Here is a 72,089-nt window from a genome sequence, read left to right on the forward strand (position 1 = left end):
CTCCTATCGTATTAGACACATGCACTTTCAGCTAAAGAGCCAACATGTCCGGCCAGTTGAACAACCTTCCTTCATTTTCCAACTGATACAATATAATTACCCAAATCTGCGGGAAGGTCTTCGTGCTCTCTTGACCATACAAGCGACATGCGAAGATGACCAAGAGTTGGTAAGCCATCCTGAGTGACTTTGTCCTGTATACCTGGTGTTGGCTTAATGGTTCCTGACCCAAGCTTAGAGTTAAGTTTGCCAAACAAATCCCTACACTACTGGCCCTTTCAGCATCAACCTACAGAGTGCAATTTGAAGGCTTATCTGAAGCACTATGGGGGGATGCTGGAACCAAGTTTCCACACCCAGAGATTAGTGTAATGTTGTTTTATGCCCTAAACCTGCCTTCCCTCGGATCGATAAGCCTTTAAGGATTATCAATATAACTTCCTTTAACCAACCTCTAGACCTTCGCGAAGGTCTACGACTATCTTTCACGGACCCTAAATAGGTGAATCAGCCACTTACGCACCTCTATGATTACTCCTGATTCTGTATTTACCTAGACCGGCTTAAGTGTTCGATAACTTTAATATGCAATAAGAAATTCTTCATGTAAACAACTATTATTACTTGCATTCATATAACAATATATATAATGCAAATTCGCACATTAATACAACATTAATTCATAAACCCATCATTCATCACAACATAAAAGCACATTCATTCACAACAGGAATAAATAGACAAAGCACAAGAATTGCTGGAATAATCTCTTTATTAATACTTTAGTTCTTCTTACAGACTCAATACTTCCCTGATTACTCAGCTGCAAGGGTCCACGCACTCAGTTGCGGACACTACTCTAGGCCTCTGCGCACACAGTTGTAGAACCTCTCTTCTACTCTAAGACTTTTTCGCTCTTTCTCCTAATGACCCATTACATTCATCTTCATCCTTCATTACCTGTGTTAGAGTCTCTAAGACTCTCCTACTTATACAATCCCATGGTCCGCGGACCATAGGTAGATCTATAAAAGCTACACAACTTACATAAAAGAAGGGTAAAACCCTTTATGACACTTTACTATCTACACGTTCTGCAACCACAACTTGAGGAGACTTTACATCATATAAAACAAAACTTGGGCTTTTTACCCCAAAACTTGGGCTTTTGCCCTAACATTGACCCTAGGGGACCCTGTCCCAACAGGCCCCCAGGGATTTTTGCCCCAAAACTTGGGCTTTTTCCCCAACATTTACCCTAGGGGACCTTGTCCCAACACCTGGTTGGGTATCGTCATGAACTTCATTGGCTCCTTTACCGAACGTTTCATGATATCTCTAGTATTCACATTGTTGTTGGGAGCGAAGAATAGTGCATCCATGCGATTCACCGGTTACGGTAGGTGATATATTTGATGGTATTTTTCTATCTTGAAGGTGGCAAGCTATTTTCCGCTGGTATTTCTCAATGTCATCGTCTCATGATCAATATGTGAGACAACCCAATGAATGACATCTGCACACATGAAGGTGGGGTACCTGCATGCAACCTTGTACAAGCCTGACTTGTGAATGTTTACATAGACTTGTCTATCTTCCAGATCTTCCTTGAAACTACCTGCAAATATATCCTTTATTTTTGGCCATGTGATCTTCATGTCCTTTTCCACGAACAGTTGCGTGTCTACATAGATAGGAAAATTCATAGGAACCTATTCAACTACATCTCCAGTGCTTCTCTCTACAGTTTCCTTTGATCCATCTCTCTTGGAAACGATGATGCCTGTACTACTGAGAGACTGCTCAACAACTAATATACCTGGAGACAAAGCAGACACTCATAGAAAGTAATTGTAAGTTTAAAAACAATTATCATTTCAAGGATCGATCATGCAACAAGTTGGGTGACTGTCGGGAAAGATTGCACAGTAGTGAATCTCAGGGGCTAGGGACTGTCAGATGGAATTGCGCATTGTGCAGTCTCAGCTGCCAGTGATATGTGCTGCTGATTGAGCTATGCAAAACACAATCTAATGAGGTTGAATGTGGACTGGAACTGCGCAATGCGTAGTTCAGTCTAGTTGGGTTGCTAGCTAGAACTACGCATTGCACAGTCTCAGTGGGTAATACTAGGAACTATCTCCCAGAACTGCGAATAACACAACTACACCCCAGTGATAGGTAGCTTCTGAACAACTCCTGGAGCCAAGATAGAGCCTTGAGTTCCATGAATGTGCAGTGCATTTCGAGAAATTCAAGATTCAGGCCAAGGCAACCCAGATTTTCCCAAGGGCGACTTGGAAACAAGTAGATCTGAATGCATGAGCAATGATGGTGCAGACTTGAGTGAATGGACATGCATGCAATCAAAGAAAGTGAAGGAATCAATCAAACAAAAGAATAATGCATCTGATGAAGAGGGTCGCTGCAAAGATGACCGTCAGTGCAAAAACAAGGTCATGCATGCGACACTAAGGAAATGCAATGAAAAACTTGAAACTATACTTCTATAAGTTAAAATAAACTAAAACACTAATGGTTGTTCAACAAAACATGAAAAACAACACTCACACAGGTAAAGAAAAGAAAAGCAATGGAAAAACCAACAAAAGACTTTAAAAACAAAAATTACCTAGAAAAGTTGTGCTGAATGTACCAAAGGTTCCTAGATGCCTCAGGAATTCCAGAGCTCCAATATCAAATATGTAGAATGAGCTCTCGGGTGTCGTTTAAATATATTTGATAGATTTAGGGTTTATTGACGCGCATGCCACAAATATAGGAAAAAGCAAAACTTGGTAGGAAGCTCCTAAAATCAACTTGAGTGTAACTCCTAGTGCTAAAAGTAGATCCCTATTTTCCATGGATGATTTTTCACTTTTTGCTTTTTTCTTTTTCAGGAAAGGTTGTCATGCATGCAAGGAAGAATTACTTAGTTCAGGAGGGAACCAGGCAACCTACCGGAACATGCTGCAGACAACAACTGAGGAATGATTTTGTGCAATTCCTAGGCTAAGTGTCTCTGGTTGACCCTTATGCTCTACGTAGTTTCCCAGATGAAGACAAGCTGCCAGCTAGGTCTGTGCAGTTTTGAGCCTCAGCTCACAGTTGGACTGCTCTGCGCAATTCTGGAGAAAAAGGTTGATTGTCTGCTCTATGCAATCTTGGAGAGAAAGGATGACGGACTGCTCTGTGTATTTTCTGAGAGCAAGTCTAACAACTTTCTCTGCACAGTTTCAAAGCCTAGACTGACTGTTGGGCTACTCTACGCAATTCCTAAGAGCATTGTAGACTACCCTCTGGGACTGCCTAGTTTGCCAAGGCAGTGCAAGAACCAGGTTTAGACCAAGTCACAGGAGGTCAGCATGTGGTCAGAAAGCAAGATAAGTTAGCAAACACAAGTTGTAAATCCAAAGATAAACTCAACTAAACGCACCAGTACCTAGCAGTGCAAGACAAGCTGCTTAGGATTTTGGTAGGGAGGCCCCAAAACAAAGCGAAGGAAAAATTTTGGAGGGTGGTTATAGTCGCTACAATAGGTCAATATAGATATGATAGATGTATATCAAGAATGTTGAAATCTTGTATTTTCAAGGAATTTGTGGTTATTTAAGAATAAATAAAGTAAGAGAACTTCACCAAACCATAAAGATATTAAACAAGTACTTCGAAATTTTGCAAATTTCAACTATGCTTACTTTTCTAGAATTATGATAAATTTCTCATCAAACATTCAAAGACAGATGAAGCTTGATTTATTCTCCTATTAATGCTAAATGCAAAAATTTTAACCCAAAATCAAACTCAAGTCTAAAAAATTATTGTGATGATGATTAAATTAGTGACAAATCCTTCATAGATAAGTTGAAAATCATGATTAACATAAATTTATTTGAATGTACAAAATGAAATATGCCACCGTATATTTGTTAAATTTTATTTTTTATCTGATGTTAAGCTCATAAAAGTACAACAAAATATAATTAACTTAGCTTTTAATGGAAATAGTTCCACCGTTCATTTTAGGTTTCAATACTATTGGTGTAGATCAAAGAGCACTTCTCAACAGTGCCATGTGGATATGCTTAAAGAGCTATCTATAAGCCATTTTTGTAGAATGTCACCTTCTCTAATATGAGGCTTAAAAGAATGTAAATTTTAAAAACAATCGCATCCAACCTTAGCAATGAATCATGAACCATTCAAAGTAGATATTTTTGTTTGGATACCGTACTTAAAATTAATGCATACCAACATGTTGTTGCACAACCATTCATAACCCATATTTCAAGAAGGCATGCCACTTACTCAGGTGTTATGAGACATAAATATATTTCACCAAGTGATACTTGGATATGTGAACGTTGTGTGTAATGCCCATATTTAGTATTCTCATGAATAGTATCACAATCTAGATTCACATAAAACATGAAATAAGTCTCTGCTAACAATATATGATATCACTAATGTCTATAGTATTATTTTAGATAGTAGTATTAGTACCAAATCAACCATAGGGTTAATCCATCATTGTGCAGACATTATGGTTTTTATAAATCATGGAGTGCTTCTACAAGGCATCATATACCATGAATATTCAAACAAATAAATCTAGTCCATGTAAAGAAAGTTTAATATTGTTATATTCAAGTGTCCATGAAAAATTATGAGTATATACCCTTTAAGAGAAAATAATTCAAATTATTTAGGTATTTAGTTAAGGGTTGGAAACCTTGCAAGGAAATGAGTTTAAGCTCATTGAATCTTGATCCAACACTTAAAAATTATTACTAGTAAAAAAGGTATTGTACTATTTAGGAAGTATAAATTTTAGATATGTGTTCCAAGAGAAATACTTTAAAAACTTAAGCAACTTTGAGGGAAGATTTCAAGGCCATGCAACAAGTTGTCCATCCCAAAGAGGCATCAATTTGCTTCTTGATTGTGTAAAGAATGATTAAGATACAATGTTGCAATGAAAAATATGTTTAGACTAAATCATTAGGTATCTTTACCATTGTATGAGAGAAGGTGTGTTCTCGACCCCTTTATTAGAAATTGAAACTTTATGTTCATAATGAGTAACAATTTATATTTAATTTGAACATTTTTGAATCATTGTGAATGGAAGTCATCTGAGAATCTTAGCATAAAACCCAATATTCACTTGATCTCTAGTATATTTTAACGAGTCTCATATATATTTCATCCATCAATTATTAGATATAGTAAAGAAATGTTTGTAAATACTAAAAAAAATGAACAATTCAAATGATTTGCAAATGAAAATACCAAACCTATATAGACTTGGAAGTCTTAGCTCAAGATTTGAAATACTTATGACACCACATTAAAGTATCAAACCCATACCATGAGATCATGACCATGGATAATGAAAGTATTTATGCATTTTCACCTAAGGCATGTGGCTGGAAAAAGTTAATACACTATGGTTGAAGTGTCTAAGAGTGATGGAAACTTTATAACAAAGGAAGAATAAAGATAAAAATTTCATTTGGATGAAATGAGCAATGGATTTTGTATGAGAGAGAACATGCGACACTCACTAGGGTTGTTACTCCTGAAGTTAATAGATGAGAAAGTTAATACATTATGGATGAAACTTCTGAGAGTGATGGAAAATCTATAACTAAGGAAGAATAAATCCAAGTACTCAGAGTCTAACATACCCCTCACCACCCCACCCTCGCACAACCCCTCCCTTCCATAACTAAGGAAGAATAAATCCAAGTAATCAGAGTAACATCTCCCTCGCTCCCTTCACCCCACCTCAATCACAAGTTTGAATAATTGTACACAACAACATGAACTAATGCATAAACTAGTATTATCTTCAATATTCCATCTAAAAAATTTGAACTGAGCTTCAATATATATTTTGAAAAATGTCAATATGGATGTTGAATTATTCATTTGAAATTAATGTTGAAATAGAGTAGAAATTACAAGAGTGAACAACCACCATGTCTAAACATTCTCATAGTAATTGGTGAACAAATAGGAACACCATTCTATTATCAGTGAACAAATATGATCACCAAAGTGATCTTTGAATTTAGATGTAATTAGTTGTCAAATAACATCCTTATCAATAATTGAAGAGCAATTAGAGGATTCTAGATTCCATGCTTGATATTCCCAAATATGTTGAATTAAACATATTAATTGAGGTTGATTGCATAGTAAATATCTTGTTGAGAAGACTAGTTTCAATTATGGAATTCCCAAATTCAAATTGAATTTTGATTGATAGGAATTTTAATCTTGAGATTGGTTGCCATCATTAATATTCCCCTCTATCACATGCAATGTGATAAGATTGTTGAAGGCATCCAAGCTTGACCTTTTGGATCTTTTGTTCCTTTAGGGTTCATCATTGTTATCTTGTGGATTTGTTGATTGATCACTAACCATTTCGACTTCATTAATTAATGTGATATTTTCTTGACCACTAACCATTTTGATTTCATCAATGCACTCCCCCATTTAGTGCAAGAATTACTTCTCTTTGAATCATGTTTGAATTTAAAAGACATATAGAATTGGGCCCAATCATGCCTGGAATATTCATTTTGAAAAACTATCTGAAATCCTTCTACATTTTGGATTTCTCTATGAATATGTGTCTTTACCCATGTTTAAACTATATATTGATCTCATGCAACTTCTTGACTTTTTTATTTTATTGCCAAGAACTTAATGTCCAACCATAATGAATTATTGGGTTTTTAGTCTTCTTCTTCTTTTGACATTTATGTGATTGATGAATTTTCTTCCTACAATAAATAAAAGGATGGAAAACTAAACACTAATTCTCTATGTAACTAACAAAATGACATTGTTGTAATTTAGCAAGAATTTGATTAATTTTTTATCATCAATTCTGTCATCAACATTCTTACAACTTCTTCATTAACTTCTAAAGTATTCAAATTTCCATAAAGAAATCATACACTCAAAAAATAAATTGGTTTGGACTAATGCGGAATATGAAAGTTGTTTTCTTTGTCATATTTGAACTCATTTCAATTCTTTTTGAATTGCAATTATTCCAAAGGTTAAAGAATCATGTTTGAAATATCATTTTGATGCATATATACTCATACATTAAAAAAATAAATTGGTTTGGACTAATGTGGAATATGAAAGTTGATTTCTTTGTCACATTTGAAGTCATTTCAATTCTTTTTGAATTGCAATTATTCCAAAGGTTAAAGAATCATGTTTGAAATATCATTTTGATGTATATATACTCATACACTCAAAAAATAAATTGGTTTGGACTAGTGTGGAATATGAAGGTTGTTTTCTTTGTCACATTTGAAGTCACTTAAATTCTTTTTGAATTGCAATTATTTCAAAGGTTAAAGAATCATGTTTGAAATATCATTTTGGTGTATATATACTCATAAACTCAAAAAATAAATTGGTTTGGACTAATGTGGAATATCAAAGTTGTTTTTTTTGTCACATTTGAAGTCATTTCAATTCTTTTTGAATTGCAATTATTCCAAAGGTTAAAGAATCATGGTTTAAATATGAGTTTGATGTATATATACTCATGCACTCAAAAAATAAATTGGTTTGGACTAATGTGGAATATGAAAGTTGTTTTCTTTGTCACAATTGAAGTCATTTCAATTCTTTTTGAATTGCAATTATTCCAAAGGTTAAAGAATCATGTTTGAAATATCATATACATATATACATATATATATATATAGATACATATATATATATATATATATATATATATATATATATAGATATATATATATATATATATATATATATATATATATATATATATATATATATATATATATATATGTATGTATGTATGTATGTATGTATGTATGTATGTATGTATGTATGTATGCATTGTTATTACTATGATTCTATGTTCGTTCTTGTGACTCATATTTAATTAAACTTTCCTTAATCAATTCATTGTTAAATAATAATTCCATCTCATAACTTGGTAAGTAATCATCAACAATCTACTTTTTTGAAATTTCATCAACCATTTTTGTTAGATCATTTGGTGCCACAAGTAGCATGATGCATTTGCATTAGATAATCCATGTCACAAGTAACATTCATCATTTGCATTAAGTCATGTGTGTTGCAAGTAACACCATCTTTTTGTATTAGTTCATTTGTTGCACATGTTGCATCAACCATGTTCACAATATTGATTTTAATTGAAATGATTCAATCAATTAATCCTTTGAATAAATTTTCTTGTGAAACAACCCAATTATCCAATTCATGTATGGAGTCTTGCATTTCTTTGATTTCTAGGTTAGCATTTTGCAAATAGTTTCTTTGTTTACCCATTGCATGTTTTTGACTTGTCACACTCAGTTTTTCTTGCTTATGTCAAATTGTCTTGTTCTTATTACTACCTTAAGGTGTCAAGTACTATCAATCATGCACCCCAAAGTGTGATTACAATGGTTTTTATTCTGATTAAAAATTACTTCATAAATCAATTTCAAGTAACTATTTATAACAATCTACACAATGATTTTTGAAAGGGTTTGTAACACCACCATTTTAATAATTGAGGCACTCAAATAAATAACTTACCCTTCTTCATTTTTTACATTTCAATGATTCAATCGACACTTGATTTATGAGATAATGCACTCTTTTGTGTAAGCTATGTCTTGTAAAATGATCATGTTTTGATGATTAAGTGAACTTGAAAATCAAGTGTTAAAATTGGGCACAAGATCCATAGCTAAGCTTTCAAAAAAAGAAACATCCATCATCCATGGGAATAAATTATCCTTCGAAGCTCTTATTATGACAAGATAATTCTAGAAAAAAGGTAAAAGAATTTGATTTTACTATGGGTATCCTTCTTTCAATTATAATGGCATGCTCAAATGCAATAAAAAGACTTCATTGATTTCTACACACCAATATCTTTTTCACTTTTCATGCTCACAATTCATATTTTGAGAAAAAATAAAAAATGTATCTTGATCAATACCCACTCAAAATCTCTTTCTGCTTCAATGAAATTTATTGCAAACAATTTTATTCTATGAAGGCATGGTGGTTTATATCCAAATTCTCCTTTTTATGCTTGAATGAAATTTGATGTGAACAATTTTACTCTATTCTATTCAAGTTTATGTCCAAAACCTGTTTATGGAATTTACATCCAGGGTTCCAAAATTTGGTTCTGAACAATTTTATTCTAAGAAAGCATGAATATTTATATCTAAAGTCCCAAAGTCTCTCTTATCATTCAACAATTTTTTCTTATGAAAAACTTCTATGAAAGCATGAATGTTTAGAAATAAAGCATGAACGTTTATATCTAATGTACCCAAAGTCTCCCTTGTCGTTCAACAATTTTTTTCTATGAAAAAATGTGTGTTTGACATGTTTGCGATTTAATAGAATACATATCATTAGTTTATATCTCCCTTTGAATCCAAGTTTGCACTTTAATAATGATACATATCATTAGTTTATATCTCTTTATTGTTCAACAATTTTATATCCAAATTTATATTTCAATAGAATATATATAATTTTTTCTTATAAATAAGTGTTTATATTAAAATTATTCCTTTTGAATTAATGGAAAATATATATCTTTGTTTGAGGAAAAGATAAAATCACTAGCATTTAATAACTCATTCACAATTACATTTTCCAAACACCTTATCTCTTACTTTTCTATAACACACACACACACACACACACACACACATATATATATATATATATTTTTTTATTTCTTACTTTTTAATAACATATTTTTAAATATTAAAAAAAAAAAATATTTTTTCTTATGATATAGGAAACCTGAAAACCACTGAAAATTACTTATTTTTAAATTGTGGCACATAGTTGCATGTTGGTGATAGAAGGTGAATATATATATATAAATTAATTAATTAATTAATTGCGGGTGACTAGAACTTTCAATGACATGCAAGGTATATATATATATATATATATATATATATATATATATATATATATATATATATATATATATATATATATATACATATATATATATATATATATATATATATACATATATATATATATATATATATATATATACATATATATATATATATATATATATATAATAAATAATTAATTAATTAATGGAGAACATGACACATCGTATCAACGCTCACATGGCCAACACAACAAAAACAAAAATCATTAGACTCCAAAAGCATTAGATTCCAACTGCACAACATTTCTTTTTATATAAATTTATTTCAGCCGCACAAAATTTCCATTGATCTATGCAATATTTTCTGGGGTCAAGTTACATGCGCATATTCTTCTCTTTTCCCAACATTTATCTGCATTCTCCCATATTTTTTTTTTCCCAAAATCAAATCAATATCTGGACGATTTTTCGGTCTCCATTCTCCTTTTTCTCTTAATTTCAATGAAGTCCCAATGATTTAACATTTATGTAAATGAAACAAAATTTCAATTTAAGTTTCTGTCATATCCCCAGATTATTGTAAATATTTTATTTATCACAGTTAAAAAAAAGAAGAATATTATCTGTTGTATAAACTTATATTTTTTTTCAATAAATGGAAATTAAAAATAACAGGGATATCATGTAACTCCAGTGGAGGGAAGTTAAGACATGGATAAAAAAAAAACAGTTGCAAACCCTAACCGCCCTTTCCCCCATCCGTGGAATGGTTTCTAGGAAAAGGAGGGGAAGAGGGAAAAGGAGGTTGTGCTGTAGATGACAGACAGTAGGAAAAAGGGTAAGGGTCTTACCAAGTCTGGTGAGGATTAGATGGTAAGGGCGCAGAGTGCATGCAATTAGCAAAGATGGTAGTCTTTGAGTCAGCTAGGGGGAAGGCTGGTCTTGAAAGACAGTCTGAAGGACCGGTGGATGACTAGCTGCAGAAAGCAATGGTGACCATATCTATAAACAGAGAAAAGAAGTGCTCTTACTAAAGGCAACTCAGGTATGCAACCCTAACTCAAACTAAAGGAAAATATTGCTTATTTTCTGTAGTTTTTATAGTTCCTTAATATAGTGAGAAAGGGGTCAACAATATGGAGATCAGGTAGTTTTCTACATTAACTTTAATTTGGCAGAAGTGGCTATACGTTTTTCTATTGAAAAGTGTCGACTCGGAGATTTCATAGTTATCTGTCTCTATGTAGTTAAATCTTTTCTTCTCTCAGATTTAAAAAAAAAAATTGATCATGCTTGACAGTAATTTGTTAAGGGTTGTTCAATGGAATAGCTGTGGAGAGATTATAACTTATAGGATAACTAGCTCCAAGAAAACAGAGAAACGAAGGAATTAGAAAACCTTGGAAAACAACGGAGAGCGGACAGTCGCCAGAGGGAGTACTGATAAATCAAACAACAAAGAACTATGCAATGCGCAGACAAACTCAAATATGGGGGAGAGCCCAACAAATTAGTTAAAAATCAGTAAAAGTCTCTTGGCATTGAATCTTGGAACTAGAAAGGAAGGAACGGAGACTGTTACAGTCTTGGTATACGCGGAAAGGATTGTTAGACTATCGTGGGGCAAACACGTTACCAGGTCTAACTGATCTGTGAACTTTTCTGAAACAGTGAGGACATGTATAAGAGCCCAGAATGCCAGACAGCTCCCAAAACAAATGTCGGAGTGTGTGGGGCCACTTTTTTTATACAAGTGTTAAGGTCCTGTTGAATTCATGAATACAGAAACCAAGCATAAGAAAAAAAACTGATACGAAGTAGATAACAAGGCAACCAAGAAAGGGGTAGCTCAGACCTAGGGTAACGGTTTGAGCTTTATTCGAAGCCAATAGTCCTTGAGGACAGAGGGCTTGATAATAGAACCCTGTGACCATAACCAACCATGCAAAGAGGGAAACCCTCCTGGCGGTGAAACCCTGGAAGTTGGGAATGGAGCACAAGCCCACAAAGAAATTTAGAGACTGAGGAAGCCAGGTTATAATGACACTGGGTAGCAGACCCCACTATTGCAGTGGAAAATAACACACAATAGGTAATGTAAAATCTATGTAACATTTACAAGTTGCAATTATTACACGGAGTTCGGGTTGGCCGAGACCTCATATCCGAATCGAAGATTTATAACTCTTTATAACACAAACAGCACCTTGAAATTTGTAAATAGATACAATATACGGTGCATATATGAGTAAGCAAGGAATTGAGTATTACATCACATTATTTGCCTGAAGAAATAACATAAGATGCGAACCCAGAACTATATATATATATATATATATATAGATATATATATATATATATATATATATATATATATATATATATATATATATATTTAGAAAACAAATTTAAGCTAATAATGCCTTCAACTGTTGGCCTTGGTAGCCATACCAAATAGTAGAATAATTAACCTGTACAGCTTTATAAACCCTCATTGTCAACAAAAGAGAACAACAGGAAACTACATAATTTCAGAGCGGAGTAAGCTATGGGTAATATCTGAATTGTTAATCACATCGTGCTTATATATATATATATATATATATATATATATATATATATATATATATATATATATATACATACATACATATACATTTGTGGAAAAATCCATTAAAGACCCTAACCCTCAACTAAAATTGAGGAATTTGGCTATGAAACAGGCATCTCGTAGATGCAGAGAGCCATAACCACGCTTGAAGTTTTCCCTTCCAACCAGGGCAAGTTCTTACCCGTAACTGGAAACTCCACCATTGTAGATATGTCACCTCACCAAGCAGCTCGAGTTAGCTCTGGATCCCAACAACTTGCATTGCATTTCAATTACAGGAATAACTGATTAGGGTATCTAGTAGGGCTTGAATGTCTACAGCCACGAAGAACAAGTAAGCAAAAGAATAGAGAACTAGCTGAAAGGAAAACTCGAACAGTTTACCTGTAAACAATTTGGCCCACTGCCAGACCATGAAACTGGACCAGAACAGAGTTACCAAACACCCGAAAACAGCACTGTTGAAACAATGGCCGCATCAGAGCAAACTTCGCGGGAGGATTGCAAAAACAAATGAGGTCAATCTCTTCACAGTTGGAGATGAGGAAACCCTGGCATAGGCACCACCGTTGGATCGCAATGGAGTGTACAACACCGTTGATCTGGGTGAGGATCCCGAGCGGAGCTGGAGTGGCCGGACGGTCCACCAAACCATGTACATGATAGCGCAGATAGCAATTAACTTCACCCTTATCTGGCAAGGCTCGCCATGTGGTGGAAGCGACCTCATTCCAAATTTAACGTGAATACAAGCAGTGTAGTTCATAAACCAAAAACTAAATTCCCGAGAATTAAATGCGTTATTAAATGACACCCATATAGCTGTAGTGGTAGTAAATTCTAGAGTTACGAAAGGATCAAATCATAGGTATTGAGGATCAGCATAGTAAAATTCAGTGACACCCTTTGATGCGGTAATAAATAAATAAAAAAATTTAGATGGAGACATTACAAGTGTTATCAGAGCCCAGGTTGCGAAATTGTGGCCTCTGGGCACTGGGAAAAAAAAGTCAACAGACTGTATATTTACAATTTGTTTCATCTGTAATGAGTAAAAAGAAACAGCTGATGTGATAACCTTCTACTGTTGCTTGTTTTGTGGTAAGCACAGGGAAACAGAGGATTGAAAACATGAGTAGAATAGACAGTGCGTCACACAGGTTTGTGGCAGGTCAAGGACCTGCAGCGGGTATTGGAAGCAATCCCGAATTATGCTTACAGTTGGGTGAGGAAACACAATTTACCAATCTGGCAATTTTGGAGGTGGTACAAGAGCTGAAAAATGAAATGGCTCGATTACGGGAAGATCATGTAAGGTTAACTATGGAACAAGAGAGGATTATAAAAAGCCTGTCCAACAAACAAAACCAGCAGCCACCAAATCCCAGTGATGAGCAACAAAGAATTTCAGGAGAACAGAATCACCCCACAAAGCTCGAGGAATCAGAAGGAAGGGAGGAGGAATGCTCGAACAATGCCTCCGAACAGCAGACATCCAAAAGGCAACGGATTGAGTTGCAAGAGGAGTTTCGTAAATTCAAGCCACCACGCTTCGATAGAGAATAGGAGGAAGCAACTGAAGCTTGGTTGATTAATATGAACAAATACTTCTAGCTGTATGAATACGATCACAACCTCAAGGCACGATTGGCCATTTTCCAGTTACAGGGGAAAGCCACCTTATGGTGGGAGGAAGTTAAGATGGTAAAATGGGTAAGCAAATAGAATGTCACCTGGGAGAAATTTCAAGGATACTTTAAGGAAAGGTACCTGACTGAGCGCTTCTATGATGAGAAGGCAAGGGAATTTCATGACCTGTGGTTGGGGCAGCAAACTATGGACGAATTTATTACTCGTTTTACTTCCTTACTCCACTATGTGCCCTATATCCGGGAAGAGAAAGCTAAAGTACAGAGGTTTTTCAGTAGCCTGCCCGTAAGTATGAGGGAAAGAATTGAATTTGACAACGGAAAGATGATGGACAAGGCTATACACAAAGCCCGAATTTGCTACCTGCAGAGCAAGCAAAGGGGAGAGCCCTTGGGTAAGAAATGGGTCGATAAGAGAAGCAACAAGCTGGCTGGTGGTACTAAAGGAAACCGTGGTGGAGGTAACAAAGGATTCACTAAAGGGAAAATCAGTAGAAACTCTCAAAAGAATTCGCTCCGATTAAAGCCCCTCAATGAGTCCAGAACTAATGATCAACCTGGAAAAACAGACAATGAAGGGACAACAAGGCCCCCGGTGCAATGTTGGGGCTGTGGTGGCCCCCATTATGTGAAAAACTACCCTCAGCGAAAAGGAGCTGAACAGGTCTCCCAGGTTTATGAAGCCTCTACAATTGGTGATGTAGGAAGGAGTCTGCCAAAGATTAATGCCACTCTAGAAGATCACCAGGCAGAGTACCAGCCGACCATGGTGGAATTTGAAGGTAAACTCTTAGACCTTGCTGTAACTGTTTTAATTGACCCTGGTGCAACATTAAGTTATATTAGTCCTAGAATTGTGGAGCATTGTAAGTTGCAACCTGTTAAGTTTAAGGACCCCTGGCTAGTTCAGTTGGCAACAGGGGCAAAAAGACGGGTAATGGCTAAGGTCAAAAACTGCCCTTTAAAAATAGCAGGACAGTCAGTGACAACAGATTTAAATGTGCTTCCCCTTGGCTCATATGACATATTGATTGGTATGGATTGGTTAGAAAAACATTGGTCCATAATTAATTGTAAAACCAAGACTATCAGCTATAAGGATGAGCTTGGAATAAAACAAGAGATGTAGGGGATTAAGCGGCCAGTACAGATTCGGCCCATAACTGCCTCACAGTTAGCCAAATGCATCAGAAAAGGATGTCAGATTTATGCCATCCAAGTGGGGTATGTCAATTCAAAAAATAAAACAGTCACATTGGAGAATATTCTTGTGATACAAGAATTTGCCTATGTGTTTCCGGAAAAGATCCCTGGGTTGCCACCCAAAAGAGACATAGATTTTACCATTGAATTGGTGCCAGGAGGAGCCCTAGTCTCTTAAAGAATCATGTTTGAAATATCATTTTGGTGTATATATACTCATAAACTCAAAAAATAAATTGATTTGGACTAATGTGGAATATCAAAGTTGTTTTGTTTGTCACATTTGAAGTCATTTCAATTCTTTTTGAATTGCAATTATTCCAAAGGTTAAAGAATCATGGTTTAAATATCATTTTGATGTATATATACTCATGCACTCAAAAATTAAATTGGTTTGGACTAATGTGGAATATGAAAGTTGTTTTCTTTGTCACAATTGAAGTCATTTCAATTCTTTTTGAATTGCAATTATTCCAAAGGTTAAAGAATCATGTTTGAAATATCATATATATATATATATATATATATTGTTATTACTATGATTCTATGTTCGTTCTTGTGACTCATATTTAATTAAACTTTCCTTCATCAATTCATTGTTAAATAATAATTCCATCTCATAACTTGGTAAGTAATCATCAACAATCTATTTTTTTGCAATTTCATCAACCATTTTTGTTAGATCATTTGATGCCACAAGTAGCATGATGCATTTGCATTAGATAATCTATGTCACAAATAACATTCATCATTTGCATTAAGTCATGTGTGTTGCAAGTAACACCATCTTTTTGTATTAGTTCATTTGTTGCACATGTTGCATCAACCATGTTCACAATATTGATTTTAATTGAAATGATTCAATCAATTAATCCTTTGAATAAATTTTCTTGTGAAACAACCCAATTATCTAATTCATGTATGGAGTCTTGCATTTCTTTGATTTCTAGGTTAGCATTTTGCAAATAGTTTCTTTGTTTACCCATTGCATGTTTTTGACTTGTCACACTCAGTTTTTCTTGCTTATGTCAAATTGTCTTGTTCTTATTACTACCTTAAGGTGTCAAGTACTATCAATCATGCACCCCAAAGTGTGATTACAATGGCTTTTATTCTGATTAAAAATTACTTCATAAATCAATTTCAAGTAACTATTTATGACAATCTACACATTGATTTTTGAAAGGGTTTGTAACACCACCATTTTAATAATTGAGGCACTCAAATAAATAACTTACCCTTCTTCATTTTTTACATTTCAATGATTCAATCGACACTTGATTTATGAGATAATGCACTTTTTTGTGTAAGATATGTCTTGTAAAATGATCATGTTTTGATGATTAAGTGAACTTGAAAATCAAGTGTTAAAATTGGGCACAATATCCATAGCTAAGCTTTCAAAAAAAGAAACATCCATCATCCATGGGAATAAATTATCCTTCGAATCCCTTATTATGACAAGATAATTCTAGAAAAAAGGTAAAAGAATTTGATTTTACTATGGGTATCCTTCTTTCAATTATAATGGCATGCTCAAATGCAATAAAAAGACTTCATTGATTTCTACACATCAATATCTTTTTCACTTTTCATGCTCACAATTCATATTTTGAGAAAAAATAAAAAAATGTATCTTGATCAATACCCACTCAAAATCTCTTTGTGCTTCAATGAAATTTATCGCAAACAATTTTATTCTATGAAGGCATGGTGGTTTATATCCAAGGTCTCCTTTTTATGCTTGAATGAAATTTGATGTGAACAATTTTACTCTATTCTATTCAAGTTGATGTCCAAAACCTGTTTATGGAATTTACATCCAGGGTTCCCAAATTTGGTTCTGAACAATTTTATTCTAAGAAAGCATGAATATTTATATCTAAAGTCCCAAAGTCTCCCTTATCATTCAACAATTTTTTCTTATGAAAAACTTCTATGAAAGCATGAATATTTAGATATAAAACATGAATGTTTATATCTAAAGTACCCAAAGTCTCCCTTGTCATTCAACAATTTTTTTCTATGAAAAAATGTGTGTTTGACATGTTTGCGATTTAATAGAATACATATCATTAGTTTATATCTCTTTATTGTTCAACAATTTCATATCCAATTTTATATTTCAATAGAATATATATAATTTTTTCTTATAAATATTATATAAGTGTTTATATTAAAATTCTTCCTTTTGAATTAATGGAAAATATATATCTTTGTTTGAGGAAAAGATAAAATCACTAGCATTTAATAACTCATTCACAATTACATTTTCCAAACACCTTATCTCTTACTTTTCTATAACATATTTTTAAATATATATATATATATATATATATATATATTTCTTATTTCTTACTTTTCTATAACATAAATTCATTCACAATTAAGTTTTCCAAGCACTTTATCTCTTACTTTTTTATAACATAAACTCATTCACAATTGTATTTTCCAAACATCTTATCTCTTACTTTTCTATAACATGTTTTTTAATATAAACAATTATTTTTCTTATCTTTTACCTTAAATCTATAACGTATCTTTTAATATAAAAAAAATATTTTTCTTATTTCTTACTTTTTAATAACATATTTTTAAATATTAAAAAAAATATATTTTTCTTATGATATAGGAAACCTGAAAACCATTGAAAATTACTTATTTTTAAATTGTAGCACATAGTTGCATGTCGGTGATAGAAGGTGAATATATATATATATATATATATATATATATATATATATATATATATATATATATATATATATATATATATATATATATATATATATATATATATATTAAATAAATAATTAATTAATTAATGGAGAACATGACACATCGTATCAACGCTCACATGGCCGACACAACGAAAACAAAAATCATTAGACTCCAAAAGCATTAGATTCCAACTGCACAATATTTCTTTTTATATATATTTATTTCAGCCACACAAAATTTCCATTGATCTATGCAATATTTTCCGGGGTCAAGTTAAATGCGCATATTCTTCTCTTTTCCCAGCATTTATCTGCAATCTCCCATATTTTTTTTTCCCAAAATCAAATCAGTATCTGGACGATTTTTCGGTCTCCATTCTCCTTTTTCTCTGAATTTCAATGAAGTCCCAATGATTTAACATTTATGTAAATGACACAAAATTCCAATTTAAGTTTCTGTCATATCCCCAGATTATTGTAAATATTTTATTTATCACAGTTAAAACAAAAAAGAATATTATCTGTTGTATAAACTTATATTTTTTTTCAATAAATGGAAATTAAAAATAACATGGATATCATGTAACTCCTGTGGAGGGAAGTTAAGACATGGATAAAAAAAAAACAGTTGCAAACCCTAACCGCCCTTTCCCCCATCCGTGGAATGGTTTCTAGGAAAAGGAGGGGGAAGAGGGAAAAGGTGGTTGTGCTGTAGATAACAGACAGTAGGAAAAAGGGTAAGGGTATTACCAAGTCTTGTGAGGATTAGATGGTAAGAGCGCAGAGCACATGCAATTAGCAAAGATGGTAGTCTTTGAGTTAGCTAAGGGGGAGACTGGTCTTGAAAGACAGTCTTAAGGACCAGTGGATGACTAGCTGTAGAAAGCAGTGGTGACCATATCTATAAACAGAGAAAATAAGTGCTCTTACTGAAGGTGACTCAGGTATGCAACCCTATCTCAAACTAAATGAAAATATTGCTTATTTTCTGTAGTTTTTATAGTTCCTTAATATAGTGAGAAAGGGGTCAACAATATGGAGATCGGGTAGTTTTCTACATTAACTGTAATTTGGCAGAAGTGGCTATACGTTTTTCTATTGAAAAGTGTCTACCCGGAGATTTCATAGTTATCTATCTCTATGTAGTTAAATCTTTTCTTCTCTCAGATTTAAAAAAAAAAATGATCATGCTTGACAGTAATTTGTTAAGGGTTGTTCAATGGAATAGCTGTGGAGAGATTGTAACTTATAGGATAGCTAGTTCCAAGAAAACAGAGAAACGAAGGAATTAGAAAACCTTGGTAAAACAATGGAGAGCGAACAGTCGCCAGAGGGTGCACTGATAAATCAAATAGCAAAGAACTATGCAACACGTAGACAAACTCGAATATAGGGGAGTGTCCAACAGATTGATTAAAAATCAGTAAAAGTCTCTTGTCGTGAACCTTAGACCTAGAAAAAAAGGAACGAAGACTGCTACAGTCTTGGTATACACAGAAGGATAGAAAGACTATCGTGGGGAAAACACGTTAGCGGGTCTAACTTATCTGTGAACTTTTCTGAAACAGTGAGGACATGTATAAGAGCCCAGAATGCCAGACAGCTCCAAAAACAAATGTCGGAGTGTGTGGGGCCACTTTCTTTATACAAGTGTTAAGGTCCTATTGAATTCATGAATACAGAAACCAAGCATAAGAAAAAAAAACTGATACGAAGTAGATAACAAGGCAACCAAGAAAGGGGTAGCTCAGACCTAGGGTAAGGGTTTGAGCTTTATTTGAAGCCAATAGTCCTTGAGGACAGAGGGCTTGATAACAGAACCCTGTGACCATAACCAACCATGCAAAGAGGGAAACCCTCCTGGCGGTGAAACCCTGGAAGTTGGGAATGGAGCACAAGCTCACAAAGAAATTTAGAGACTGAGGAAGCCAGGTTATAATGACACTGGGTAGCAGACCCCGCAATTACAGTGAAAAAGAACACACAATACGTAATCTAAAACCTATGTAACATTTAAACAAGTTGCAATTATTACACGGAGTTCGCGTTGGCCGAGACCTCATATCCGAATCGAAGATTTATAACTCCTTATAACACAAACAACGCCTTGAAATTTGTAAACAAATACAATATACGGTGCATATATGAGTAAGCAAGGAATCGAGTATTACATCACATTATTTGCCTGAAGACATAACATAAGATGCGAACCCAGAACTATATATATATATATATATATATATATATATATATATATATATATATATATATATATAGCAAAATTTCGAAAACAAATTTAAGCAAATAATGCCTTCAACTGCTGGCCATGGTAGCCTTACCAAATAGCAGAATAATTAACCTGTACAAATCTATAAACCCTCATTGTCACAAAAGAGAATAACAAGAAAACTACATAATTTCAGAGCGGAATAAGCTCTGGGTATTATCTAAATTGATAATCACATCGTGCTTATATATATATATATATATATATATATATATATATATATATATATTTGGGGAAAAATCCATTAAAAACCCTAACCCTCTTCTAAAATTGAGGAATTTGGCTATGAAACAGGCATCTCATAGATGTAGAGAGCCATAACCACGCCTGAAGTTTTCCCTTCCAACCAGGGAAAGTTCTTACTCGTAAGTGGAAACTCTGCCATTGTAGATATGTCACCCCACCAAGCAGCTTGAGTTAGCTCCGGATCCCAACATCTTGCATGCATTTCAATTACAGGAATAACTGATTAGGGTATCTAGTAGGGCTTGAATGTCTACAGCCACGAAGAACAAGGAAGCAAAAGAATAGAGAACTAGCTGAAAGGAAAACTCGAACAGTTTACCTATAAACAATTTGGCCCACTGCTAGACCAAGAAACTGGGCCAGAACAGAGTTACCAAACACCTGAAAACAGCACTGTTGAAACAATGGCCACATCAGAGAAAACTTCGTGGGAGGATTGCAAAAACAAATGAGGTCAATCTCTTCACAGTTGGAGATGAGGAAACCCTGGCATAGGTGCCACCGTTGGATCGCAATGGAGTGTACAACACCGTTGATCTGGGTGAGGATCCCGAGCGGAGCTGGTGTGGCCGGACGGTCCACCAAACCATGTACATGACAGCGCAGACAACAATTAACTTCACCCTTATCCGGCAAGGCTCGCCACGTGGTGGAAGCGGCCTCATACCAAATTACAACGTGAATACAAGCAGTGTAGTTCATAAACCAAAAACCAACTTCCTGAGAATTAAATGCGTTATTAAATGACACCCTTATAGCTGTAGTGGTAGTAAATTCTAGAGTTGCGGAAGGATCAAATCATAGGTACTGAAGACCAGCATAGTAAAATGCAGTGACACCCTTTGATGTGGTAATAAATAAATAAAAATAATTAGATGGAGACATTACAAGTGGTATCAGAGCCCAGGTTTCGAAATTGTGGCCTCTGGGCACTGGGAAAAAAACAGTCAACAGACTGTATATTTACAATTTGTTTCATCTCTAATGAGTAAAAGAAAACAGCTAATGTGATAACCTTCTACTGTTGCTTGTTTTGTGGTAAGCACAAGGAAACAGAGGATTGACAACATGAGTAGAATAGACAGTGCGTCACACAGGTTTGTGGCAGGTCAGGGACCTGCAACGGGTCTTGGAAGCAATCCCGAATTATGCTTACAGCTGGGTGAGGAAACACGCAATACCAATCTGGAAATTTTGGAGACGGTACAAGAGCTGAAAAATGAAATGGCTTGATTACGGGAAGATCATGCAAGGCTAACTATGGAACAGGAGAGGATTATAAAAAGCCTGTCCGACAGACAGAACCAGCAGCCACCAAATCCCAGTGCTGAGCAACAAAGAATTTCAGGAGAACAGAATCACCCCACAGAACCCGAGGAGTCAGAAGGAAGGGAGGAGGAATGCTCGGACAATGCCTCCGAACAGCAGACATCCAAAAGGCAACGGATCAAGTTGCAAGAGGAGTTTGGTAAATTCAAGCCACCACGCTTCGATGGAGAACAGGAGGAAGCAACTAAAGCTTAGTTGATTAATATGAACAAATACTTCTAGCTGTATGAATACGATCACAACCTCAAGGCACGATTGGCCATTTTCCAGTTACAGGGGAAGGCCACCTTATGGTGGGAGGAAGTTAAGATGGTAAAAGGGGTAAGCAAACAGAATGTCACCTGGGAGAAATTTCAAGGATAATTTAAGGAAAGGTACCTGAATGAGTGCTTCTATGATGAGAAGGCAAGGGAATTTCATGACCTGTGGTTGGGGAAGCAAACGATGGACGAATTTATTACTCGTTTTACTTCCTTACTCCACTATGTGCCCTATATCTGGGAAGAGAAAGCTAAAGTATAGAGGTTTTTCAGTAGCCTGCCCGTAAGTATGAGGGAAAGAATTGAATTTGACAACGCAAAGATGATGGACGAGGCTATACACAAAGCCCGAATTTGCTACCAGCAGAGCAAGCAAAGGGGAGAGCCCTTGGGTAAGAAATGGGTCGATAAGAGAAGTAGCAAGCTAGCTGGTGGTACTAAAGGAAACCGTGGTGGAGGTAACAAAGGATTCACTAAAGTGAAAATCAGTAGAAACTCTCAAAAGAATTCGCTCCGATTAAATCCCCTCAATGAGTCCAGAACTAATGATCAACCCGGAAAAATAGACAATGAAGGGACAGCAAGGCCCACGGTGCAATGTTGGGGCTGTGGTGGCCCCCATTATGTGAAAATCTTCCCTCAGCGAAAAGGAGCTGAACAGGTCTCCCAGGTTTATGAAACCTCTACCATTGGTGATGTAGGAAGGAGTCTGCCAAAGATTAATGCCACTCTGGAAGATCGCCAGGTGGAGTACCAACCGACCATGGTGGAATTTGAAGGTAAACTCTTAGACCTTGCTGTAACTGTTTTAATTGACCCTGGTGCAACATTAAGTTATATTAGTCCTAGAATTGTGGAGCATTGTAAGTTGCAACCTGTTAAGTTTAAGGACCCCTGGCTAGTTCAGTTGGCAACAGGGGCAAAAATACGAGTAATGGCTAAGGTCAAAAACTGCCCTTTAAAAATAGCAGGACACTCGGTGACAACAGATTTAAATGTGCTTCCCCTTGGCTCATATGACATATTGATTGGTATGGATTGGTTAGAAAAACACTGGTCCATAATTAATTGTAAAACCAAGACTATCAGCTATAAGGATGAGCTTGGAATAAAACAAGAGATGTAGGGGATTAAGCGGCCAGTATAGATTCGGCCCATAACTGCCTCACAGTTAGCCAAATGCATCAGAAAAGGATGTCAGATTTATGCCATCCAAGTGGGGTATGCCAATTCAAAAAATAAAACAGCCACATTGGAGAATATTCCTGTGATACAAGAATTTGCCGATGTGTTTCCGGAAGAGATCCTTGGGCTGCCACCCAAAAGAGACATAGATTTTACCATTGAATTGGTGCCAGGAGCAGCCCCAGTCTCTCGAGCACCCTACAGAATGAGCGTACCAGAATTGACAGAGCTGAAGATGCAATTACAGGAGCTGTTGGACAAAAAGTACATTCGCCCCAGTGTGTCCCCTTGGGGAGCTCCGGTATTATTCGTTAAGAAAAGGATGGGACTCTTCGCATGTGTATGGATCCCTGGGCTGCCACCCAAAGGAGACATAGATTTTACCATTGAATTGGTGCCAGGAGCAGCCCCAGTCTCTTGAGCACCCTACAGAATGAGCGTACCAGAATTGATAGAGCTAAAGATGCAATTAGAGGAGTTGTTGGACAAAAAGTACAATCGCCCCAGTGTGTCCCCTTGGGGAGCTCCGGTATTATTCGTTAAGAAAAAGGATGGGACTCTCCGCATGTGTATGGATTACCGTCAGTTAAAAAAATTGACAATTAAAAACAAGTACCCCCTACCCTGCATTGATGAACTATTTGACCAGGTAAGAGGGGCAACAGTTTTCTCGAAGATTGATTTGCGGTCAGGGTATCACCAAATCTAGATTAAAGAGGAAGACATAGCTAAGACAGCTTTTAGAACTCGGTATGGCCACTATGAGTTTGTGGTGTTACCCTTCGGGTTGACCAACGCCCCCGCCACCTTTATGTGCCTGATGAACAGTGTGTTTCATCGATATTTGGATAAATTTGTGCTGATCTTTATTGAAGATTTATTGATTTACTCTCGGACTATGGAGGAGCATCAGGAGCATCTCAAATTAGTATTGCAAACCCTCTGAGAGCACCAGATGTACGCTAAGTTCAGTAAATGTGAATCTTTCAAGGAGCAAATACAGTACTTGGGCCATATCATCATTGAGGATGGAATCGCCGTGGATCCTGAAAAGATAAGGACCATTATGGAATGGCCAGTACCCAAAGATGTGGCGGACATCCAATCATTCATGGGATTGGCAGGCTATTATAGACGGTTTGTAGAGGGATTTTCAAAAGTGGCTTACCCAATCACATCCTTGCAGAAAAAGGGAAGAACTTTCAAGTGGACCCCTGAACGTGAAAGGATTTTTGAACAACTCAAATATTTAATCACCATAGCACCTATTCTAAGTATAGCTGATCCCAGCAAAGATTACGTAGTGTGTATTGACGCAAGTAAAGAAGGATTAGGAGGTGTGCTAATGCAGGAAGGAAAAGTAATAACATACGAATCAAGGAAGTTAAAATAGCATGAGCAGAAATATTCTACCTACGATCTAGAGTTGGCAGTTGTGATTCACGCCCTGAAAATGTGGCGACATTATCTTGTGGGAAGAAAATTTCTGTTATTAACTGACCACCACAAACTGACCAATAATTTTAGCCAGCCCACACTAAATGCAAGGCAAGCACGGTGGGTGGATTTCTTAAGCGGCATTGATTTTGAGATCAAGCACCTAAAAGGGAAGGAGAACTGGGTGGCAGACGCTTTAAGTTGAAAATTGCAGTGTCTGTATGAGATTTCTTGCAGTGAAAGGAAAATCCCCTTCGGGGAAATGATCAAAAAGGCAGCCGAACAAGATGTTGTGTATCAGCAAATAAAATAGCAAGTACAGCTACCAAACAACAAGGAAAAACAGCCAGATTATGCTTTGGATGCTGCTGGGATATTGTATTATAAAGGAAGGCTATATGTACCCAATCAGAACAATATTAAAAATTTGATATTGGATGAGTATCATAAGAGTCATTATGCCGGACACCCAGGATATCAAAAGATGATCACCGCACTCCAAAAAGAATATTATTGGCTGGGCATGAAGAAAGATGTGGCTGGGTACTTGGCTCGATGTCTTGAGTGTCAGCAAATTAAAGCAGAACACCAGCATCCTGTGGGCTTATTACAACCGTTACCCATCCCGGAATGGAAGTGGGAAACCATCTCTATGGACTTTATAACAGGCTTGCCTAAGTCAAAGAAGAACAATGATTCCATCATGGTGGTTGTGGACAAACTAAGCAAGTCAGCACATTTTATACCGGTGCAATCTACATACAGAGCGGTGCAGATCGCTCATGTGTTCATGAAAAACATATTTAAGCTACATGGGTTACCAAAGACAATAATTTCAGACCGGGATGTAAAATTTACATCGGCCTTTTGGAAAACATTGTTTGAAGAATTGGGAACTCAGCTGAACTTTAGTACGGCATATCACCCTCAAACTGACGGGCAAACTGAACGGGTGAATCAGGTGGTGGAAGATATGTTAAGGGCATATGTGATGCAGCAACCAACCAAGTGGGAGGACTATCTTCACTTGGTTGAGTTTGCATACAATAATGGCTACCACACATCATTGCAGATGAGCCCTTTTGAGGTGTTGTATGGGCAGAAGTGTTGCACCCCCTCAAGCTGGAGTGGACCGGAAGACAGATTGATGTTAGGTCCTGAAATGCTCAAGGAGATGGAGGAATTGGTTAAAAAAGTGCGTTCTAATCTGAAGGCAGCTCAGGATAGGCAAAAGAACTTCGCTGACCGGAAAAGGAGGTTTAAGGAGTATCAGGTCGGTGACCATGTGTATGTGAGAATTCGAGCAAAAAAGAGCACTTTACAGTGGAGTGGGTGCGCTAAGTTGGCACCTCGATATTTTGGACCCTTTCAGATCTTAGCAAGGATATGGTCGGTGGCTTACCAGCTCGCTCTGCCTAGTCACATACGAGTCCAAAAATATGTTTATGATCCTAAACATGTGATTAGTTGGCAGGATATTCAGGTGAGAATTTTCTCTGGTAAATCAATCAAAATGTTTTCTATTAAAGGAAAACTGACTCAGGGTGTTGCATATTGCAGGTAGAACTGGAAGGAGAAATCCGAGTCGAACCGCTGAGCATCCTAGACTGGAGAGAAGTCACGCTACGGAAGCGGGATATTACCCAAGTTAAAGTGTAGTGGCAACACTTTGGGCCTGATGAGGCCACTTGGGAGGATGAAGAACTCATGAAACAGGCTTACCCAAGGTTGTTTATAACCAAAAGACATTGGTACGATGTCTAATTCCAGGAGGGGAGATGTCATATCCCCAGATTATTGTAACTATTTTATTTATCACAGCTAAAAAAAAAAGAATATTATTTGTTGTATAAACTTATATATATATATATATATATATATATATATATATATATATATATATATTTTCAATAAATGGAAATTAAAAATGACAGGGATATCATGTAACTCCTGTGGAGGGAAGTTAAGACATGGATTAAAAAAAACAGTTGCAAACCCTAACCACCCTTTCCCCCAACCGTGGAATGGTTTCCAGGAAAAGGAGGGGGAAGAGGGAAAAGGAGGTTGTGTTGTAGATGATAGATAGTAGGAAAAAGGGTAAGGGTCTTACCAAGTCTAGTGAGGATCAGATGGTAAGGGCGTAGAGCGCATGCAATTAGCAAAGACGGTAGTCTTTGAGTCAGCTAGGGGGGAGACTGGTCTTGAAAGACAGTCTCAAGGACGGGTGGATGACTAGCTGCAGAAAGCAATGGTGACCATATCTATAAACAGAGAAAAGAAGTGCTCTTACAGAAGGCGACTCAGGTATGCGACCCTAACTCAAACTAAAGGAAAAGATTGCTTATTTTCTGTAGTTTTACAGTTCCTTAAAATAGTGAGAAAGGGGTCAACAATAGGGAGGTCGGGTAGTTTTCTACATTAACTATAATTTGACAGAAGTGGCTATACGTTTTTCTATTGAAAAGTGTCGACCCGGAGATTTCATACTTATCTCTCTTTGTGTAGTTAAATCTTTTCTTCTCTCAGATTTTAAAAAAAAAATGATCATGCTTGACAGTAATTTGTTAATGGTTGTTCAATGGAATAGTCGTGGAGAGATTGTAACTTATAGGATAGCTAGTTCCAAGAAAACAAAGAAATGAAGGAATTAGAAAACCTTGGTAAAACAACGGAGAGCGGACAATCGCCAGAGGGTGCATTGATAAATCAAATAGCAAAGAACTATGCAAAACGTAGACAAACTCAAATATAGGGGAGTGTCCAACAGATCGATTAAAAATCAGTAAAAGTCTCTTGCTGTGAATCTTGGACCTAGAAAGAAAGGAGCAGAGACTACTACATTCTTGGTATACGCGGAAGGATAGATAGACTATCATGGGGCAAACACATTACCAGGTCTAACTTATCTGTGAACTTTTCTAAAACAGTGAGGACATGTACAAGAGCCCAGAATGCTAGACAACTCCCAAAACAAATGCTGGAGTGTGTGGGGCCACTTTCTTTATACAAGTATTAAGGTTCTGTTGAATTCATGAATACAGAAACCAAGCATAAGAAATAATCTGATTTGAAGTAGATAACAAGGCAACCAAGAAAGGGGTAGCTCAGACCTAGGGTAAGGGTTCGAGCTATATTCGAAGCCAGTAGTCCCTGAGGACAGAGGGCTCGATAGCAGAACCCTGCGGCCATAACCAACCATGCAAAGAGGAAAACCCTCCTGGCGATGAAACCCTGGAAGTTGGGAATGGAGCACAACCTCACAAAGAAATTTAGAAACTGAGGAAGCTAGGTTATAATGACACTGGGTAGCAGACCCCACAATTACAGTGGAAAAGAACACACAGTAGGTAATGTCAAACCTATGTAACATGTAAACAAGCTGAAATTATTACACGAAGTTTGGGTTGGCCAAGACCTCATATCCGAATTGAAGATTTATAACTTTTTATAACGCAAATAACTCCTTGAAATTTGTAAATAGATACAATATACGGTGCATATAAGAGTAAGCAAGGAATCGAGTATTACATCACACTATTTTCCTGAAGACATAACAGAAGACGCAAACCCAGAACTGGATATATATATATATATATATATATATATATATATATATATATATATATTTAGCAAAATTTCAAAACCAAAAATTAAGCAAACAATGCCCTCAACTACTAGCCGTGGTAGCCATACCAAATAGCAGAGTAAATATCCTGTACAATTCTATAGACCCTCATTGTCACCAAAAGAGAACAATAGGAAACTACATAATTTTAGAGCAGAATAAGCTCTGGGTAATATCTGAATTGTTAATCACTTCATGCTTATATATATATATATATATATATATATATATACATTTGGGGAAAAATCCATTAAAAACCCTAACCTTCAACTAAAATTGAGGAATTTGGCTATGAGACAGGCATCTCATAGATGCAGAGAGCCATAACCACGCCTGAAGATTTCCCTTCCAACCAGGGCAAGTTCTTACCCATAACTGGAAACTCCGCCGCTGTAGATATGTCGCCCCACCAAGCAGCTCAAGTTAGCTCCGGATCCCAACGTTGTGTATTGCATTTCCATTACAGGAATAACTGATTAGGGTATCTGGTAGGGCTTGAACGTCTATAGCCACGAAGAACAAGGAAGCAAAAGAATAGAGAACCAACTGAAAGGAAAACCTGAACAGTTTACTTGTAAAATATTTGGCCCATTGCCAGACTAAGAAACTGGGCCAGAACAGAGTTACCAAACACCCGAAAACAACACTGTTGAAACAATGGCCACATCAGAGCAAACTTCATGGGAGGATTGCAAAAACAAATGAGGTCAATCTCTTCACAGTTGGAGATGAGGAAACCCTGGCATAGGCGCCCCATTGGATCGCAATGGAGTGTACAGCACCGTTGATCTGGGTGAGGATCCCAAGCGGAGCTGGTGTGGCCGGACGGTCCACCAAACCGTGTACATGACAACGTAGATAGCAATTAACTTCACCCTTATCTAGCAAGGCTCGCCACGTGGTGGAAGCGGCCTCATTCCAAATTACAATGTGAATACAAGCAGTGTAGTTCATAAACCAAAAACCAACTTCCTGAGAATTAAATGCGTTATAAAATGACACCCATATAGCTGTAGTGGTAGTAAAATCTAGAGTTGCGGAAAGATCAAATGATAGGTACTGAGGACCAGCATGGTAAAATGCAGTGACACCCTTTGATGTGGTAATAAATAAATAAATAATTTTAAATGGAGACATTACAGTTTCAAAGATTTTCCACCACTTTCTTCACTCCAACACAAAAAATAAATCATTTCTTCTTAGCATAAATCCTGTTATGCTTTTTGCCTACACCACAGACCTGCGAGAGTCGAAGCATAAGATGCTAACGTAAAAGAAACACAAAGCATAAGATGCCAATAGGCTTTTGTTGTTGTCCAAAAGTTAGGTGGAGATATTTAGTATCTACCAATTTAGTGTTCCAATATTAAATAAAAAAACTTTGTAGGCTAACAACTACTCAAGATTAAAAAATAACATAAAATGGTAAATAACATAAGATGGTTCACAGCTGCTCAAGGTCAAAAAGGTTGAAAAAACATAAAATGCTAAATAACATAAAATGGTTCACACCTGCCCAAGGTTAAACAGGGTTGAAAAACATAAAATAGTTGACAGCTGCTCTAAGGTTTAAAAAAACATAAAATGCTTGACAGCTGATCAAGGTGAAAAAAAAAACTTTAAAAAAAGCCATAGTTTCTCCTATATTAATTGGACTAATTTCGTCTCAGTCCCTACATCCACATACATACAATTAGTTAGTTGCAAACTTTTGTCTGCATATTCATTCTATGCTCTGCTGTGCTTTTTGTTTGAAGTTGCAAAAGCCATGATTCGAAATTTCTCTGCACACCATCAACAACTCTTCTCATCTCGGGTTCCTAGCTCAATCTAAATTTCTCTGCACAACATCAACAATTTTCATTACTTCTTTTTCTGAGAATTTTTGCTATTCTCAGATTCTTCGCTAATCTAATCCCTGGCAAGCTGCTTCGGTATTATCGAACATCCTTCGGCCCATCACCTCTATTTGTATTTGGAATCAGCAATGGCTCAATCTTCCTCCGCCTACACCTCCACCGCTCCTGATTCTGACTACGATTTGTTTATTAACCATCGTGGTCTGGATGTCAAGAAAACTTTCTCCAGCCTTCTCTACTACCGCCTGAAATCACATGGGTTGTGAGTGTTTCTAGATCAGCTTGAGTTGCAACGGGGAGAGTACTTAATTCCTCAGGTCGAAGTGGCTATTGGACCTGCCTTAGTGCACGTGGCTATTTTTTCCAAAGGATATGCCGAATCAGCTTGGTGTCTTCAAGAACTTGTCTTAATGTTGGAATCAAATTTTCCAGTAATTCCAGTGTTTTACAAAGTGAAGCCTGAGGAGCTCCGGTGGACGCGGGGCAAAGAAGGGGGGTATGCTAAAGCCTTCGAGGAACTGGAAAAGAAAACCACAGCTGATCCTGACACTGGTGAAAAGAAGTTGCGGTATGACTCCAGCCTAATTAAAAATTGGAGAAATGCACTTTCTAAAGCTGCAGGAATAAGCGGTTTTGAGCTGGAAGTGTGTAACAGGTGAGAACTTAAAACACTTCTTAGCTGGTTATTTCATGATGTACGCTGCGGAGACTTTATTTTATGTTAGGTGATATATGCACAGACTTTCTATTCTCATTTCTTGGCTTTATTTTCTTCTTTTCTTGTGAATAACCAGCGATGAGGGAGAGTTGCTAGATAATGTGGTTGACGGGGTTTTAAAAAAGGTTAAGAAACGAGCTAAATATCCAACAGGTTTGATTGGAGCAGCAACGTTGTTACCGTTGCTATTGCTCCGCCCAACCAACTAATAGATGATGTAATTCATTTGGATAGAAATACTTAGCTTCTGGAGATCGCTGAGTTAAATCATATGAACACCCTTTTGCTTCATATTGCCAATCAGAGATCTCCACCCGACACCGTTCACATTTGGTTGGAGAGGATTCACAATTGTCTTGATGATGCCAAATGTGTCGTGGATTGCGCCCAACCACAGAAACGGTGGCTACATTGTTTCCTACACTGTTTCCTCTACAGATCAACACTCTCGACATGAGTTAGAGAATGGAATGCAAATTTCCATCGACTCTTTGTCGATCTTTCAATACTTGGAAACACTGAACGGACGGTTTTTTTTGCACCACTGCTTCCGCAACTACCGCAGGTGTTGCTTCAGCCGGTACCAAAGTCGGGCTTTGTGGGATCGGGGATCGAAGCTGACCAGATGCGACTGCAGACATGGCTGGACAATGAAGATCACCAATTGCGCATAATTGGTGTTTTCGGCATGGGAGGCATCGGCAAAACATCTCTCCTCAAAACAGTCTTCAATGCCTACAAGAAAGGTAACTTGTTCGAAGCCGTAATTTGGACAGTTGTTTTTCAAAATTGTAGCATTTCAGGGTTGCATTTCAAAATTGTAGCATTTCAGGGTTGCAGGCTGATATTGCAAAGCAAATCAATTTAGATCTTGGGAGCAGCTCTAGTGTTGAGTTAGCAAAGATGGAGCTCTCTGCATGTCTGAGGGAAAAGACATTTCTTCTCATATTAGATGATTTGTGGAGGGAACTTCAACTAGACGAAGAATTGGGCATCCCTGTGGATAATGATAAAGGTAGCAGAGTCCTAATCTCTACGCGTAGCTTTGATGTGCTTAAAAGAATGGGGGCAGATGACTTCTCCATACAAATACAACCGCTATCCAACGATGAAGGGTGGCAATTGTTCTGCAGAGAAGCTTTCAAAACCGGCAGTGCTCCGACAGAAGATATAGAGAATGTGGCCACACAAATTGCGGGAGAGTGTAACGGTCTGCCGTTGGCCATAAATGTTATAGCGGCAGCCATGAAGGGTAAGACTAGTGTAAATGACTGGCATCTTGCTTTCTGTCAGATCAAAAATATGGATCGTACTTTTCTAAGATACAATCACATTGATCGAGGTCTCTATTGGCGGCTTAAATTGAGTTACGATTGTTTGCTTGACTCCATCTTGAAGAACTGCTTTTTATATTGTGCTACCTTTCCTAAAGATTGGCACATCGGTGTAGAGGCCTTAGTGGAAATGTGGATAGGGGAGGGGCTGGTCAAAAGTAGAAGAACCAGCTATTTAGTGGACTTGGGACTCAGGTATGTAGATTTATTAGTAGAACGCTGCTTGTTTCAGAATTTTTATGGCGATATTAGGAAAAGGTTCATACAGGTCCACGACGTTGTCCATGACTTGGCAATGTCTGTTGCTGAGAAGGAAGAGCAATGTCTCTTTAGGACACGTCAAAACCTCCAAGAGTTTCCGGCTGCTGAAAAAGGGATCCATAATTGCAAAAGAATAGCAATTTGGTTTAACAATATTTCTGATTTTCCAAGAGATTTCAGCTGCACCAACCTCCTCTATTTGAGCTTGCTCTATAATGAAAGTTTAAGAGAGGTGCCAGATGGCTTTTTAGTCAATCTCATCTCTCTGAGGGTTTTGGATCTGTCAAACACCAAAATAGAATCATTGCCCATGTCACTGTGGCATCTTACACAGCTCCAGTGTCTCAGTTTGGACAATACCTTAATCAAAGATGTACCTGAAGACATATGCAATCTTTCTTAGCTTCAGTTTTTGCGTCTTAATCATTGTCAAAATCTGGAGTCATTGCCTCCTAAGATAAGAGAGCTTGAAAATCTCAAGACTTTACATTTAAACTGTTGTTGTAGCTTAACAAGGATTCCCCAAGAGATCTGTCAACTTACATCATTGAATACATTATCATTGGCTACATCAGAGACACCGTTTAACAGTATAATGGAGGTGGAGGAAGTGAAGAGTAGTGTTTGCAGTTTGAAGGATCTCACCAATTGCTCAAATTTAGTGCAGCTTGTGGTACATGTAAAGGCAGGAATTGAAGTCGAGGGAATACGAGCAGGAATTAAAATGGGTATAATGGGAAGTTGGTTAGATATGAGGGACCTGACATTGGCATTCAATGCGGAAGACCATGATGTGCTGGAGGATCTCCCCCGAGACATGCAGAGCATGAAGAAGCTACAACATTTTTTTCTTGCAAATTACCATGGCAGAAGTCTACCCAATTGTATTGTGAAGTTTCCACAATTTGAGAGGTTGAATTTGTGGAGATGTTTTCAACTCAGGGATCTTCCTCCCCTGGAGAGGTTTCCAAATTTAAGGTCATTGTTATTAGGTGAGTGCACTAACTTGAAGGAGCTGGGAATCGGGGATTTCCGATGTTAGAAAGTTTGAAATTGAAAGACTTGCCTATGTTAGAGAGTCTGGGAATTTCATCATCAAATATTGTGTGGAATGAACAAAGTCTGCCTAAACTTCAAGTGTTGACCATAAAATATTTCCCGTCATTGAAGGGGTTGCCCCGAGGGATAGACAAGCTACAATGATGTTGAAATTTTCTTAAAAGAAAAATTACATCATTCAATTGTATTCATGGAATAAAATAGTGTAAATATTGAAACAAAAAAATTAATCATATTTGTCCTTTCTATTTATGTGATGCATTTCATAAGAAAAAGTATTATTCTTTTAACAAATAAATTATCAATAATACTGATTTTATCAATTTTTTTTTTTGCACATATTCTATTTAAGTTTATTAAAATGGTAAGAAAAATAAATATTAAATTGAATATTTTAAAAATCAAAAATTAATTTTGAAATTTTAGAAATTTAAATTATTATTTTTTAATTAATTCATTTAAAAAAATTAAATTTATTAACTTTAAAATTGAATTATAAGAAAAGAAATTATTTAAAAAACAAAATAAAAAATAAAAAATTCATAATACACAAACCATTAATTACGCCGTAAGGCGTTCCCTCTGAAATGGACTTTCCTAAAATCTACTTGTCATCCTTGTGTGCCGTTAGATTATGTGTTAGATGGTTAAAGGATTGTTAATTGTTCGATCTAGGGAAGGTAGTTGAGTGGTTGTCACTGTTCACAATTTGATTTGCCTGGGTACCCTTTTCGTCTTCTCTGCTCTTTCTTCCCATGCTGTCGTGACAGACCTCTGAGACGGGCTCCATCGAACCTCTGGGGAAATTTCATCCATGGCTTTCCTGAATGTAGAAATGAGATTCAGATCAAATAAATTCAGAGATGAATCGTTTGATGACGACTGCTGCGTCCAAATGGTTTTCGTGATTGAATCTGCAAGAGTCGAGGGCGAATCTGCCCCAGAGGAAGAAAAGCCAATGAGAAATCCATTGCCGTTTTCGAAATTTTTCTTTAGATTCGTGTTAGGTGTTGTTGAAGATGCCTGCGAATGTGCCAGAAGTGGTGTATAGTCCTCCTCACAGACCATTCTAGAACCTCTCTTGAAAGACAATCCCCAAAAATGTGGAAACATTAAGGCAGTCTCTACTTATGCAACAACCAACCTTCTCAGTCGGCTGTCATTTTTTTGGATGAGTCCTTTCCTTGCTGTTGGTTATAAGAGCCCTTTGCATATTGATGATGTACCCCAAGTTGCAGAGGTGGACAAGACAGGCCAATTATACCCTAAATTCAGAGCTCAGCTAGAGGCCAAAGGTGATACAGGCTTATTAGCAAAAGCCTTACTCCTATCTTTTCGGAAGTAAGTAATTTTGACTGCATTCTTAGCAGCACTGGAGAATTGTGCATCATATGTAGGTACATGTTTTATAAATTCCTTTGTTCAGTTTCTAGGTGGAAAGCAACAGTTTGAAAGTCAAGGCTATGCGTTTGTGCTTTTTTTGTGGCAAAGGTATTAGAGTCTTTGTCACAGCGACAAGGGTTTTTCAAACAACATCAGTTAACTTTAAGGGTTAGAGCAGCATTGACAGCTATTATATACAGGAAGGGCTTGTCTCTTTCTAGTCAATCAAGCCAGAAGCATACAAGCGGAGAGGTTATCAACTACATGAGTGTAGATGTTCAGAACGTTTCATGTTTTTGTTATTATATGCATAGTATTTGGATTTTCCCTCTTCAATTTGTTTTGGCCTTCATTATTCTATATCAGATGTTGGGCTTGGCAACATTTTCAGGGTTGGCAGCCTCATTTGCAGTTATGTTGCCGAATTTCCCACTTGCAAAATTGCAAGAAAAATTTTAGGAGAGAATAATGGAAGAAAAAGACAAAAGGATGAAGGCCACATCGGAGACATTAAAATTTATGAGGATCTTAAAATTGTAGGCTTGGGAGACAAGATTTCTTTGGAAACTAGAAATTTTGAGGCAGGCAGAATATAGTTGGCTACAAAAATATGTTTACGCATCATCTATCACAACATCTGTTTCCTCTGTTGGACCAATATTTATCATTGTTGCAACTTTTGGTACGCGTTCCTCATTCGCTTGCCTCAAGATGTAATTAGCCCAAGTAGGTACAAAAGCACTATCTTGGCTTACAATTATTTTTCCTAAACTGATCTCAGCAGACTAGACATATATTTTATAATGAAATATCAAAGTAAATGAAATGGCACCTTAATAGGCACTACAGGGTTGGCAGTAACATATAGTCTAAGTCTGAACATGGTACAAGCCTGGGTAATATGGTGCCTTTGTTATGTGGAGACCAACATGATCTCAGCGGAGAGAATAATGCAGTATTCATGAATTCCCAGTGAGTCACTAGTGATTATAGAGAATTGTAGACCAAACTCCAACTAGCCATCTAGAGGAACGATAGATCTAACTGATTTGCAGGTCAGAACTCAATACAAATAGACTCTTTTTCACGCATTCAATGCTAGTAATTTGCATGTCAGTTCATCTATAAATTTGATCCATACAATCAGGTGTGTTATGGACCACATCTTTCGCTTGTCTTGAAAGGCCTTACATGCACTTTCCCTGGAGGCATGAAGGTGGGAGTTGTGGGGTGGACAGGAAGTGGAAAATCTACTCTTATTCAATCCATTTATTGCATTGTGGAACCAACAACGGGCAGAATTGTCATTGATGGAGTCGACATCTCATCCATAGGCCTCCATGACCTAAGATCCAAATTAAGCATTATTCCCCAAGAACCAACAATGTTTGAAGGCACTATAAGAAATAATTTGGATCCTCTCGAAGATTGCTTAGATGATGAGATTTGGGAGGTTAGTTCTGCTTCATATTCTATAAGCATTAGTATCAATTTTAGCACCAATTATTCTTGCCTTGAAGAATATAGATATTTCCCTGAGGATCTTGCTGTAAGTTTATTGTTTATGAATCTACTTCGATTTTGCTTGTGCTTTCAGGATTTGGACAAGTGCCAACTTGGTGAGATTGTACGAGCAAAAGAAAAGAAACTTGATTCCTCAGGTCTGTGTGTCTTTATCACATTCAATGGAAGTCCTGAAGGAGAAAAATAAAACCCTTTACAGTAGCTATTTCTGCTACTTGCTTTCCATCTTAGTGCTCATGTTTTGTTTATTTTTTGGTGTCCTTGAGACCTACCTGGTCTCTAGGACCCCTTTTTTTTATAATGAAATTTGAGAATCGAATTTAATGGAATGATCTCTTGTACAGTGTCTGAGAATGGAGGAAACTAGAGTGTGGGTCAATGCCAACTTGTCTGTTTGGGATGGGCACTACTAAAACAAAGTTGGCTACTGGTCCTTGACGAGGCAACTGCCTCAGTTGACACTGCAACTGATGGGTTTATTCAGCAAATAATTCGCCACCAATTTTCTACTTGCACAGTCATTACTATAGCACATCGGATTCCATCTGTTATTGAGAGTGATATGGTTCTCCTATTAAAGGATGGTATAACATTTATAAGTTGTTTATTTTCTAGTGTTTTGTTACAGTTACTATTTTTTTGGACACATTTCATTTTTTACTTACTTTGTATTTGTTTTGAATCAGGACAAATTGCTGAGTATGACACTCCATCCAAACTACTCAGCAACAAATTTTCTGCATTTGCAAAACTTGTTTCAGAGTACAAGGCCACATCGGAGACATTAAAAATTATGAGGATCTTAAAATTGCAGGCTTGGGAGACAAGATTTCTTCGGAAACTAGAAATTTTGAGGCAGGCAGAATATAGTTGGCTACAAAAATATGTTTACGCATCAGCTATCACAACATCTGTTTCCTCTGTTGGACCAATATTTATCATTGTTGCAACTTTTGGTACGTGTATGCTTATAGGAGTGCCTTTGACAGCAGGGAGAATTCTTTCTGCACTCGCAACCTATGGGACACTTCAGGGAGCTATGGGCATGCTTCCTGGCTTAATCCCTCAGATTGCTCAAACTAAAGTGTCAATAGATCACACTGTGGCCTTTCTGCAGGAGGAAGAGCTGCAACACGATGGGGTAGAAAAGGTATCAAAGGAGTCAACAGACTTCGCGATTCAAATCCAAGGAGGGATATTTACTTGGAATTCCAATTCCTCTAGTCCAACTATAAGAGGTTTAGATGTCCAACTAGACAGAGGCATGAGGGTTGCAGTATGTGGAACTGTTGGTTTAGGAAAATCAAGCCTTTTATCCTGCATATTAGGTGAAATACCAAAAATATCAGGCTCTGTTAGCTTAAGTGGTACCAAAGCATATGTCCCTCAGTCTCCTTGGATACAAAGTGGGAAAATTAAAGACGCTATTCTCTTTGGAAAGTAGATGGATACTATTAGATACAATAGTGTACTTGATGCTTGTGCATTGAAGAAAGATCTTGAACTTTTTCCTTATGGGGACGAGAAAGACATTGGAGAAAGAGGGTTAAATTTGAGTGGTGGAAAAAAACAGAGAATACAGATTGGCCGTGCTTTATATCAAGATGTAGACATTTATATTTTTGATGACCCTTTTAGTGCTGTGGATGCACATATCGAAAAACATATTTTCCAAGTATGTTTCTCTTATCCTTTACATACTATAGGTTTTTTGACTTAATTAGTTTTAATGTTTTGATGGAATGATGAAGCTCTACAGTAGCACTCTGTAATTCATTGTTCAGTCTGGATAATATACATTGCTGGTTGTGCCGCTGCAAATTCATGTCCATAAACATCCAAGAAATTGGACTTGCTTGTTATAGGAATGCATACTTGGTATTCTAGGTTCAAAGACTGTAGTCTATGTAACTCATCAAGTGGAGTTTTTACCCTCTGCTGACATCATTCTGGTATGTTTGAATTTCTTTCCTCTTGTTCTAGTGATATTGAAATTTTCAATGTAACTGGTAAAGGGGCAGTGGGTTTATTGATCATTTATTGAGAGGAGGAGATAAGTGATCCATATTTTGTTGATGTAAATGATATTCTTCACAGGTAATGCGAGATGGTGAAATTACTCAGGTTGGCAGATATGATGACATCTTACAATCAGGCACAGATTTTGTGGAATTAGTTGGTGCACATCAGAAAGCTTTGAAAACTATTTATGCTATGGAGAAATCTTAAGTGTACACATCAGAGAGATTTGTTGAAAGCTCATGTCCTGGCAATACAGCTGCAGTGAAAAATGTTACTGCCAGTGACACACTGGAGCATTGCGGTGTTCAGAACTCAATAGATGTAGAGGAAGAGGTTGAACCAGAAAACCACAAAGAAAAATTGGATAAAGAGAATAAAAATTCACAACTTGTACAAGAAGAAAAAAGAGAGAGAGGCAGGGTAAGCATGTCGGTATACTAGTCTTACATTACTGCTACATACAATGGTACTTTGATACCTATAATACTAATGGCCCAAATAATAAGTCAGCTACTTCAAATATGTAGTAACCTCTGGATGACATCGGAAGCCTCTACAAAAGAAAATGAGAGTTCCCCTATGAGAAAGTCCCTTTTCATTCTGGTTTATGTTGCTTTGACATGAAGCAGCTCCCTATGCGTTCTTATGAGGTCTATGCTTCTTTCATTGGTTGGACTTAAAACTACTAATCAGCTTTTCAGCACTCTGCACAGGTGTATATTTCGTGCACCAATGTCCTTCTTTGATGCAACTCCATCTAGGCGAATACTGAATCGGGTCAGTTGACATTTATTGTTTTAATAGGCTAATACCTTTCCTGAGAGAGAATGAGATCATTTGATTCTAGTGGGCCAGTAACAAGCTCTTTGTTTCTTGGCAGGCATCAACTGATCAGAGTGTAGTGGACACATTGATTCCTTCTCAACTAGGAGAATTGGCTTTTGCATTTATACAACTTTTGGGGATCATTGCAGTCGTGTCTCATATTGCTTGGCAGGTCTTCATTGTGTTTATACCAGTGGGTGCAAGTTGTATATGGTATCAAGTATTCTCTGTATTTCTCAATAATAATAAATATGAAATTGCAAATTTTAATTTTCTCAGAGGAACATAAATTGGCGATAAGAGAGTTTGATTTCTACTTCAAGGTTTGCTGTAGGTGGATCCCATAATCTGATCGAAAAGGATGTTATCAAATAGATTAAGTTGCATCAGGATTCTATCATGACAACAGTTTATTTGTATTTCTTTGTTTCCATGCTTTTGGGTTTTTATAGTAATAAGAGAATTCTTGTAACTCCTCTGACCTTCCTTGCATGCAGCAATACTACATAACATCAGCTAGGGAACTAGCTCAGCTGGCATCAGTTTGTAGAGCTCCAATCGTACAACATTTTGGAGAATCAATCTCTGGAGCAGCCACCATTAGAAGTTTTGGCCAGGAATTTCGATTCATGGAAATAAATCTCGAGTTGATTGACATATATATGAGACCTAGTCTCCACAATGTTGGAGCCAATGAGTGGCTTGGCATTCGGATGGATTTTCTATCAAATCTTGTGTTTGCATTCTTTTTGGTGTTCCTCATTCGTTGCCTCAAGATGTAATTAGCCCAAGTAGGTACAGAAGCACTATCTTGGCTTACAATTATTTTTCCTAAACTGATCTCAGCAGACTAGACATATTTTTTATAATGAAATATGAAAGTAAATGAAATGGCACCTTAACAGGCACTACACGGTTGGCAGTAAAATATAGTCTAAGTCTGAACTTGGTACAAGCCTGGGTAATATGGTGCCTTTGTTATGTGGAGACCAACATGATCTCAGCAGAGAGAATAATGCAGTATTCACGAATTCCCAGTGAGTCACTAGTGATTACAGAGAATTGTAGACCAAACTCCAATTGGCCATCTAGAGGAACGATAGGTCTAACTGATTTGCAGGTCATAACTCAATACAAATAGACTCTTTTTCACGCATTCAATGCTAGTAATTTGCATGTCAGTTCATCTATAAATTTAATCCATACAATCAGGTGCGTTATGGACCACATCTTTCGCTTGTCTTGAAAGGCCTTACATTCACTTTCCCTGGAGGCATGAAGTTGGGAGTTGTGGGGCAGACAGGAAGTGGAAAATCTACTCTTATTCAATCCATTTTTTGCATTATGGAACCAAAAACGGGCAGAATTGTCATTGATGGAGTCGACATCTCATCCATAGGCCTCCATGACCTAAGATCCAAATTAAGCATTATTCCCCAAGAACCAACAATGTTTGAAGGCACTATAAGAAATAATTTGGATCCTCTCGAAGATTGCTTGGATGATGAGATTTGGGAGGTTAGTTCTGCTTCATATTCTATAAGCATTAGTATCAATTTTAGCGCCAATTATTCTTGCCTTGAAGAATATAGATATTTCCTTGAGGATCTTGCTGTAAGTTTATTGTTTATGAATCTACTTAGATTTTGCTTGTGCTTTCAGGCTTTGGACAAGTGCCAACTTGGTGAGATTGTACAGGCAAAAGAAAAGAAACTTGATTCATCAGGTCTGTGTGTCTTTATCACATTCAATGGAAGAACTGAAGGAGAAAAATAAAACCTTTTACAGTAGCTATTTCTACTATTTGCTTTCCATCTTAGTGCTCATGTTTTGTTTATTTTTTCGTGTCCTTGAGACCTACCTGGTCTCTAGGACCCCTTTTTTTTAGAATGAAAATTGAGAATCGAATTTAATGGAATGATCTCTTGTACAGTGTCTGAGAATGGAGGAAACTGGAGTGTGGGTCAATGCCAGCTTGTCTGTTTGGGATGGGCACTACTCAAACAAAGTCAGATACTGGTCCTTGACGAGGCAACTGCCTCAGTTGACACTGCAACTGATGGGTTTATTCAATAAATAATTCGCCACCAATTTTCTACCTGCACAATCATTACTATAGCACATCGGATTCCATCTGTTATTGAGAGTGATATGGTTCTCCTATTAAAGGATGGTATAATATTTATAAGTTGTTTATTTTCTAGTGTTTTGTTACAGTTACTTTTTTTTTTGACACATTTCATTTTTTACTTACTTTGTATTTGTTTTGAATCAGGACAAATTGCTAAGTATGACAATCCATCCAAACTACTCAGCAACAAATTTTTTGCATTTGCAAAACTTGTTTCAAAGTACTCCATCCAATAGATATCTTAACTAGAGCTTTGGACATTGGTCATATTGGGTTTACAATAGAATGGAGAAAAATCTTCATTTCCCTAAAACTCAAGCTGGATAAATGTACAATATAGAGATACAATATAGTAGACTATGAGCTACCATGTAAGCTCATTATTTTCTGATAATATTCTATATTTAGGTCCTTAAGAAGAGTTCAATAACTCTTATCAGTGACTTTGACTGACTTTGATAGTTATGATTTTTCACTTGTTATATACAAATGGAGTTTACCCTTTTTCCTGTGTAACTTTTATCACTTCAACAAGGTAATCAAGGTAATATTGGAGAACTCCAAACAACTTGGATTTGTACAGGCAGTGCAGTTGGATGTAATGTGCCTCTAACTAATTTGTCTTTTTCTTCTTCTTTTTTCTGCTTTGATTCTATTATTTTGAGTTTCACATCTGATTCTATTTTAGTTCAGACCTCTATATGTAGTAATACTATGCCAATTCACATCAACATTTTATTCTCATTTCTACCAAACAAGCTATTTTATACTTGTCAAGGTTCACAGGTGTTGTTATTTATAGGTCTTAATAATAAGTGATAGCTAATTGTTAATGTGTTTTTTTCCTTCATGCAATGAACCAACTCAATTTTATTCATAATATTTTGCAGTTATAGACTTTTAAAGTTACCTAATATTTCAATGAGTAAGAATTTGAGAATTCTACTATCTAACCATCAAATATGCCCAAGAGAGGGAAAAAAATATAAGAAAAAATAAGAGATGTACAAAATAGACATAGGTTTTTTGTTCTTTAAAAGCAATTTATTTTTTATTTAATTATTTTTTTCAATAAAAAAATTTTGTGTAATCTTTTCTTTTGAATAATGATGAAAATATTGGTTTGAGTGGTTGTTTTAACTAATATTCAGTTTAACAAGTTTTGTTTTGTTTTTTTTTTTTTTTTTTTTTTTTTTTTAAATTAAAATTTTCAATATAAAAAAAGATATTCTACATCAACTTCAAAAAATCTTCTAATTCACCTAGTTGAGGTAAATTTTCATTTTTATCAGAGTTAAAACTTCACTTTAGCTATGGGAGGAACTTGCACACATTTTTTTTGGCACAAAAATTAAATATGTTCTTTTAAAAAGTTTCATACTCCATTAAATGTTTTAAATTCACTATGATAAAAGTTCAATACATTCACTATGATAAAAGTTCAACACTCACTGACAAAAGTATAAAGTGTCTTTTTTAAATGAAAAGTATAAATTGTCTTCTTTAAATGAAAAGTATAAATTGTCTTGTTTAAATGAAAAGTTGTGTCTTGTTTAAATGAAAAGTTTAGCATGCACGTGATTGATTATAAGAGTGGCTCTCAAATTAAAATTGAAACTTTGAAAACAATTCCATGAAAGTATAGGGAGTTATCTCCTTTTTATGAAAGTATAGGGAGTTATCTCCTTAGTTTAATGTTCTTTCCATGCCAATTAAAATGTAATGAGGGATCATTCCAAACTTTCTATAGAATTCATACTATGCTTTCTCCCCCATTTAAAACTTTCTCATCATTACTAAGGGTTCAGGTTTTAGTGGAGTGAAATTTGGAACTTAAGACCATTGAAAGATCAAAAGTGTTAAAATTGGCAACTAGGGCCAAATTCCAGCTTCGGACAATTCATTTGATGGAGATGATGATTGCATTAAATTTCACTTTATGAGAGAGAAGATAATTGTTGGGAATACTTTCTGTAACCTAATTGTTGGCCATACTTTCTGTAAAATAATCTAATAAAAATAATAAATAATTTTCACAAAACTGTTATTCATGATCGTTTTTGTTGCAAATTCAATTGCTTGCCAATGTTAAATACTTACAAAATGGAAAAAAATATAGGTATAATGAAAATGATGAGCACTTTTTTATCACATAATTTGCGACCTAAAACTAGAGAACCATGTTTAAAATTTAAAAGTGATAGATTGTAAAGGAAATAAATAAAACATAATCCCGATTATAACAAATTAGTTGTAAATTTTTGTCCATGGAAGATTTATTTGCATAATGAAAAAGGCAATATGGGAGATTCCAATCACGTTCCAAGGCATTTTTTAAAATGTGGATGTGACAAAAGGTTGTTGTGGAAGGTGTTGTTTGTATATGGGAAATTTCTTGATCATTGTGTATAATCCTAATGTTGATAGATATGTCTACTAAGTGGTTCCAGTTAATGGGGCATTGATTTGAGTGTTCAATATATTTTTATTCTTTATCAAAGTATTCTTTTGTTGTATTTGTGTTCTTCAATTTATGCCTTACGGCGTTTCCTTTGCAACATCTGGTGCAAATGTTAGTAAATAATACTCAAACTTAATTGACGATTTGTGTTTCAAAATTCATTATTTTACACATATAAATTAGTTAACCTCCGTCGGTTAGAATTCATTATTTTACAAATATTTGTATACCAGCAGCGGAATACCATTTCTACTTAGACGCTTGAGTCTATCATGGCCGGTGGAGGCAAGCACAGAGGCATTGCAGACCAACGTTGACAGAGAATATTGTACAGATTGGCTTTTAAAATTTAGGGCAAAAGTGATTTATTGGTTTTTCACCTAAATTTATTAAGCAGATATACATGAATTTTATGAATTAAAAGTTTAAAGTCGTTATTTGATAATTTTATTTTTAATTAAAATAATAAGATTTTTATTCTATTTAAAAAACAAATAAGTTGACACAATTAATATTATGATAATTTAATTAATTTATAAAATTAAATATATCAAATCTCAGTTAATTTTTTAAATGTTAAATGGGTAGTGAAATATATATCAACTAAAATTTCAAATATAAAGTTGGTTTCATATCAATTTTTACATGTAAATTTTATAATTTCAATGTCTTATTATAAGTGATTTCAAGTGATTAATGAAAATGAAATGATAAAAGTAGATGTTGGTTTGAAAATATAGTTATTGGTTATATTCTTTAAAAATAATTAATAAAAATAAATAAAAGAAAAACCAAAAGAATCTTTTGTTTCCTTAGTTGTGTTAAATATTTTGAATTAAACATATTGAAAATCAATTTGGAATTCAAATTTAACTTTGTACAAAAAATTTATTTGTTTTTCATTTTTTATTTAAATATGATTGAAATATAATATTTTATAATACAATATAGTTTACGGAAACCAATGAATTATATATTAATGGTTGAAATTTAGGTTTTTTATTTAAAATGAGAAATTACTCTATTTGTCTATGTACAAATTACATTGTGTCAAGTTTTCTTATTAGGATTTTGAAATTTTTGAAAAAAATAAATAATAACCTAGGGATATCTATAAATAAAATTAATTTCACATTTGTCTTTTATAAACAATAAAGATTCAAATCAATGAATAGATTCATGTGTAAGCAGTAGACTGCAAGAAACTTTTAGTAAAGGACACAAAGAAAGAAACATATAGAATGATGAAGCAACTTAATGAAAGAAACATATAAAATGATGAAGCAACTTGAAGAAAGAAACATATAGAATAATCAAGCAACTTGACATTTAAAACATGTTTAACTAATGATAAAAATTTAAATCCAATTATTTCAAAGTTAGAATGTGACATGATTCCCATAGCCTCATATATATATTCAAACTTGGCACTATAAAGATATGTGATTTGGTTAAACTTTATTTAACTTTAATAATGAGTGTCTAAAAATGTTGTCGTATTTTCGTCATCTATTCCACTTCACACCATTCTTTGAATATATAATAGATATTGTTAAAGATGTTGCAAAATCAATGTTCCAAGAACAATTTAACATGCATTGTATATATACTTATGTAAAAACTTTAAGATGAAAATATATCTAATTTTATTAAATAAGATCTCAAGAATTATATATATATATATATATCTATTTGCTATCACATATAATCATATATGTGTCATATTATATTACCCTTCACTAGCATTAAAATATCATATTGTGATACATTACAATGTCATAAGATAAATAAATTAATTATAAATAGTAAAAGTTAATTAATTCTAAAAAGAAATATAAATTATAAAATATGTACTTTGTAAGAACCATAAAAAAGACATGAGATGCTCCACAAGCCCAACAATGAGCATAGTTTAAGAAATTATTTAATAACCATGATGTAAGAGATTATTGGTTACTCAAAAAATTATAAACTAACTTAGATTCATTTTAGCTTTGGATTACAATGATTAAATTTTAAGATGGATATTGGCTAGTTGCAAACATAGGCATAATATTGTTGGACAATTGGTGTTGTCTAGATGGCCAGTGGCCAAGTGAAAATATCTGCAAGTGTGTTGCCATTAATGTCAACAGTCATGCCGAGAAGATGTGTTGGGTAGTTGGCATTGCCTAACTGTTGGAAGGAGTGTTGAGATTGATGTCAACTAGACTAGCTTAAATGCCTCTCGCAACAGATGCTGGCAGTGATGGCCCAGGAGGAATCTCATGGTAGTTGTAGGCTTCATGTAGAGAATCATCACATTAGAAAGCTTACTAAAGAAGCCATAAAATGATCACCTTGGTGGTTGTGAGTTCAGTTGTCTAGAGAAACGAGGTGCGGAGATTTTACATCAATTTTGTAGGCAACAGATGGGCTAAAAGCCTATATCAGACCCTCTCCATTGGAAATATCTTTGAATAAGCTTTCCAACAATATGCGAAAGTTCATAAATGGATTCTTGGATCAAAATATATGGTATGTTGAAGTTTGGGGTTGTGATGCCTTGAGGAGAATGAAATATCAAAATATCGGAGTTCAGCATATCGACACTTAGGATATCGGAGTATTGTCATATCAGAGATCAGATGGTCAGAGGTCTAGCATATCGACGCATCGGAATATCAGCGCATCGGCATATCAGAGAACGAGATGTCGGATGTCAGCATATCAGTGCATCGACATATCAGAGAACAAGATGTCAAAGGTCAGCGTATCGACATATCGTGGATCGGAATGCCAAAGGTCAGCATATCGGTGATATCGGAATATTGGAGGTTTGGTACATCGAAGTAGGCTGTATAGGAGGTTGGAGGATATCGAAACCCCGGAGACCTCAAAATACTCCTAATGATGACACTGATGACATGGATTGCATGATGACATGACAATGCCAAGCCATTCTTTGTTTCTGCTTGTTTTTTGTCTCCTTGAGAATGATCCGTTTTCTACCTCCATGTGGCTTAGAGATGAGGAGTCTTTAGTGTTATCAGGTCTTGGGATGTGGTTGCAAAATGATGTCCCTTTGTTTTCTCTTGATTGATCAACTTGTATCTTCAAATACGCAGGCGTCTTCTAGAATGATTTCCTTCTCCATCTCCCTCTTCATCATCTTGTCATAGCATGATAGAGTACTTTCATATGCAATTCACTCATGACAACACAACAGCAGTCCAATAAAACCCCTAGTCTAACATGTTGCATGATGATCCACTAGCTAAGCTAGAATTGGGTTGAAGGCTGATGGGGATGCTCAGTGACTGTGCAATTACGTAGCTCAGGAATTCAAGGGTCAAGTTTGAGCCTTAAGACTGTGCAATTTGTAGTTCAGGCTATATTAGGCTTAGGATTGCATAGTTGGGGAGTTCAAGGAGCTAGGCTGAGGGCTTAAGCACTGAGTTTTCCCACTGCTTCATGCTAGAAGGACAGGGAGGCCTAGTGATTGTGAAATTAAGTATTCTAGAACCTTAAGGTTGAGGCTTGAGGACCGAGACTATGGAATGCGTAGTTCATCCCTAACTGGAGGGAAGGATTGTGTAGTTTTGGAGCTTAGGGGCTGGGTTTGAGCACTGAGATTGCGCAGTGCGCAGTTTTGTGAGGCAAAAACTACGCATTTCATATTGCCAAGAGGCAAGGTTGTTGCTTCATGGATGAGATTACGCAATGGAAAATTTAAGTTAGCTGAAAGAGGCTGAGTGGACTGGTCAGGGATTTTTCCCAATTTGACAAAGTGTCATATTAGTGAAAGAAATATGGGCAAAGGCATGACTCTGAACATGATCACACCCTTATATTATTTGACGACACAAAAAGGAACACTCAAAGTGCATGAACAACATCCTCTACTCAATGCGACAACTTTCGAATGACTTACGCCAAGTGTGACACCAAAGATACACTTTGCGACGACCGTGAAAACACTTGTGCGACAGTGCTTGAAACTTTTGAAATGAGTGTGAAACATATTTACATGGTAAGACCAACTCATTTACGCAAAGATTTCCCTTTTAAACCACCAAAACTAGCTTTTGTGCAATGTGTGACACTCCACATGATAAAAGATGACACTTTGATTTCCTTGCAAGTGGGACAAAGACACTTCAAGAAAACACATGCAATAACTCTTAATGATTGCGATGACAATACGTAAAATCAAAGTAGGCTTTGAAAATTTGGGTGTAGGCCAAAATTTTGGAGGGTTTTGTAGCAGCGACAATAGAATCATTGTGAAATGCATGACCTAATAGATGTTGTTGCAACTATTGTGAGAGGGATTTAGACCTTCTTGATGATTCTTAGATAAGTTTCAAATCTCTATGTCCATATATGCATTCATGACCTGTAGATTTCATGGTCAACATGTGTTCGACAAAATGTCTATCATGGTTAGGCCTTGTTTGGTAAATTTATTGCCTAAGTTTTGTATGGACGGATTTGTCTTTGTGTCATTCATTGTTTTGGAAAGTTTCATCAAGTTCTGGGTAGTGACATGGAGTCTATCCTTGAAAAGGTGGCACATATTTCACGATACCAGGCACAAAACTATGGAATTAAGATTGCAATTGCTTCCTTCTAGGCTTATGAATGTGAGTATAGGCTTTCAGTCGTATGGACGTTGGCTTGTGCATGTGAGTGGGATTTTAAATCTATGAAAAACAAAGTTAGCTCAAGGTTTGGGCACCTAGAAGGGTGGTTTAGCCTTTGGGGGTCCTGTAACACCTGAGGGAGGTCAGTAAGGTTTTGGTTCGTCAATTACACTTCCTTAAGGTGGTATAAGAGGTTGAAGCATATCATAGTAACTCTTTGTCACATGTTTACCCTAGTGGGCTGGTTAACTTGGGTAAAAGTAGGAGGAGGATGTTACAGGGTGGTATTAGAGCTCCCAGGTTCAACGTTTGGACTGGATGGGCAAAATGTGGTTTTCATGCATGCAAGTCAATTTTCAATGTGATTGTTATGCATGCACTGTTATAGTCATTGTTGCAGTTTGTGGCATCATGATGCTAATGTGTTCCCTGAGATAGAGCAGGAGATGCAAATCAACAGAACAAGGTTGCAACACTAGACTTTGGGGTAAGAGTAGATCCTCATATAGGTATTGTATGTTTGGCATGCAGGTATGTTGGTTAATCATTGTTATAAGAATTATGGTTATATAATGTCTGCCATTATATATTATTGTTTTGATGATTTGTAAACTGCCATGGATATTCCACTGGACAGTTTGTCACAACAAATCTTATAATAATATATTAAAATTTTGAATTTTTACACTATTACAATTTTATTAAACTTCTAGATCTGTAAATTTAAATGTAATTAGTGCATTCATACAAACTGAAATTATGAATAAAACTAGAGAACGAAAAAATAAGCTCACACACACACATAAGACACAAGATATACTCTAGGAAACCCTTTCGGAAGAAAACCCAACTGAAAGGTGAGGTTGCTTTTCTCCCTTTCTTTGTCTGGAAATATGATTGTAAGTACAAAGAAGTAATGTTTGTGGCCCACGGGATGCTACAATGCACAAATCCTCTCTATCTGCTCTACCTCCTATCTCTCATGACTATATTTGCTCAACTATGGAACAAAATTCTCTCAAAAGAATGGAATACCTCTTTCTCCTAGTGGCCTGTTTATAACACACCCCAATAGCCTATTAGTGGTTAAGGTTTGAAAACATCAAATCTTAACTAGAGCTACATTATTGTCTCTTCTAGAGTATTTTACATCAAAAACACATAGCTAGCCCCATTTCCATGAACAATGGGGGTTGATGCGACATCCTCCTGAACTATAGGTGTAAAAACAGGAAGGTCAACTTCTGAGTAGCATAACTTTGCATGCAGACTGCAATTAATGTGCTTCTTACACCATTGGAAATATCTCTGTGTGTAGAATAACATGAAAAGTTGCATGCTACAATAGCAAATATTTACCCCCAAAAAATGTCATTTAAGGCCTCAAAATGCTCCTAAAAGGTTTTTGACCTTGTTTTGCCAAACTATGTCTCGCCAATAAAAACGGTCCTGTGAGCTGATTCCTCCACTTTTTCCACTCCAAATGCATCAAGATGGATGAAAAAAAATACAATGATCCAATCCATATCATGTGGTTACATGTATGATAGATGCTAGTTGATTAGTGTGGTCATATGCACATGCATCAGATAGTCATGAGGATAGTAATTTGTTCTTATATGTATTATGGTCATATGCATGATGATTATGGTCATTGCAACTAAGATAATAATGTTACATGTATCGTGCTAATCTAGATTTGCCTGTGTAGATGGTTATGGTTATGATATCCATGTATGAGTCAATATATTTGTGATATTATGCCGGCTAATTTGGATTGACTTGTGTAGATGTGATACCCTCCCCTAAGATACATTGAGGTATGAGTTGATTATGTTGTCTTTTTGGTTTATCTAATATGGTATGTTTATAGATTGTTTGAATGTTTAATTAATTGCATGATATGAGTATGTCTCTATGTTACACCAGAAAATCCCTCTTGCAAACAAGAGCGATCTCCCTAGATCCTAAATGGAAACTAGAAACAATCATGACAAATGAACTAGCTCTTTCCCTAAGTTGAACTTCTTCGAATTATAAGCAGTCTAGCTAATGGATAGGCCTCTTACCGGTTTCATGAAATGCCTGATGAAGATCCTTGGTTGTGACTTGATGCAGCTCTTCAATGCTTGATAAGACCTACAAACATAAACTATAAAATGATCAAAATCACATGTGATATAATAATTCAAACAACTTAGCCTAATGATCAAGGAAATTAGGGATTGAACTTGCCTTAATGAACATAATAAACAATTGAAAACTATTCATCATTCACAAAAGACAAAATCAATGGGAGAAAGTGCTCATTTGTATTAATCAGAAGATAAGAGGAACCTTACAACCTTCGCCTTGATGCCATGAGGTCCCTCCCAAATGCCTTCAATCTCCTCCTTAGATAACAAGCTCTCCAATCTCAAACTAACAGCATAAGTTTGTATTCTTTGAATTCTAACCTCCTTCATCCCTCAACCCTCTAGTCCTTTTATAGATCAAAGAGGAGGAAGTTTCAGATCCCTAAGAAGAAGATGAACCTCCTTTAATGAGGGATTAGGTTACCATGAGAAAAGGGATGGAGATGAATCTTATGAGGGTTATAGCTTGAATAGTCATCACCTGGAAGCATTCAGTTGGGAAATATTCGACCAACTATGTTTCTAGAATGTACTTTTTATTTTTACTTTCTAGAATTCACTTGCGCATATCTATAGTTACATACGGAGCATAGCTCTGCACTGTTCTAAGTGTCAATTTCAGTGCATGCACGGGAAACGTTGGATAAATAGGCATAAGTGGAACTTAACAAGGTGTGCGAGCTATTTGACCCAAATTTCTCATGTTCTTCAACATATTTTGAGTTTCTGTATTCAAGCTTCTGTGATCCATAATGAATTAAACAAAGTCTTACGATAGAAATCACATGAGAGAATTTTTTTTTTGGCCGACGCATTTCGAACCAACAAGTGTGGTTCATCATCAGGACCAGATGAAGAGGTAGACCATGGAAAAGGCTTAAATAGAGAGTAATGTAGAGACATAATTTCAAGTAATGGCTATATTTGAACAATAATGTTTAAATTATAATATTAATTTATTAATATATTAAAAAAAAATAGTATTAAGTAACGGTTATATTAAACGGCTAGTTTTTGAAAAAAATATTTAAATAATGATACTATTTCATTAATTTATTAAAAATATTAATAGGTAACGGCTATATTAAACGGCTAGTTTTTGAAAAATAATATTTAAATAATGATATTAGTTTATTAATTTATTAAAATATTAATATGTAACGACTATATTAAACGGCTAGTTTTTGAAAAATAATATTTAAATTAATTTATTAAAACCAAATATTACTAGTTTTTGGAAAATAATATTTAAACTGTGATATTAGTTTATTAATTTATTAAAAACAAATATTAATAAGTAACCACTATATTAAACAACTAGTTTTTAAAATAAATAAATAAATAATCAAAGTCAAACTTTAAAGGAGGGGAGTCAAAAATTATAAAAACAAGTGAAGACCCTAATCGAGACAAGATCATTTGATAAATAAAATAACTAATGGAAATAAAATAAAATAAATTAAAAATAATTAATGGAAAAATAAATAAAATAAAGCAAAATATACACAAGTCAAAATAAATATATATACATATATAAATAAATAGAAATAAAATAAAAATAAATAAATAGAAATAAATAAAAATAAATAAATAGAAAACAGAAACACACACACACACACACATATCCAAAGAAAAACAATCAATAAATATTTTGAGTTGTTTGACTTCTAAGGGAGTTCGTTTCAACATGTTCACGGATGGTAAAAATATCCATAAACTGATCAAGTGGCATGGCGACAAATTGATGTGTAACATATTGCCCCCTAAAGTATGAAGTCTGAAAAATAAGTTTAAAAGATTGAAGTGCTTTATCATTCCAAGGATCGGATCAGAGGCAATGGTCAGAAACCTGCAGGGGACATTCAAGGGAACACAATGCAAAATATATATCAAAAATCATCTTTGAGGTAGCCATTCCCGTACTCATAATAAATCAAACTCAATGAACAAGCATGGAAAAACTAATAGCATATAGATGGTAGACACAATAAGGACACAACCATCTGTCTACCTAATCATGAATATAAAATTTCCTCGCAACCTGGATTGATGAAACTAGATCCAGCGTCTTCATCTCCATCTCTCGATCCCCAGTATGATTCAGACCATGCGAGTGAATGTCTCGAAATCAAACATGTTATAAACCACTTGATTACTGGTCAATGATGTGAACCATTAACACGCGTGAGAGAAACAACCAATAATGACAATGGTTATCAAGGTACTCCCAGTACAATCTACGAAACGTGAATATGTGATCTTAAGTCGAACACTCATAGAATCGTCGATCAAAGGCCAATGATGAGGACCTGTCGTAGAAAGCAAAAAACCTACCATTGAGGCATACAGGCTTCAAGGTACTGAAGGTTTCTAAATCAGCTTCCTAGATAATGCGCTGAAGTCGATAGGAAGCGATTCGTCGTAAGAAAGCCTACGACATGAAACATGATACCAATTTATGAAAATAATTGCAAGGACTGACTCAAGGACGTCCAACGCAAATGAAGGTAAAGATTTTACAAAGGGATTTGAACCAAGTTTGAACTTCTCTTGAATGCATAATGACACTATAACGATTTTGCAGCATTTGACTTAACGATAGCCAAAACCATGAAGACTTTCAATGAGGTTGATTAACTGTAAGGAAAATGGATTTCCCAACCCGGACATGAATGTGACAGAGCATTGTGTTCAAGAGCGACATGCTACCTTTTAACTGATGATGTAGAATGGACACTTTCCCCAATTTCCCCCCACCATTACTGGCAAGTACCTCTTTATTTTTTACAAGATTGAGGAGGATAACATATGCTTGGACTGTAAGCTCATCCTTCAGATGAGTCCATTGAAGTATTTTTAATGAGCCCTAAGAAGGAATGGTTCGGTCTCGTCATGCTTAACGAGTCCTATACTATTTAATTTTTTACAAGTCCAGTAAATGGGTAACTCGATGTCGTTTCCTTTTAAGAGTTTGAAAAAGACACAAAAAGAAAACTCATTCTGCTCTTTAACCATAAAATTTTAACGAGCTCGGAGAAAGTAAAGCTCGACGTTTTTCATTTTCAGAGAGTCAGAAGAAAAACATAAGTAGACTCCATCAGGTTCTTTTTCGTCAATTTAGTCTTTAGGTCCAAAAAGGATATAATAATACAAGAGATAACTCTATTGACCATGTTTGATCAACGTATACCTTTTTTCGTAAATAGTCTTGGCTCAGTTCATAAAAGGGGTAAACTTATACTTAGTGGATGGTTGTTCATTTACTTTTACGAGTTCGATCAAGGAAGTACACGACAGTCTTTTCATTTTGAAAAGGTCTAAAAAGGGCTTAAAAGAAGACTCCATGATTTTCTCTTTTTGTAATTTTTAAAGGCATAAAAAGCAATAAAAGTTTGCTAAAATGTCAAAAATGATTTATCTTGACTCTGTAAATGATCCTGCACATTTAAACTCAATAACCTATCATAACTGCTCAAAAAGTTGTTTTCCTTCTTAAAAAGATTCAAAACACAAAAAATAATATATTTTTTTTAAGCTAAAAAAATTATAAAAGTGGGAAAAAGTAATTTATTTTTACCATTTGCATTTTCACCAGTTCATAGTAGAGAGGGGTTTTTATTGTGAAACTTCCAAGATTGATTCTAATCCAACCAGTGGATGAAATTGCACACCGTTTCTTCCAGGTAGAATATCTCTCCATAATTTAGTTTTCTATTCATTTATTTTTTCATTTTAAGCTTTAATTTGGTTTTTTGGGACAAAGATTTGTCCAAAAATGTGCCCTCGGCCCTGTGCGGGTTTCATTCAATCGGGCTTGTGCAGGCTGATAAAATTTTCCATACGAAAATTCTCGTCCTGTGCGCAAAATTCTGCAAGAAATTTCCACGTACCTGCACACTTTCCATAAAATGGTGGTCGCACAAGCGTCATGAACTATTTTTAAAACAAATTTTGAAGCCCAAAAAACATGAAATGAATTTCAAAAAATATTTTAACAACTTTAAAATTGTCATTTCAGGTCATTTGTTTGCTCAAAAATGGAATGGAGGGAAAGAGAGCACGGAGCCAATGATGTGGCTGCTTTAGCGGATTCGGCCACTTTGCAGGCTCTCAAGACTTGTGGCCTCCTGAAATAATGACTAATCCTTGGGATGAAAGCCCAAGTAGATCTGATGACATGGTTGGTGAGGACCTGGAATGTCTAGGAACACTGTTTTATGATTGTTGATCATTGCCTCACCATTGATGCTGATGACATCCATTTCCTGACTGGGTTGTCTAATCGAGGAGTCGTTCTTCCACTATTTAGATTGAGAGCAGGGGGAGATACTATTGATGGATACCTACAATGCTTTTGTAGGGGTGCACTACCCAAATATGGATGGATTGACATTCAATCCATCGAACTTTTACCCTTGAGGACCATTTCTTTCATTTTTTTCAAAATATGTGGCAATGTTGCCCTTCATTTATCCATATGAGTATAGATGCAGACAGTCATGGAATGCTAGGAGTCCATGGTATACAACTGGTGTGAGGCAATAGTGGTCAATATGAAGGGCCAATTGAATAGGTACAATAATGGTAAACTAAAAAATTTTAGTTCTGGTGCCATTCTAGTTGTTTTTTCCCTAGAGAGGGTTCCTATTCTTCAGCCACAATAGATTCCGGTAGATGAGGGGGGTTCGAGGGATCCATGCTTGATGAGGTGGGTTGCACTGATGGCATGCCATGACGGTGATGGTCCTATAGTGAGGTATATGACAGAGTTTTTTGATTGGTTGAGCCAACAGATTGTTCCCATCGAGGACTTTTCATATGTCGAGATGGATTACAGAAGTGTTGACGGTGCTGGACCCACCAACATGTAAGGGGATATCCCTAGTAAGAAGTCCCAATTAGACCCTAGACCGTTTGGTGTAGGAGTCCTAGTAGTGGGTCGTACGGTAATGCCTTGACCACAATTTTGCACAGAGGCAAGTAAGATGTCCCTGTTGGTAGCAAGGGTGTGACAGTTGTAGTAAGTCAAGGAAGGCGCATGAGAGGTTCTAACACAATGAGGGTGAGGTGAGTGCACACCTTGGAAACCTGTAATAGTACGCGGCTTGGAAGGGAACACACGAGCGAAGATGCATCACAAGCTAGAAATAAAGTTAGTGAGCAATCCAAAGTGATGGTTAAACCAATAACACATTTCAGAAATATTCATGCATACTTATAAAGAATAGTCCGTACATGCATGTGTGAGCAAACAAATACATATCTCATTTAGAGCAAACTAGATAGCATAGTATATAATACAATATATGCATGAAACTTTTTTGATCTGTTATGTTAAGAAGTGTAAGTTCCAGTCATACAATACATCAATGTCTAACCACTAGTTCCGACAACGAAACGTTACAGCCACAACCACCAGCTCCTCCAAAGAGATATACTAGCTCTGCGAAGTGGAGAAGCCAAGGCTCATTACAATACTATCCAAGCTCTCTCAAAGATAGTCTTATTAGAAGCTTAGCTGACCAAAAGCCTTTACAATAAGTTATGAGGTTCTCTTTATAGAAAAGGGTGGGTTGAACCTTAACATTTCCCTTTGTGACAGTTCATCTACCCCCATGAATCTTCATCTACCCTACGACTGTTACATCCAACTATCGACACTTGAACTTGCACTTGACAAGGCATTACATTACAATGTGCATGTGCCCATGTGAGACAAAATGGCTTGAGCAAGCCATGCAAGATATCACTAACACTCGGTCCGTTGTGGTGAGACCAACTCTTTAAAATGCTTGTGATGGTGAAGGTGGTGAGTTGATGACAAGCTTGGTCGTCCGCGATGGTGTGCATCTGCTCCATGGTGACCTCTTGCTGAAGTGAACTCTTGCCTCCGTTGCATCCGGGTGCATTGGTATGACTCGTCCATCCAACTCGTCTGCTAGCATGTGCATGGTCTTCTTAGGTGCGGTTGAACCAGAAACACACTGATGCATAATGTCCGTGTTGATCTTCCAGTGCATGCTAGTGGTCATGCGTATCAATTGTCAACTGCATGTTTAGCTCCAGACGGACTTGCTTCTTGTCTTTGCTTTAGTGAGCGCGCTGAATGGGTGGGATCACATGGGTGTGCACAATGACATGCATGTTATTGAATTCCCTTACATGCATCAACAAAACTGCTCACCATATCTGCTCCGTGCCAGCTGTTGGGATGGATCTATAACTTGTATGCGTGCATTTTCATCCGTAAGTGCATGTTGTGCCCCCTGATGTACTTGTTCCTGCTACAACTCATTCTCTCGTCTATGCAGCTCTTGTTCTTCCTTGAGTTGTTGCTTCAGTACATGAAACTCCTTCTCTGTTCCATTCTCTACCTTCGCGCGATCTTCATGTCGCGTCGTCACCTCATAGCCTGAGTCTCCAAAGTTTCTTTCATCACAAGGGGATCTGTGTGCGCTTGCAACTTTGTTCCACCTCTGTGTTGTCAACAACCTTCCTCTTTCATTTGCTGCATCCAGAATGCTGCCTTCAGCTGTTGTTCATGGTGCTGCTTGATGTGATGTTTTTGTCATCATATCTTGATGTCCTTGTCTACGAACAACTTGATGTATTCATGGGTAGGCAAGTTCATAGACACTTGATCGACTGCATCCCCAAGTGTGCTCTGAACGGTGTCTTTGACTTTTCTCTCCTGGAAACCATTGTACATGTACTATTCAGAGGCATATGAAGACCTGCGATACCTAGAGACATGGCAACACTCATGGAAAACAATTAGTCAGTCAAAAACCAAAGCAAACTTGAGAACTGACTTACAACATACCTGTGTGACTGATCATGAAGGTCGCATAATTTCCGCTAGGAGTTCAGGAGATTAACTGCAAAAACTGCGCAAGGCATAGTCCGAGCTATCAAAAATCTGACTGGCTGCCGGAACTACGCAATGCACAGTCCAGCCTAGCCTGCTGAGGACTAACAATGCGCAATGCGTAGTTTCTGGGGCCAACAGGACACTGCCTCCAAGAATTAAGTAATGCAAGCCTCGAGGTCAGTTCCTGGTTATACCTGCACAATTTTTGGAGGGAAGGTAGAGTCTTCACTTCTGGAAATGTGCAATGTTATATGGGTAAGGGACGTCTGGGCCAAGGCAACCCAGTCCAACCGATGGGTGACTGAAAACATGAGAAGTCTGAATGCATGGTGGGATAAGTGCAAATGAGAGTGAATGATCATTCATGCAAACAACAAGTACAGGATTCAGAAAATGGGAAAGCATGCATGTGTGTGAAGCAAGTCACCACAATGGTGACCCTCCGTGAAAAATAGTGTCATGCATGCGACAATAGTGAACAGTGCTAGTACAAGCTAGTATGCATGCAAACGACAGAAAGTTCTCATTGAAATCAAGCAGACATCAGTCATACAAAGGGAAACACTAAAAGAGCCAGAAACACAACACAAGTCATGAGCAGTGGGCTTATCCCAAGACACCTGAGTTGAATGTGCCGAAGACTCCCAAATGAAATGTGGGAGGCCAGAGCTACCAAGTCGATGTGAGGAATGAGCTCTGCGGCATCCAGTTGATGAGTTTTGATAATATCGAGGTTGTGACGCGCATGCCACAAATCTAGGAAAATGGACACTTGGCGGGAGGTTTCTAAGATGATCCTTGCATGTAACCTCCAAGAGCTAAAAATAGATCCATGAATCAAGGGATGCCTTTGCATGCGGCCTTGGGAGGAGCAGCCCATGCATGCAAATCAGTTTTGCTCGATCTCGGAGGGAATTGGTCAACTCAACTGCACTTGCAACAGTCTGCTCAGTTAGGAGGAAAAAATGCGCATTTCTAGGAGGGAGCTAGGCTAGCTTCCCAGAGGGAATGCACAATTTTTGGGCAGAGCAGCTGACTGCTACCTAGAATTTCACAATTTCTGGGCTGAGCAGTCCTGCTGGGAGGAATTGTGCAATATTTCCATTAAACAATGACAGGCATATTTACGCAATTCTGGAGCCCAATAGGTTGCTAGACAGAATTGCGCAATTTATGGATGGAAGGTTGGTTCCCCTCTAGAATTGCGCAATTTCTTAAGGGAGCTACTCAACCTGCGGCTGGACCAAGTCCAGTGAAACAACCTATGAGGGGGATGCAACAAGTTTTGATGGACAGGCTACCATTTTGTAAGAAAATCACTAAATATTGTGTACTTGACAAGGCAAGATATGCTACTGTGAAAGTTTAGTAGGGAGGCTCCAAAATGAATCTAAGGAAAATTTTTGGAGAGTGGTTGTAGCCACTATAACATTTTGTGACACATTGTTAGAACTCAAGTTCTCTGAATGGGCCTTGTTCATGAAAAGCAAGTCTAACACCTCCTTAAGTATTGTTCAGTTCTCAGTTCATCTTGGTTTCCACACTAGCTTGATTGTAAGATGTAGCATCTACCAAGCTCTTGGTCGATTGACACACATTCCAAGCCAAGTCAACACAGTTGTTTCGATTGGGGTTGAGGGGTATATTGGTGCACAAGTAGTATAGTCACCAGAGTATTAGTTTCGTCGTTGGTGTTGCTCCATTGCTAGCAGGCTTGGACAATACACTGACAGAGTCACGCAGGAACAAAAGCATCACTCCGCTGCCAGCGAGCCTGCTCAGTACCCCAGTGGAGTTACTTGCATCACCTCAATGTGCAGGAAGCCTTTCTCTTCTTTTGCCTTATTCATTTTTCATTTTTACATTTTTCACTTTTCATTTTTTATTTTTTATTTTTTTCATAACTATGCATAAAACTTATTCATTTCAGAGGCAGAAGAGGGATCCTGAATTATTGAGAGCAGAAGAGTTTGTTCCTTTAGAGAATTAGTTTATGTATACTTCTGACACACTTGTTAAGGTTTTCCCCCTCACCTTACTCTACTTGACTAAGCTGCCAAGGGTTAACCCAAATGCAATCGGCTAGAGTAAGTGACACTAGTTAGCGCACAAGCGTTGTGTTTTCACCAAGGTTCACTTTAAACAATACATATTTTCCATCGACGTATCATGGACTAAAAGTAACAAGTTCTTCATATAGAGGTAGGATGATAGATAACCAAGTAGTGATAGCTGCACAAGGCCTCTTGTACTTTACCCAGCTTGTTTCAAGATTCATGCATGGTCCATGTGAAACTAACCTACGAACAATAACAAGAAAAAAAACTAAGAGCAAAGAAAGGGGTAGAAGAAAATGTGAAAGAAAAGTGAGTAAGAAAACAAACAAGCAAGAGAACAAACACACAAGGAAAGAAGCAAGCATGCATGCAAGAAAACAACTCAAAAAGTAAACACTACTCCTACTCCTAAGCTAATAGTGCACGGGTCATCTCACATGAAGTGATACTTCCAAGGCAGCCATGGGCACATTGGTTGACCCATGTTGGTGAAGGCACGGTTTTTGAACATCATAGTTGCAAAAACTAGCAAGAATTAAAGATATAACAATGAAGATAGACAAACTCCGAGCTTATAAGTGACCACAGAATAAAGATGAGTGAAAGTGCATGACATGCACTCTATGGAGTTGCCATGGTGTTGTGCTACACTATGTGCAGATGTCAAGCATATGCATTCTCTTGACTGTGACATGCAATCAAATGTGAGAAAGGTAGACCACTTATGTTGTGCATGTGTGCTTGCTGTGTAAGATTCCTCCAATGCATGAACAATGGGATCGTGTAGTTCAAATGGAGGAAGTGAAACTTGAGTGTTTGGTTGATCTTCAATGCAAAACAAAGAATGATGAGGAGACTTGAGTGTTCCAACAATTTCTTGACTAGAAGTGAAACCAACCTTAGGACATTGAGGGCCTCACATAACCATTATCTCGGGTTGAAGTGACTTGACAGTCTACGGGGTTTCAACTTCATTGATAGATAGATCATCGTAGACCAATGTCTTAGACAGATTAACAATGACTGAATCAACATCATGATCAGATGAAGAAGTAGAGAGATCACGACAACCAAGATCGGAAAATTCAAGATGTTTGTCGGCATCCTTATGATTTGATGAATCAGGCAGAGGGGTAGATGGGAAGCAAATATGTTTACCCTCTGTGTTTTCAGAAATGACAGATGATAGATTGGACGGATTTCCGAAGGAAGATGTGTCATCTCCGCACTGTAATGATACACTGACATCTGACGTGTCTTGAACGATCAGAAGTAGAAACATTCAGAAATGAGTTTTCACAAGGAAAATCAGCAGTGGCGGAATCACAAGGGATGTCAGGATAAAGCGGATGAGGCGCGGTTGGAAGGGAGTCATCCTTCACTGTTGTTTCTTCTTTAGATTCCCGCACACACTCATCATGAATGATGGCATAGGTTGGCTTCATAACACCAACTCCATCGACAACTTGATCCTCGTTCACAGCAGGTGAGGAGTCCAGAATGGAAGAACACAAGATAGTACAATCCGGAGGATCAACAGAACGTGTGGACAGATGTTGAGGGAATGAATCCATGTGACAACCAACAGGCTTGCAAGCCAAATCTGCACAGATCTCAAGAGCCAGTGGGGTGGGAGGATGTGACAGTTCAAGAGATGTGTGTGCATGATCTCCCACATCACTCCACAGTGCTGGAGCTATTTGATGAGGTGAAGGCGGATAGTCACTTGTGGCGGCAACTATGCCTGCCTGTGATTGCGCAGCTCCATCACTGAAGTGTGTTGAGCGGGGTTCAGATATGCGAAGAAGATGCTCAAATCTCCCATAAGGAAATTCCCAATCAATTTCATCTTCGGTAAATTGGTATGCAAGATTACAATAGCGTGTGTAAAACTAACCAATGGATTCATCAGGTGCTTTTCATAATTTCAGAATTTCTTGATCAAGTGCTTTATGGTCAAAGTGATTGAAAGCATGGTCTATCTCTGCGACCAGATGAGCAAGAGAATGAATAGATTTTTTGGGTAGCGTGGCACACTAGTGCATTGGGTGCCCTCAAAGCGTGTAGATGAACAATGCACAAGTCATGTATTCTTCAAAGATTCCATGTCTTTTGCATGAGCCTACAACACTGACCGCGTGCCTAACCAAGGCTACGTGGCCTCCACCATCGTATGTTTTATGTGACAAGTTATCTGAGAGCTCTTCCAAGATTATGAAGTCATTTCCATAAGACATACACTCCGGAAGAGCAACTATATAGTTAGTCATGATATATATGTAGAGATTCAAAATAGATGTGAGGACTCAACTTGTCATCTAGCCCTCCTTCTAGTGCCAAAATGTTGACGGTGCTAGACCCACCAAAATCTAAGGCGATCTCCTTAGTAAGAAGTCCCAATTAGACCTTAGACCATTTGGTGTAGGAGTCCCAGTAGTGGGTCGTATGGTAATTCCTTGACTGAGATTTTGCACAGAGGCAAGTAAGATGTCCCTGTTGGTAGCAAGGGTGTGACAGCCGCAGTAAGTCAAGGAAGGTGCATGAGAGGTTCTAACACACTCAGGGTGACGTGAGTGCACCCCTTGGAAGCCTGTAATAGTACGTGGCTTGGAAGGGAACACACGAGCGAAGATGCATCACCAGCTGGAAAGCAAGGTAGCGAGCAATCCAAAGTGATGGTTAAACCAACAACACATTTCAGAAAGATTCATGCCTACTTATACAGAATAGTCCATACATGAATGCGTGAGAAAACAAATACATATATCATTTAGAGTAAACCAGATAGCATAGAATACAATACAACATATGAATGAAATGTGTTGGATATGTTATATTAGGAAGTGTAGGTTCGAGTCATACAATACATCCATGTCTAACCACTAGTTCCGACAGCGGAACGTTATAGCCACAACTGCCTGCTCCTCCAAAGAGATATACTAGCAATGTGCAGTGGACAAGCCAAGGCTCATTACAATATTGTCCAAGCTCTCTCCAAGATAGTCTTATCAGAAGCTTGGCTGACCAAAAGCCTTTACAATGAGTTATGAGGTTTTATTTATAGCAAAGGGTGGGGTGACCCTTGACATTCCCCTTTGTGACAGTTCATCTAACCTCATGACTCTTCATCTACTCTATGACTGTTACATCCAACTATCGACACTTGAACTTGCACTTGACAAGACATTACATTAGAATGCACATGTGCCCTTGTGAGACAAAATGGCTTGGGCAAGCCATGCAAGACATCACTGACAATCGGTCGATTATGGTGAGACCAACCTTTGACATGCTTATGATGGTGAAGGTGGTGAGTTGATGCCAAGATTGGTCATCCGTGATGGTGTGCATGCGCTCCATGGTGACATATTGTTGAAGCGAACTATTGCCTCCGTCGCATCCGGGTGCATTAATATCACTCCTCCATCCAAATCACCTGCTAGCATGTGCATGGTCTTCTTGGGTGTGGCCGAACCGGAAACACACTGATGCATAATGTCTGTGTTGATCTTCCAGTGTGTGCTGGTGGTCATGCGCATCAACTGTCAATTGCATGTTCAGCTCCAGTCGGACTTGCTTCTTGTCTTTTCCTTGGTGAGTGTGCTGAATGGGTGGGATCGCATGAGTGCACACAATGACATGCATGCTGCTGAATTCCCTTGCATGCAATCAACAACACTACTCACCATGTCTACTCCGTGCCAGCTGTTGGGATGGATCTATAACTTGTACGGGTGCAATTTCATTCGTGAGTGCATGTTGCGCCCCCTAATGTACTTGTTCTTGTTGCAACTCACTCTCTCGTCCATGTATCTCTTATTCTTCCATGAGTTGTTACTTCAGCACAAGAAACTCCTTCTCTATTATGTTCTCTACCTTCATGTGATCTTCATGTCGTGTCGTCACCTCATAGCCCGAGTCTCCAAAGTTGCTTTCATCAAAAGTGGATTTGCTTGAGCTTGCAACTTTATTCCATGTCTATGTTGTCAACAACTTCCTCTTGCGTTTGTTGCATCCGGTATGTTGCATTCAGCTATTGTTCATGGTGCTGCTTGCTGTGATGTTGCTTTTGTCATATATTGATGTCCTTGTCTACGAACAACTTGATGTCTTCGTGGGTAGGCAAGTTCATAGACACTTGATCGACTGCATCCCCAAGTGTGCTTTGATGGTGTCTTTGACTCTGCTCTCCTGGAAACCATTGTACCTATATTGCTGAGAGGCAGATGAACACCTGCAATACCTAGAGACATGGCAACACCATGGAAAGAAATTTGTCAGTTGAAAACCAAAGCGAACTTGAGAACTCGCTTGCAGCATACCTGTGTGACTGATCATGAAGGTTGTGCTATTTTCGCCGGAAGCTAAGGAGACTGACTGACAAAACTGCATAAGGCACAGTCTGGGCTATTAGGAGGCTGAATGACTACTGGAACTGCATAATGCATGGTCTAGCTTGGCCTTCTGAGGATTGAAACTACGTAATGCGCAATTTTAGTCAGCAGTGACATGCAACTAACTAACTACATTGCACAATTTCTGGGGCCAACAGGACTCTGCCTCCAAGAATTGCACAATGCAAGCCTGGAGATCAGTGTCTGGATAGAATTGCATAATTTCTAGAGGAAAGGCAGAGTCTTCACTTCTAGAAATGCGCAGTGCTATCCAGGCAAGGCACGGTCTGAGCCAAGGCAGCCCAATCCAGCCTATGGGTGACTAAAAACATGAGAATTCTGAATGCATGGTGAGATGAGTGCAAATGAGAGTGAATGATCATTCATGAAAACAACAAGTGTATGATTTAGAAAATGGGAAAGCATGCATGTGTGTGAAGCGAGTTTCCGCAATGGTGACCCTCTGTACAAAACAATGTCATGTATGCGACAGCAGTGAGATGCAAGCGAAAAAACAGTGCTAGTACAAGCTAGTATGCATGCAAACGACAGCAAGAACTCACTGAAATCAAGCAGACATCATTCATACGAAGCGAAACAAAAAAAGCATCAGAAACGCAGCACAAGTCATGAGTAGTGGGCTTACCCCAAGACAGCAGAGTTGAATGTGCCAACGACTCCTAGATGCAATGTGGGATTCGAGAGCTGCAAGGTCAACATGAGGAATGAGCTTTGCATCATCTAGTTGATGATTTTTTATAAGATCGAGGTTGTGATGCACATGCCACAAATCTAAGAAAAGCAACACTTGGTGGGAGGTTTCTGAAATGATCTTTGCATGTAATCTTTAGCTGCTAAAAATGGATCCCTGAATCAAGGGATGCCTTTGCATGCTACCTTAGGAGGAGCATCCCATGCATGCAAATTAGTTTTGCTCGGTCCCAGAGGAAACTGATCAACTAAACTACACATGCAACGGTCTACTCAGCTAGGAGAGAAAAATGCACATTTCCGGGAGGGAGATGGGCTGGTTGCCCATAGGGATTGCACAATTTCTAGGCAGAGTAGTTGACTGCTACCCAGAGGGATTGCGCAATTTCTGGGCAGAGCAGCTGACTGTTGCCCAAAATTGCACAATTTCTGGGCTGAGCAGTCCCACTAGGAGGAATTGCATAATTTTTCTAGTGAACAGTGACAAGCAGATTTACACAATTCTAGAACCCAGCAGGCTGCCAGGCAGAATTGCGTAATTTTTGGATGGAAGGTTGGTCCCCCTCCAGAATTTCCCAATTTCTTGAGGGAACTGCTCAACCTGTAGCTAGACCAAGTCCGATAAAACAACCTGTGAGGGGGATGCAACAAGTTTTGATGGACAGGCTGTCATTCTGCAAGGAAATCATTGAATCTTGCGTACTTGACAAGGCAAGACATGCTATTGTGAAAGTTTGGTAGGGAGGCTCCAAAACGAAGCTAAGGCAAAATTTTGGAGGGTAGTTGTAGCCACTACAATAAGAGGTGATCCTGATATCCCACTTCCAACTGATGCTCAGTGGGGTGATCTAGGTAATAATTTTCTCATTTTGACATGTTTTCAAACTTTTCAAAATTTTAAGTGTTTTTTTCTTGAAAGGCTAATTATCCGAAATACATGTACAGATGTGAGTCCAACCCGACCAGCCAGGATGAGACGTTACGATAGACGAGGCAAGCAGCCTATGGTAGCTGCGACAGAAAACCTAGAGGTAGATGACATCCTGACAGAGTTCGAGCACAACCTTGAGAGGTTGACTGCCAACATCCCAGAGACTGGAGTTGATGACATTCCACGTGCCTATCAGAGGCACGTAGTTGGGGTTCCAGGGCCTCTCAGACATTTGCTACATCGAGTTTCTCATGCTATTGTGTGTTATCATGAGCATCACCATGCCTATTTTTTCTAGTTTATAGGACCATTTTTTACTTTTTGGTGTCAGCATATTCAGAAAATAAAAGGCCACAGGGCCTTATGTCCTCAGATGACATATTTTGTAGACATACCCAAACTCTATTTTAATGAAAAATCTACTACTTTTATCTATGTTTATCTCGATCAATGTATGAATGAATATTGTTTCTAATTTACAAATGTTTCAAATGCCTATTTAACACATGATTTTCCAATGCATCTGTCAATGTTTTAAAATATCTCAGAATGTGTTGATATTCGATATAATAAAATTGCCTTTCCAAGAAACGGACTCGTAGAAACATCCTTAATGTGGTTGGACTCCTTACTGAATAGACGTTGTTTAAACGTAATACTACAAGCTGTGAATCTAACATAACGATCAAATGCCAGATACCAAATGTAATGGCATCAGTTAATAGCTCAATGATTGCGCTATATTCTGCTATATTGTTCGTTGTTTGACTGAGACATATTCTGTGAATAGAGACTAGCTTGTCGCTGGGTGAATAGATAACCTAGGCTGCAGAAGATAAATTATAATTACTATGACTAGTGCCATCATCAAAGCTAATGTAAGTCAGAGAAAATGACACATCTGCAAATCAAGTGTAAAAACAAGATAAGAAGGACAAGTAGTGAAAAAAAACTAATTTATCACACATACCTAAAAATGGTAAATAATATACAGTTCTTCACCAAAATTTTATGCAAAATATTTCTTTAGGTAAAGACCATTTCTAGGCTTTCCCAAAGGAACACCATTGTAATCAACCAGCTCATAGGCACCTTTAGCTAATATGCATTTTACGATATAAGGGCCATGCCACATGGGCTCAAATTTCCCTACACCTAGCTTGTCATGAGCTTGATCATATACGAAGACTAGGTCACCTTCTAAATATGTATGAGGATAAACGTTTTGATCATATTGGGATTTGAAACATTTCTAGTGAGCTTTGCTAGCTAATATGACATTACAGAGATTTTCATTTAGATGGGCTAAATGTACAAAGCATTCTTCATCTACAGAGGTAGCATGCAATAATTCGATAGCTAATTTAATACGGCTTCCAAACCATAAACAAGTTGGAAAGGGGTAAAACTGGTCGATGTTTTTACAGTAGTCCGATAAGCCCACAATGCTGAAAAGAGCATAAAGCGCCAGTTTCCTTTATGCATACCAACTATCCATTTAATCATATTGGTTAAAGCTCTATTGACAACTTCAACCTGACCATTAGCTTGCAGATTATATAAAGTAGAGTTATCATGGTGGAGGTTGACTTGCATGGATAGTTCAGCCATCATAAAGTTACAAAAATGACTATCGTGGTTTGTAAAAATAGTTTGTGGGATGCGGAACCGAGCAATCACATGATTGAAAATGAAAATAGTGCATTTCTTTGTCATCTCTATATGTAGGCATCGCCTCGGCCCATTTTGTAAAGTAATCGACTACAGGGATGATATATCCATGCCCCCTGGCCGAGTGAGGGTTACAAGTGACAAAGTTGATGCCCCATTTGGCAAAAGGATTGACAACTACGATTGGGTGAAGAGGAGTGGGAGGTGCTCGCATTTTGTGATCATAACTTTGACAATTATGGCATTTTTGGACTCTAGTGATGCAGTCTTTAAACATTGACGACCAAAAATTTCCCTCAAGTGATATATTTTGGGAAGTAGCATACCCAGACATGTGACCGCCACATGCTCCAGAGTGATAATCATTTAAAAAAAATTCGGCTTATTCAAAAGTTAAACAATGTCGAAACATAGAATTGGCACCACGATGATAAAGAGTGTCGCCAATAATATTGTACTGTTGGGATTGGTATCAAATTTGCCAACAATCATTTTTGGATAACTCATGCCTAAAATTTTGTGTTTGGATATATATAATTATGTATCCACACCACGGATCTAATGTACTAATAAGAAAGAGAGATTCGTCAGCAAAATAATCTTCTGCTACAATTTCTATATCAGTATTGGGGAAGTCACACAATAGTTCAACGAAAACCAAGGATTTCTTTGATTTGGATTTTTCAAATTCCAGATCAAACTCTTGTAGAATGACTATCCACTTCGAGTATTTTCCCCCTAACAGTTGTTTCGTGAGAATGTACATCATGGTGTTGCAATATGAAATAACAGTGGTTTTTCGGAGAAGTATATAGTGACGGAATCGTTGAATAACATGTACAGCTTCCAAGGCTAGCTTCTCCACATGTACATATTTAATCTCAGTTTTAGTGAGACTCCTACTCAAATAGTAAATCACATGTTCATTGCTAGAATCATCCTCTTGGACTACCACCATGCCAATAGTGGCATCAGACGCAGCTAAGTACAGAAATTAGTCTCGATGATAATCGGGTGGATGCAGTAAGGGTGCATTAGTTAGTGCATGCTTTAATGCATCAAAAGCTTTATCAGCAAGCTCATCCCAAAAAAATGGAATACCCTTTTTCAACAGTCAAGTAAAACCCTGTGTTAGTTCAAAATAATTGTGGTTGAATCTACACAAAATTTTTTCCTTCCCTTGTAAACTTTGGAGTTGAGTAAGGCTAGAAGGAGCAGGAAAATTCAAAATTTCCTCTACCTTGAGGGGATCGACATGAATTCCTTCTTTTGAAACGATGAAACCTAGAAGGTGACAGAATTGTACACAAAAAACAAATTTGTACGGATTCAAGCGAACATTGTAATGCCTACACCTAATGAAAATCACTTTTAAGTGCAATGGGTGATCTTGTTGTTTCATGGAATGAGTCGGGAGGTCATCTAAATAAGGCTGAACAATATTCTTGATATCATGGAATGCATAAGACATTTCTAGTTGAAAAGTCATGCCAATATTTTTTAGGCCAAATGGGAGTTTGCGATAAGCAAAAGTTCCCCATGGGCATATAAATGTGGCTTTATATTGATCGGAAGGGAGTATGTTTATCTGATTGTAGCCAGAAAATCCATCCATAAAGGAAAAAAAATCATTTCCTGCACAGTCGTCGACAATTTGTTCGATATACTTAGTTGGATAATTGTCCTTGGGACAAGCTTTATTGATGTCTCGGTAATCAACACACACTCAAATAGTTCCTTACTTTTTATTAACGGTCACAATATTTGATACCCAATTGATTAAAGGAACATGATAAATGAATCATGTTTTCAACAATTTCTCAACCTCAATTTTGATAGCAACAGCTTTTCGCAGATGTATAGGATGTAATCGTTGTCTAGCTGGCTTAGCATCTGAATAAGTTTTTATTTCATGTACAACAATTCTAGGGTCGATTTTTGGAATCTCTTCCTAGGACCATGCAAAAATGTCACGAAATTCCTGAAATAAGGTTTTGTAAGTTGAAATCTCTTCTAACAAAGAAGAGGCTCCTATATGAATATTTTCAATTATTACGGGTTTCACTGAGATATCGATAGGTATTGTTGCTGATATGTTCCCTAACTTCTATTCATAACTAGAAGAAAGGGTAGATATTGGATTTTGAGGATTGCTAAGGGTCTCAGACGAAAATATTATTCTCAATTTTATCAAAGGATGGTAAGAAAGTTGAACGATGAGGAGTATTGTTCCACGACATTTCATCCAAGGTCATAACTTCCATGATCCCTTCATCAGTTAAAAAATATTTATTAAAAGGATCAGGAATAGAGATCGGTTCCAAGTGTGACAAATGAGAATATTCATCAATGATTATATTCATTTGATCATCATCAGATGTTGATGGGTTGGAAAACTACTTAATGGCCTCATAGGCTAACTCAAAAGGACTATGAGCATTTCATTGCCATATAAGATCATTTCTGATTTTGACGGTACTTTCCATGGATCTCCCATTTCAAAAGTACTTAATGTAATCATGTTAATATGTGCTTCATTATGAAGAAGAATAGGTGGAGGGAATGTGAAAGTTCCCATCAAAGATGAATCTTTGAGTAGACCAACACCAACTTCCTCATATGCAGTGGTGGATTTTCCAACAAATGGGATATTTTCAGTAGAATTAGGGTTAGAGGTATAGTAGGAAAATTGATCTACTTTCACAATTCTTCCTTTGTGAAGAAACATAATCATCCTAAAATATGAAGAGACTATTGCTGCCATGGCATAAGTCTAGCTCTGACCAAGTAAAAGGTTATAGTCAAGTTGAGCATCAACAACCTCAACGTCTATTGCAACTGTTTTACCCTCTAACTCGATTGAAAAATCATTTAAAAGTCCATACGAACAAAAACCTCTACCATAGAAGGCTTTAAAAGTCGTGGGAGATTGATTTATTGTTGGAGAACCCAAGTCTTTCCAATAGGAAATGGACATAATACATGTCAATGCTCCTTTGTCAATCACTATTCAAAAAACGCGTTGAGTTTTGACGTGAACAGGTATCTGAAAAGCTAGTTGGTGTGGGAGATGTGGGACATGATTTTTGAGATTGAAAACAATCAAATGGGAGTCTTGAGGATCTACAACTTATATGGCTGATAATAATAACTTCCTTCGTGTTGGACAAGTTTGCAGCACTTCAAGGGCAGGCATGATCGAAGGTGACATATCCAAATCTTCGACGATGTTATAATTTTTGGTAGCGCTCACATGAGGATTAAAGTTTGACTTACGAAGCATACCCTTAGGAGGCAGACGAATTATCATATCAGGATTTTGTTTTTCAATATGTAATGGTTCAGAAGAAGGAGGAGTAGACACGTAAGTTTGACCAGGTGAACTGGAGTCATCTCCATTTTCAACAGGACTCTTTGACGCATAATATTTGGATCTCGTTGCTACCATAACTCTTGAAGACGTCATCATGATATCTGCCGATGGGGATGAGGAGGATTTTTCGTGAGAGACCATTTTACTATCTTGAGGAAAAGGATCCTTCAAAACAGTGGGTGTGGGAAAACTTTTGACAAATTTGGAAACTTCGGCCCGATGAGGGCACTCCTTAGTGTAATGATCTTCCTCACAAATCAACCAAGGGTAGTGAGGTTTCCTTTTTTCGTCAGATGGTTCGTTCTTGGTTGATTTCTCCTTAGAGAGGTTGTCTTGTTTAGTTTTTCCTTTTCCCTTTTTCTTATTTCTGGATGACTTACCCTTGCCAGTAGATGAATCTACAACATTGATTTTGGAAGTAATTATGGGAGAAGGATCTTCATCAGGTGAATCAGATAGAGCCGAAACCTAAACATTCTTAGAATTTTTCTTTTTGTTCTTAGATTTCTGGCTCACAAAACCAATCATGCCATCTGCAGCATGTGATCTTGGAAGAGGTGGATTACTTGGAGTAGATCGGGGTAAATTTGGGATCTTTTCATACAAAATACCAGATTGAGTATGAACAAGATCGAGATATTGAGCACGAGAAATTACCTTCTCTTTAGTTGAAACACCCCCTTTGGCCACATCTTTAGTTATTACTGGTAAAAGTGACTTTATGAACCATTCGGCCAAAATCTGGTTTGGAATGTAAACTTTAACTAGGCGACATCTTCGTCTCCATTCATGAATGTGATCTGAGATATGGGTTGATGGTGACTGCTTTAAAGAAGTCAAAATTTTAGTTCTATTGTCATACCAAACGGGTAACTAAAAATGGGTCAAAAAGGCTATAGTAGGGGCATTAAACGTGTTGAAGGAAACATGCAGAAATTCTACATACCATTTGGCTACCGAATCGATTAAGGCTCGTTGAAAAAGTCGTAATATAATAGAATCGTCGTTTAATGAGTTGGATGCTTACCAAAGATGGTAGGTCATGACATGGTTGGACGGATCTTCACCCGACTTACCTTCGAACTTAGGAATATCACTAGGAAAATTATTAGGAATAGTCGGCCAATAGGGCAAATAAAGAAGTGGATGATTAGTTAACCAAGAGAGGTCCAGCAAATCCAAAGTTGTAATGAAGGGAAACTAGTGATTAGGGTCTTGTAATGGAGGCGAGTCC

General features: G+C 37.0%; 2 pseudogenes across 1 annotated transcript; both read left to right on the top strand.

Annotated features, from left to right (window-relative positions):
- Window positions 1–25,408: 25,408 nt before the first annotated feature.
- On the top strand, window positions 25,409–33,885 carry LOC149150804 (uncharacterized; annotated as a pseudogene).
- A 621-nt stretch (window positions 33,886–34,506) lies between these two features.
- On the top strand, window positions 34,507–42,157 carry LOC149150805 (ABC transporter C family member 3-like; annotated as a pseudogene). The gene is made up of 11 exons (XR_016262921.1): window positions 34,507–36,577; window positions 36,722–36,785; window positions 36,993–37,232; window positions 37,335–38,323; window positions 38,514–38,600; window positions 38,746–39,447; window positions 39,551–39,708; window positions 39,993–41,013; window positions 41,158–41,221; window positions 41,429–41,668; window positions 41,771–42,157. The product of XR_016262921.1 is annotated as an ABC transporter C family member 3-like (transcript).
- Window positions 42,158–72,089: the final 29,932 nt, after the last annotated feature.

Source organism: Pinus tabuliformis, chromosome 9 (assembly GCF_031772625.1).
Source record: "Pinus tabuliformis cultivar Carrire ecotype Pingquan chromosome 9, CPIR1, whole genome shotgun sequence".
Taxonomy (NCBI): Eukaryota; Viridiplantae; Streptophyta; class Pinopsida; order Pinales; family Pinaceae; genus Pinus; species Pinus tabuliformis.